The sequence below is a fragment of the Pyrus communis genome, chromosome 16 (assembly GCF_041283825.1).
Source record: "Pyrus communis isolate YQ-2024b chromosome 16, ASM4128382v1, whole genome shotgun sequence".
Classification (NCBI taxonomy): domain Eukaryota; kingdom Viridiplantae; phylum Streptophyta; class Magnoliopsida; order Rosales; family Rosaceae; genus Pyrus; species Pyrus communis.
Genome location: NC_142580.1, coordinates 29587265 through 29659353, shown reverse-complemented (window position 1 = coordinate 29659353; position 72089 = coordinate 29587265). Strand labels below are relative to the sequence as shown.

General features: G+C 36.4%; 3 protein-coding genes and 2 pseudogenes across 7 annotated transcripts in view; 4 read left to right on the top strand and 1 right to left on the bottom strand.

Moving 5' to 3' along the window:
* Positions 1–2033, top strand: part of LOC137732040 (uncharacterized) — a 3971-nt gene extending 1938 nt beyond the window's left edge. Inside the window, exons 6-9 of the mRNA XM_068471332.2 lie at positions 245–313; positions 394–739; positions 876–1024; positions 1318–2033. Coding sequence (XP_068327433.1) covers positions 245–313; positions 394–739; positions 876–1024; positions 1318–1794 — 1041 coding nt within the window. The 3' untranslated portion in view covers positions 1795–2033. The remainder of the gene's footprint in view (positions 1–244; positions 314–393; positions 740–875; positions 1025–1317) is intronic.
* Positions 2034–12022: 9989 nt separating this feature from the next.
* Positions 12023–16554, top strand: LOC137732957 (putative serine/threonine-protein kinase PBL21; annotated as a pseudogene). Its single transcript, XR_015958018.1, has 6 exons — positions 12023–12501; positions 12712–12857; positions 13506–13678; positions 14049–14440; positions 14600–14947; positions 16301–16554. The product of XR_015958018.1 is annotated as a putative serine/threonine-protein kinase PBL21 (transcript).
* A 16151-nt stretch (positions 16555–32705) lies between these two features.
* Positions 32706–39640, top strand: LOC137731662 (putative serine/threonine-protein kinase PBL11). The gene is given in 7 exon segments (XM_068470840.2): positions 32706–32922; positions 33165–33622; positions 34425–34560; positions 35032–35165; positions 35288–35411; positions 39044–39369; positions 39371–39640. Coding segments are annotated over 7 exon segments (1329 nt in total). The 5' UTR covers positions 32706–32849; the 3' UTR covers positions 39449–39640.
* A 7917-nt stretch (positions 39641–47557) lies between these two features.
* Positions 47558–65078, top strand: LOC137732956 (uncharacterized; annotated as a pseudogene). The gene is made up of 39 exons (XR_015957437.1): positions 47558–47784; positions 48068–48135; positions 48553–48652; positions 48788–48895; positions 49022–49138; positions 49789–49939; positions 50391–50637; positions 50781–50966; positions 55020–55096; positions 55206–55328; positions 55746–55841; positions 56004–56097; positions 56286–56387; positions 56700–56768; positions 57543–57638; positions 57752–57859; positions 57993–58106; positions 58298–58381; positions 58520–58648; positions 58791–58989; positions 59108–59248; positions 59371–59414; positions 59678–59761; positions 59882–59954; positions 60044–60119; positions 60540–60609; positions 61275–61424; positions 61680–61745; positions 61841–61985; positions 62124–62188; positions 62293–62357; positions 63110–63203; positions 63408–63444; positions 63549–63606; positions 63708–63818; positions 64029–64096; positions 64333–64399; positions 64487–64555; positions 64734–65078. The product of XR_015957437.1 is annotated as an uncharacterized LOC137732956 (transcript).
* Positions 65079–65320: 242 nt separating this feature from the next.
* LOC137730900 (protein NLP5) lies at positions 65321–70731 on the bottom strand. 3 transcript variants are annotated; one of them, XM_068469899.2, is made up of 5 exons: positions 70178–70731; positions 68830–69844; positions 68016–68063; positions 67003–67915; positions 65321–66639 (listed from the first exon to the last, which is right to left on the bottom strand). In XM_068469899.2, the coding sequence occupies exons 2-5, from the start codon at positions 69712–69714 to the stop codon at positions 65762–65764; spliced, it is 2724 nt and encodes a 907-aa protein (XP_068326000.1). In that variant the 5' UTR covers positions 69715–69844; positions 70178–70731; the 3' UTR covers positions 65321–65761. The 3 variants fall into 3 exon arrangements, with proteins under 3 accessions (XP_068326000.1, XP_088543240.1, XP_088543242.1); XM_088687114.1 differs by having other exon boundaries at positions 67003–67918; positions 70178–70684; XM_088687116.1 differs by having other exon boundaries at positions 67003–67918; positions 70312–70684.
* Between the last annotated feature and the right edge of the window lie 1358 nt (positions 70732–72089).

Sequence of the window (72089 nt, the reverse complement as noted above, 5' to 3'; positions counted from 1 at the left end):
GTGCAACTTATCATTCCATTCGGTATTCAAGTTATTGGCCTTGGTCTATTTTATTAACCATTTTTTACATTGGCACCCTGATGTATGACTGGAACGTTAGGAATAGTGAAATGGTGTGATTCACCGGGGAACTCTATTCTTGGTGCACTAAACTCCGATGTATCGTGCTCTACTTCTAATTTGTTTTTCTTGTTAACTTAGTAACTTTGACAGGATTTGAAGACTTAATGTTTAATTTCTGCAGAAAGATGTGTTCTTGATATGTTCAAATGCAATGGAGTATAATGCACCAGACACTATTTACTTTCGACAGGTTTGGCCCGTCTAACTTACACTTCTTCCTATTTAGGCAATCTCACCATGTTTGATGGTTAACAATGACTATTTCTTTAGGCACGATCTATACAAGAGCTCGCAAAAAAGGACTTTGAAAATTTGAGGCAAGTAAACGAAGACGGTGATCCGAAACCAAAAATTGCGAGGAGAGGCAGGCCACCTGGCAAGAGCATGAAAAAGTCAATTGAAGGCTCTCCACTTGATCGTGTAGGTCCTCAATTTGTATCAGAAACTACTCTTGCTTCTGGAGGAGAGAATCCTAGCTTGTCTGGCACATACAATCTAAGACGGCCTGCTCCCCATAAGTTCAGGTCTTCTGATGCATTAAATATGGGCCCCCATGGGTCTCTTAATGGTGAAACTGGTGCTAGTTGGTTGCCTGGCTGGGAGAATGAATTTCCAGGTATGTGATTTCAACTGCATGTGCTTCACTGATTTGTACTCATTATTCAGTTTCAGTTTTTTTTTCCTAGTTTTATTTGGTTCTCTTAGTTTATTTAACAAATGCTGACCCTTTCTATTTCTTTTTTGGGTTGCAGCTTCTGTATTGAGGAGTGATCTAAAATATGGAAAGAAACATTTTACAGTAGATGAGAACAGACGCGACACTTATACACAAGCTCTGGCTTTTGGCGATGAGCCATCAATGTTTTCTGGTTGTGAAGGAGAGTGGAAGCAACTTGTGGCGGTATGTATAATGAGAACATTCTTGTATTCTTTTCTGAATGGGAGACTGGAATTATTCAGTGACGGGGGAAGGGGTTGCTGTTAGAAAAATAGAAAAGTGGATCTTCGATAAGGAGATTATAGGAGTCTAATAATCTCTTTGCTTGAATTATGTACCTTGTTTTGCATGTGAATAGATGTCTTCGTAAATCTGTATAATGACAGTAGCTCATTGTATAAAGATGTGATTCTTGTATAACATAATTTCTTAGTGTTTGTTTAATGTTTTTTTTTCTTTCTCAATATATAAACCAGGTAGGTCTACAATTTGAGCATGGTTATGCAAGGAGTCTAGCTCGTTTTGCCGCAAATCTTGGACCTGTTGCTTGGAAGGTTGCTTCAAAGAAAATTGCAAGTGTTTTGCCTGTTGGAATCAAGTTTGGTCCAGGATGGATAGGAGAAAATGAGACATGGAGGATGCAACCGTTTTCAGTCCGTGAGAGGGAACAGAGGGTTCAAAGCAACCCTGCATCTGATGACCACACAGACAAACTTGTACCCCAGAGTACATTATGCTCAGACGAAGCCAGATTGTCAGAAATTTCAAGTGGACCGAGATCTAGCCATGTGCTTGGTGGGGAAGCATCGTGGAATGGTTCATCCTTACACAATAAACATGTTGCTTACACATTCCCCTCGGACTTGAACGTCAAACTGGGTGCCGCAGGCTTACCTCAAATGGGTCTGCAACAACAACAGCAACAGCAGCCGGATTTAGCTTTGCAGCTTTGACCACGGTGAGGTTGTCGGAGGGGGGCGTATATACAAGCAGTGGGGATTAATGGAATTAGATTAACAGATGAGGATTCTATTTTGTCTTTGTTTCTAATTAAAAATATATTATCAAGGTGGGTGTCTGATTGGCGCAAGGAATGATTGCCGGTTGACACTGGTATTTTGTACAGATTAATCATTTTTATGTTAAAAATTCTTTGGTTTAACTTTAATCCAATGTGGATGCGCATTTCAAACATTGAGCATATTGATTGACTAGTTTGAAGAAATATGAAAATGGTGAAAAGGAAATTAATTAATTAATTAATTCAACCAAATATAAACTTACCAAACGAGGCATTAAAATTGCATTAAAATGTCGAAAAGTTGAAAAATTATTGGAAAACACTACAAATTGACTAAAATATTTGGAATCATAGAAACGAACAATGAGAAATGCTACCTGTAGCCGGATTCTTGAACTTCTTCCGCCGCCGGAAAAAACATGGATCTTCCTCCCGGATGGAGAGAGATGAAATGGAAGAGAGAAGAACAGGGAATAGAGAGATGGTGATGGAGAGAAATGGATAAGGATTTAAAAGCCTTTTTCTAAATGGATAAATATGTAATTAAATTTTTTATTAAAATGTAAGCGAAAAAATAGGATAATGAGTTTAGTAACTCTTTATTAATTGTAAATTGATAAGGTGAATTTAAACCATATTATTAGTAGCATATTTCTTTCGTATTAGTATGTATAATATCGTTTGTTAAAAAAAATTACAAATTAATATCCAGAGGCTGAAATTGCGAAAGGGATTTCATCGTGGGCGAGGGTATTCCTTCGGTTGAACTTCTGAGGATTTATCAAGTTATCTAATCATTTTGTTGGGACTTTATATATTATAGTTTATTTTAAGTTTTTGTTGCAAAACGTACATTGAACACAGAAGGTTCGAAAGAAAATAAATAAGTTGGAATAATATATTTAAAGCTGAGAGCGACCCGTATGATACAAATCCACCGTCATATTGACGTCAAGTCAATGATACAAGGACATTTGAAGAAAAATAAACACATATCTTTGTATTAATGACACGAAATCCAACCGTAACAAAGTACCCATGTTATACAAGTTCTCGTTGAAACGCCCTAATACTAGTCTCGTTGGTAAACATTTATAAACTTGGATAAAGTAGTAGCAGGTAGTAAAATATTGTATGCAAGGGAAATAAATTCTCTCCAGATCTCTTTCATCAAATCTATCCCATCAATCAATCCGGATTCTTCAAATTTGATTAAACGGCTAAAAATAGGAAGTCTCTTTAAAAGTTATAATAACTTTAATCGTTGGATCAAATTTTAAGGATCCAAATTGATTGCTGAGATGAATTTGGTTGAATAGATCCGGAGAGGTATCCTTTGTGTATCACGACCAACAATTCAGTGATGCTTCTTTTCCAAGCTAATTTGTTGGTTGATGTGTTCATTTTTTGAACACGTGGTAAACAGTCAACGGTCTAATGATTTTATAGCGTTATGGTGTAAGAGAGAATCTCTAGTCTAGTTGATTTGTTTTCTAAAAAACAGCAGTGATCAAAGTTCCTATATATTCAAGTTTCTCATAGAATAATCTGAACTCTTAATCTCCTTCAATTCGGAAACAACATTTATTTATAGGGTGATTTTGGGAAAAATCAATAAAAAATTACAATTAACAATATATCAATAATATTTATGTTAATTATAAATGAGAGTTGCTAGACCCACCTGGTTGTCTTATTTTTCTACTCACGTTATATTTACACCCATTATAAAAAGTTAAAAAAAATTAAAACGTTATTTTCCCATCCACTATTATTCATAAAATATTTAGAGATAAATTTCTCTTAAGAAAAGAATATAAACAAATAATATTACTCTCTTCTAAAAGCCAGAAAAAAATAAAATAAAACCGAGGTCTTCTAATCTTCAGCCTACACGTTTGGTCGGGATTGAAAAGGGAGAAGCTTACTCAAGTCCGAACCCATGTTTTAACTTCCTTCAGCAGTTTACTTTGTCTTGCAATATGTTTGTCTTTAAAAGTCGATTTGCACTTGGTATGAACATGATGATTTTTTTACGTCATAAAAGAACCATATTTTTTTTATTTCAATTACAGGTCAATGCTTTCTTGTATTGTCATACACACATTAAAAAACAAATTTACTGTATGACAGGAGTATGCAACAATTGAAACTTAATTCGGCTTCAATTCTAACTTAAAGGGAGAGAGAGGTGGTGCTTGTTGTAAGTACGGGCTAATGAAAAATCAACCACGCTTACCACTGTTTAGATTTTCAATTCTAAATCAACCACGCCTATAGCAGTATGCAACAAATTTACCCTTACCTAATGAACGATGTCGGCAGAGCTATGCTTCAATTCCAGAAATTCTCATTAAAAACCAAATTGCACCCCAATCTAATGCAAATTCAAATAAAAAGTCAAAGAGCTATGCTTCAATTGTGCGATGTCGGCAAATCAAGATGACCCACATAAAATTATCTTTTATGTCTTCGACAGAAACATAATCATCTACTTCTTCCATAAAAACGTCATCTTCTAAGTTCATTCTTTTTTCTTTCGCTGAATAATTTTGCTTTCTCTGAATAAAAGGAGATGGGAAGGATGAGTTAGGGTTTAAGGGAGACAAATTTTCTAAACATAGCGTGAGAGTTATCACGTCCAAACTTTTCTTTTTTCTTTTTAATAAAAAAATAAAAAATAAATAAAAAAATAAAAAAAGAAGCAATGTGAAAGGGGTAACTAAGGTCCTTATTAGTCATTTTACAAATGGACAAATTTGTAATTAAAAAATTCATTAAAATGTGGGTGGGAAGATAAGACATTGGGGTGGGAATAACAACTCTCTTATAAATAGATCAATTATGTATTGTGATACTTAAATGCATTTAAAATAAACAATAATTACAAAATATGTCACTACAGCTGGCACCCACTTCAACTAACACTATTTCTCATAGTTTAATATTTAGAGTAAGTCAATACAGATCAGACACTGAATTGCAGTGTTTGTTTCCTGATTCAGTTTTTTACATTTGGAATCTTGGATTCAGACACTGCGTTGCAATATCTATTTACTAGTGTTTTTTTTTTTTTTTTTTTTTTTTTAAATCACCCACACGCCTTCTATAGTTTATTTGTACATTTGGATTTAGACATTGCAATGTAGTGTCTGTTTCCTGGTTTTATTTTTTCATAACTCAACGTCCCTACACTTTACATCTCACGCAATTCCTGATTTTTACATTTAGATTCAAACATTGTAAAGCAATGTCCATTTCCTGGCTTTATTTTTTACATTAGATTCAGACACTGTAATGCAGTGTCTGTTTCTTGGTTATGTTTTTTTACATTTTGATTCGGACACTGCAATGCAATGTCCATTTCCTAGTTCCTTTTTTTTTTTTTTTTTTTTTTTTTTTTTTTTTTTTTTGAGTTGAGTAGACTCCTCCATGTAAACTAAAGGCGAGAGAGAGTGAAAGAATATACATGTTCTAACTATTTATAAGATTCATATCCTCTCAAGATCAGTTCCATTAGAATAGAAATCCAATGGCCAAAGCCTCTTCCTCCGCCTCTCTTCCCCCACAACTCTTCTTTCTCCCTAGCACCCTCACACCCCACTGTTGCTAACCAACCCCAAATTCAATTGCAGGTCATCTATGCTCTAAGTCTGATTTATTTTTTCACTATCCCTTACTATTTTATCTTTTTTGTCATGTCTTTCTTCTTCATCTTTGAGATTTCTCTCTCTATATTCTTCCATAGTTATAAAAAGATCTTTACAACCAAAAGACATTGATTTAAGCGACCTCTTTCTTTGTTTGTTTCGTTAACATTGGTTGAGATTTTAAGTTGAGGGATTTGCAATTGAGGGATGTGGCGGTGCTGGGGCTGATTTTGGAGAGGTAAGGTGAGGGACTTGCAATTGGTGGTTGTGAGTTGGGTGGATTGTGGCGCTGTTAGGGCTGATTTTGATGTGGGGTTGAATTAATTTGGAATTTAGGGAGTTGATGGTTCGAGGTTGAGAGCTTCGAAGTGAGGGAGAAAGGGAAGAGTTGAGGGGAAAAGAGGAAGGATAAGAGATTTTGGCTGTTGGATTTCTATCAATGGATGAGATCCTCGGTCTGAAGGATCTCACAAAATTGATCCGAAGAGGATCTAAATTCGTGTTTATAATAGCTTAAGCCCATATGACATTTATAGAGAGAGAATGATAGAATAGTCAAATTCTAACTATTTATATGACTTAAAGCCTATGGGCATTCATTATTGACCTATGCCTAATTAATACAATTATATCATTGATTAAGTCCAAAACAAAAATATGTCATTGATTTTTTTTCTCCGCTAACCAATCTTTTTTTTATAAATCTCGTTTTTTGTAAATCCTTAATCTTCCATTTTTATTATCCCACAAGGATAGGTACAATCAATTTAAATGGAAGAATTTGTTAGGCCAAATCATTACATAGAAATATCAGTATTTGATTGATCTAAATTCATGTAATTTAGTATTTATTCAATTTACCGATTGACCAAAAAAAAAAATATGGCTTAATAGTAAAAATTTTGTTGACTTTTGGCTAAATTAGCTTTATTTATATTTGCTGCACTAAAATGTCTCATAGTATCAAACATTTTGGCAATGATATTCACATTGTTAGTATTTTGATTCTGGGTAGAATGGATTCAATGAAATAGTTTTATGAAATGGAAAACTTAGCAGAATGAGATCAAAGAATCATAGAAGTTTCAGGGCTTGAGAATTCTTCATTGGATTCTATCTCTCATACTAGAAATGTGGAGAGAATATATGACCGTTGGAGGAGGAGCTGAGCCAACTCACACTCTCTCATCATTACAAAATCATCACAACCATTCAATCTTAAGTCATCATATAAGATGCTTACACTTGTCATGAGCTATGACTCAATAAAATATAATCAAAGATGCCATATGGAATATGATCCAATGGCTTACATAAATCCTACAACTTGAATAAGCAAGAACAAATACAACAAATACATTTACACATCAACACTCCCTTCTAAATGTTTTGTTGATTTCACTCCAAGTGCAGCTCTCAATTATTTAAATCGATCCTTACATGGCATTGATTTGACACTCCTGAGCACTCCTGACAGATTACATGGCATTGATTTGACACTCCTGAGCACTTGCATTCTATTTAGAGACATTTGGCATGGCATACTTCCGAGCATGATTTATATTTATGTGTATACTCTATTTTTCTAGGAAGTATACAGGTTTTACGTCGAGGGGTTAGAATCTTATTTATGAAATGGTTTTCGAAAAGCTTTGTTTTTGCCTACTCACACTTTTTGTTTTGCGCCCCTCCAAGTTCTAGTTGGTTAGCACTTTTGGTGGCTCCCCAGAGGATTTCCCTGGCATATCTGACAGATTATCACCAGTGTAGGACCACCTTTGGGGTGTGTTTATGTAGTATTGTTCTCCCGGACTGCATTAGGTCTTCGAGCTCTGAACCCTGTTTTTCACACTTATGCTTGCACATGTATGTTCTTACGTTGTGTATAGCTGGTTTTTATATATTCGTATTTTTATTATTATTTTATTAGCTTCCGCACTGTGCACATGGTTACGTCACTTCCACGTGACGGCCAGCATGCCCTGATTTCGGTCGGGGTGTGTCACTTGATATAACTACTTTCTCCAATTTTAATTAATTTACTAATTAAATTCAAATTATACAAATTGTCATTATAATTATTTTTTTTTTATTTTTAACAAACGATATTATTAATACTAAGAAGGAAAGGGTGGGCTTAGTCTCATAATGGGCTAGCAATAATGTGGTTCAGATTTGCTTTGACGAGAATTGAACCTAAGATATCTTACTTACAAGTGAAGAGAAATACCACTATACTGTAATACTAAGTGGCAATTAATTACTAATTAAATTCGAAATATAACAAACTTCTAAAATCTTGCAAAAGAAGATTTTGTTAATTTATGGTGCATTAATTTATATTTTAAAATAAACAATACAACCTCTACAAAAAGAAGAGTTGTATTGTGGGTACAAAAAGGACAATGGTGTTGTGGCATATTTTCTCTAGGAGGTGTGGCAAGCATAGAAGAAAAAAAGAATTGTGGAATTTCAAGGCTATTGATTTCTCTTTGCTTGTGCCATTGTTTATTTCAAACCAAGGAGAGAAAAACTTACTCTCTAAGGAATATAGGTTCTAATAAGAAATAATCAATATCATAAAGAGAGCAACCAAATCTATATAGGATTTACATAATCACACTTATATTAGGAATTATGTTACACCACTCCCCCTTGAGTGTTGTGGGACCATGACTTTTCAGGGCCGAAGTAAGTCTGATTCGAATACTGTTACCTCAGAAGTTTGGTCATGGACTCCCTGTATTAGACAGAGCAGGATGCCACCATCACTCTACTCTGGGGCACTAGACGAAGTCCTAGCGACTCTGCTGGATGACCATGCTTAGTCTGCGAGACAAGTGATTTGATCCGAATATGAACATAATCAGATCCTATAAGTCTTGGAGTCCCTACAATTTAGGTATAGACATGTGCCGCAAGTAATCACAACTTCTAAGAGGATACAATATCTACTTACTAGATATCCTCTAGGATTCTCCTGGCTTAGAATGAGGATTCCATTCTAGATCTCTCTCCCACGGTATAAATACACCCACTTAGGGTTCATCTACTGTAACACAATCTATACACTTGAATTCTCTTGCCCATTGCTTTAGTCTTAAATCATTCACTAGTTGACCATCAGAGAGCATTTAGCCGGCACAACCCCCCAACCCCAGTCTAAGACTTGCTCACGATTGTTTTATTGTTTTGCAGGTTGCTCTGGTTTACTAAGATTTATGCTCAACCCTCAATCACGTAGTTGCGCGAATTTGGTTTCAACAAGTGTGTAGATACTCAAGTAGATGTTACATCAGATTTTCATAAATGACGAAGAAATAATTGATGAAGTCATTGACGCAATGATTGAATGCAAGTCTCAAAGTAAACCCAAAAGGAATGCATCAAAGATAAAACTCACAAAACCTTGCTATGGTAAAACTCAAAATAAGATAAACACACATAGTCCAAGGAGAAAAATAAGAACTTGCATTCAAGTCAAAACCAAACATCTTTTGAACAAAAGTGGAACACACAAGGGTCGTTATGGTAAGACCCAAGATAGGATAAAACTCATAGTCTAAGGAGAAAAATGGGAATTTCCATTCAAGTCAAAACTAAATGTAAATATAGTTAAGTTAGAAGTCCGGTTATAGACTCGACAGCTCCGAGCAGAGCTGGATTAGATGGAGCAGCGGTGCCACCATCACCCTATTGTGAGGAAATAGGCGAAGTCAGAGCAACTCCGCTAGATGACCATAATTGTTCCGCAATCTTATCTGGATATGAACTCATTCAGATTTTTATAAGTCTTGGAGTTCCTACAATCTAGGACTTGGGGTGCACCACAAGTAATCACAACTTCTAAAGGGGTGCAATATCTACTTCTAGATATCCTCTATGATTCTCTTGGCTTATAACAAAGATTATATCCTAAAAAGGTATTCCCCCCTCCATAGTATAAATACACCCATCTAGGGCTCATCTCTAGTAATGCAATCTTAATACCCTAATTCTCTTGCCCACTGCTCGAGTCTAAAAACTGCTTACTAACTTAATGGTTAGTGAGCCTTTAGCCGGCACACACCCCCTCCCCCTCCACCTCCCCCTCCCTCCTCCAGTCTTAGGCTTGCTTACGATTGTTTTATGTTTTATAGGTTGCTTGAGTTTGTGCCTCCATCATCTGCGGTGGTGCGCAATTTTGGTTCCAACAGTTGGCTGAGCTCACAACGTCACTATTCGAATATACTTATTAATACGCCACATGTGTAATGACATAAAGTCAACAGAGTCAATGCGTACCCTTTTAGGGTTATTTTGATCAGGTTACATTAATGAGGACAAAATTACAAGAAAATGGGAGACCGATCGTAACAAAAACTGATGCATGGAAATCGCCACAATGGTCGGATGGGCTCACAACGACTAGTCCAACAAATTTATTCCATATGGCACAATCCTGGTGGTCTAATTCAATTCTTGACTCTAATTCAACTGCTATATTTGTTTTCTTTGATAATACATTAAAAAAAACGTTAAAAGGGGAAAATATTTGAAACGAGAGGGGAAAGTCTAAAAATTACAATAAATTACAATGGCTCTTTCTAAATATTTTTTATAATACCAAATCGTTGAAGCCTAAACCGCATAGATATGGATATGTGGCATAATCATTAGCAACATATTCTAAGTTAACCTCTTAAGTTGAATAATTAGTAAATAATTGAATTATGAGAATAAAAATAAATCATTGTGAATAGAAACTGTCAAGGCAGTTTAAATCATTGCGAATAAAAATACACCATGACAGTTACTGTTCACGATAAGTGGAGTTTTGTGAAGGGTAGCAAAATTTACTAGTTAAGTGAATAATAACTGCTACAAGTCCACTTTTAGGCCTGTGACGTCTAGATTTTGTGTTTGACTTTCCTTGTCAAAATTTTTAAGTGTTACCACACATGCTTTAGTTAGATTTAGGGTACAATGTCACTATAGGTCATGCTGTTAGAAATAATATCTCAAAGGGTTTGACTTCTCATCTCAAAGGCATATTCATACATATTCATTTCATGTTTATATTTTCAGTTCATTTTGTCTAATGGTTATGTCTTGTCAAAATTTCCTGTTGCTTTCCAACTTGCCGGACACACATCTTAAGACAACCCACATGGGCCAACTGACACATTTTTCCCTTTGTTTGAAATTTGAATTCCTTAAAAAAGGACTCTAGGGTCCATTTGTTTTTTTTATTAGGAAGTTTATATATATATATATATATATATTTTTCTTCTGGAGAGTGCTTTTATAGCCTTGAGGCTGCCTTTTGTGTTCATCATCAGAAACCCTAGCCATAAAACCATCTTCATGCATTAAACACCCAATCGTTCCAGAATAGAGTTGCATTGTCGTTTTGGTTTTGGATAAATTCGTGACCAAGTTCTTAGGTTTCAAATCTATCTATTGACCCGGTTTTGGATTCTTGTCAGTTTCTGCTTTCAATTATTTAACTAGAGAAACTGACTATTGCATCCAAATTTTCATACCATCATCGTAACATCATCTGCATATATTGAGTTAGTTTCGGTGCCACAAGGAGAAGAGTTCAAGGTAAGAGCTGCCTTCTCATGAAGACCGAAGGGATCATCATCTCGTGCAAAGGTTGTACAAAGGTAAAGTTGTCGATAGAGTAGGTCTAGGAATTGAGTTTTGTGTGGTACTTTGTAAGAACCTTATTTACACTAGTGGATTGGACTCAAAGGAGAGTCCCCGGTTTTTTTTTAACTCAGAGGTGGGTTTTTTTTCTGCCAAAAACTCCATGTGTTGTTTATTATTTTTTTTCTAGTTTGCATATCTTACTTCTTGCATGTGGTATATGGTCATTATGATTTGCAAATATACATGTCCATGCAACTAAGTTTATCAGAGTTAGAATGTGCACTGGACTGGACCTTAGTTAACTAGGAACACTTCAATAAATCAAGATGTAAATTGATTAATTCCATTATTGGTAAACTAACATATATGATCTTAGTTGACTGGTGTTAGTGACTAGTTAGTCAATCATATATAGAATTTTTAATTGCAGGTTATTTTGCTTGGTACCAATTTCGAGGCCCAAATACGCCAAAATAGGTGAAAATGTTCTTAGAAAGGAAAGTGTCTGGATTTGTCCAAAATTACTAAAAGGCCCATGCATGTGAGTGACACAGTTTTTCGATAACGAAATGGATGTAAAATGTAATGCATCTTTCAATTGCCTCGTTTGCTATATTGACTAGAATTAAGAAAATTGAAACTAGAATGGCCAAAAGTAAATGTCAACGAAACTAAACTATAGGGACGAAGAGTGAGGTATTTAGTCCAAAGTATAAATTTCATGAGGTATGGGTCCTAATCCGAATAAAAAGAGAGAAAAATGAAATGAGAGCCACGTGATTTCATGAGTAGGTCACGTGGTAGCAGAATGAACGACAATACGTCACCGCGTCGAAGCCTTTTTACCTTTAAATCACACTCATCGGGATCCCGCATCGGTCGGAGATTCCGAAACCGGCACTTTTATCAGTATAAACAGTAGTAAAAAGAGACCAACAACAAGGGCAACAAAGTAATATCACCGCACTAGCTAACCGGAATGTTTAAATACGGGAAGGGAAAGAGAGGGAGGGAGGGAGAGACAAGTCGGAGTGATAAGGATGGAGAGAGAGAGGGGGGGAGAGAGAGAGAGAGAGAGAGACCATAAATATATAAAAAAGTTGGAAGCTAAAAATCCTTATGGCCAGGCCACCGCAAATGAATCTCTCCGGCTACGGAGGAGACAGAGAGAGAGGACAATAACAAGCTTATCTGGTTGTAGACTAGGGTTAGGTTAGGGTTTTTCATTTTTCTTCTTTTTGTATTACAGATGGAAGCTTAAGGGATGAGTTGCTTTAGTTGCTTTAGTTGCTTCAGTCCTCACCGGAAAGGTGTCAGCAAGGTCGAAATCGATAACGGCACTCGATCCTCCGGTAAGAATCTCCCCGGAGAGGCAAAGGAATTCCCGATTTCTGAAAGTTAAGAATTTTGGTGAATTTAAATTACGTGTTTGGTTCTGTTGTGACACCCTTTTTTCTGAAGTTTGAGATTCAGCTGTTTAACACACTATCTGGAATTTTGAACTTCGTTTTTTTTCGCAGTAGCGAAATTGGGTTGAGCTTTTTTGTGTTATGTATGTGCAGAGTGTGGGAGGGGAAAAGGCAGAAATGCGGCACGAAGTTTCACATTTCGTGAACTTGCAGCAGCCAGCAAAGGCTTTAGGGAAGTGAATTTGATTGGGGAAGGAGGTTTTGGAAGGGTTTACAAAGGCCGGCTTGATGCAGGCCAGGTAAGTGTTGCAGGGCTTTTCCAATATTCATACTACCGTTATTCCGTTAATCTTTGTATGGAAATGTAAGTTAGGAAGGTAATGTCCGACGCGATATATATATGTTTCTGGTTATTAATGAAAGCAGAATTGATCGTTTAAATCAGAATTAATATCTTTCCATAAACCCTGAAAGGGCGACTATACCTGCCTAGACTTGCCTAGGCGCTCGCGAAACTCACTTAGACAGAAAATAAATAACTTTCATTTTGCATTTTATTTTTCAATAAATTGTATGAGACTTGTTGAATATTTGGAATTTTGGATGAATACTCATTGTTGCTTGTTCCTCATGTTTTCAATATGTTTTAGTACTTTATAATTTATATGCCATTTTCTCTTGCAATTTATGTATTCCAATACAATTTTGTGTTTTCCTTCAGTATAAGTAGACATTTGTTTATATGTTATATTTTAATTTAATTAAAATTATAAAAATGCAGGCACTACGCCTTGCCCGCTGCCCGACTAGCGCCTAGCGCCTAGCGCCTTTTATAACCTTGCTTTAGATGGATGAAACTTGATCCACCGGATGTAATCCAAATATCATTTTATAGACAAGGTTGAATATGATGTTTATGTGTTGCGGCTTTTGATTTCTATGACCAGGTTGTCGCAATTAAACAACTTAATCATGACGGTCTTCAAGGGTTCCAAGAATTCATCGTGGAGGTTCTCATGTTAAGCCTGCTACACCATACAAATCACGTCACCTTGATTGGCTACTGTACTGACGGAGATCAGAGACTCTTAGTCTATGAGCTTGGAAGATCATCTTTTTGGTAAGCATCTTGATACTTAAACAGTACACGATTGGCAGGAATAGTATAGAAAGCTGAATTGATTTATTTTCCTATTGTATTGTCCCTTGTGTTTAATGATAACTTGATACTTTATATTTATCACATTGGCAGGAATAGTATAGAAAGCTGAATTTTCGATTATCATTTCTGTCGCTATAATTATATTTTTGGTATATTGGGTTTCACTTAAACTTCAACTTCAGTTATAGCTGTCCTTCTACTGTGGATGGTGTAAGGAAACAAGGGATAACATCTAAACAAAACATATAATCTTTCTTTAGAAGCCTCTTTTCTTTATTATTGTACTCCATTGTATTTGACCTAACAAATGTTGTATTTTATTTTTCAGATCTTAGTCCTGGTCGAGAGACGCTGAGTTGGGACACAAAAATTAAGATAGCTGTTGGTGCAGCACGGGGCCTTGAATACCTCCACTGGAAAGCTAACCCGCCAGTTATCTACCGTGACTTGAAATCAGCAAATATACTGCTGGACGATGAATTCAATCCAAAGCTTTCAGATTTTGGGCTTGCTAAACTTGCACCTGTGGGTGACAAAACTCATGTCTCAACAAGAGTGATGGGAACGTATAGGTACTGTGCGCCAGAATAGGCCATGAGCGGCAAGTTGACTCTGAAATCAGATATTTATAGCCTTGGTGTGGTTATTTTGGAGCTGATTACAGGGAAGAAGGCAATTGACTGCTCTAAGAGGCCAGGAGAACAGAACTTAGTATCTTGTGTGAGTTAACTCTTTCTATTTCTCAGTTTTCTTTCATATTCTGGACTATCAGATTTTCAATCTCATTTACCGTTGTTGAATTACTGCTAGCTTCTATTGCAAATAATTTATTTTTATTTTTTTCAAACTTATTGAACACCTTTGTTTTTGTAAATGCAGTCTTGTCGATTTTTGAAGGATCGGAGGAAGTTTGTCCGATTAGTTGATCCTCTGTTGCAAGGACATTTCCCAGTTCGTTGTTTGCATCATGCAGTTGCCATTACTGCCATGTGTCTACTAGAGCAACCAACTTTCCGTCCTCTTATTAGTGATATTGTTGTAGCACTTGAGTACTTGGCGTCCCAGAGCGACAAACCTGACCCTCATAGAGCTGGGGTCCATATTCCCTTTTTGGCATCACCTTCACAGCAAAACAGGGATATTTTCTCTCTGGATTCTGATTGCAGAATGAGTTCAACTTCTACTTAGAAGTTCTTGGGATCAACTTGCTGAAACAGCCTGATTGATGTAAGGCACAAAATCACTTTTTGGAAGGAATTTGGGTCATATGGTCATGGTTTCCAATAATTTGCGAAACAATATTTTATTACGCTGTTTGAGAAAGCATATATGCTGTCACTAGGACGGTTTCTTACATTGATTGCATAAATTTTTCTAAAGCATAAAGTTCGTATATGTTTTGATTGCATAAACATTTAAAAGTAAAATAGAAGCAAGAGGTACTCCTCAAGTTCATCTTTCTGTTTTACACATTGTGGTTGATGATTTACTTGACTTGTCAACTTAAGTTGCGTAAACCATTAGCATAGGTTAGTGTAGCATAAATGGATATCCTACTATTGTGTTTGCCCTTTATCTAGCGTTGGTTACTGTAGCTTGTCTGGTCCCCCGTTCGGAGGATATTTCAAGTACTCTGTCATTTGAATTCTATTTCTATCACTGGGTTCTATTATGCCATTTTGTCAAAACTAAAAGCATGGAAGTGTCATATCAACATTTTATTTTCCATCTTTATAGTCATATTGATCCGATCGTTTTCTTGAATAAATTTCATTACACACTCGTGTGCACACACCCACACATTTGTGTCCATGCATGGATATGTGTGAAAAAAAGATGTGGAGCTCATAAGGGAGCTTGGCCTTCATATGTTTTGTCATGACCTTGGATATTTTATCACTCATAGATATGTGAATGAACTCTGTTCCAAGCAATGGTTAGTGTGTCAGTTGGTTTAGTATATGATTAGGTGTGGCTTTCTCCCACATTTTCTTGGGCTTGATTCTTCAAGATATTCATCCAGCTATTTGCTAGAAGTTGCTGTCTCTAGAGATTGTTGGGTCCCGTGAGGGTCCCCAGCTTCGTATCCGAGTTTGCAAAGTTTGTTTGGGAATTTCTGGGTATAAAAAAATAAAAAAAGTAGAACGCAATCTTTCCCTTCATACATTATGTTTATTTACAACATGTATACCGTACCTTTAAAACATTGTCTCTGAAGTCTTGATTCTTGAATGAAATGAAAGTAGATTGTTCAATAGTGTTTGCCAATGAATGAATCTGTAAAGTTCATATTCCCCTGGTCATTTAATTGCATTAATTTACTGTTGTCTAGCGAATTGTGCTTTTGAATTTCTGAAATGCAAGTTTGATGTTGATGATTCGTGCTGATCTGTGATTCAATGTATCAGAAATATTTATCATGACAGTTCATGGTCTTTTCATTTTCCTTGTTTGCTCTTTCCTTGGCCGTTTTAGTTCTGTAAATGCTAATGTTTTATAGAGAATGCAATGATCTGGCTGTCATTGTTGATTATTTCTGCATACTCACTGTTGTAACATTTTCCAACTTTGCGCTCGCAGGTGCCTACGCTCGTCGAACACACAAGGAAATCCCAAAGGAAACCCCGAGATACCAATGTAATATACACGCATGAACAATTGGAATAGAAATGTGCACAAATATGTATATATATTTGAGTTTGGACGTGTAGCTTTTTGAGAAATTAAGAGATTCAGGTTTTTGTATTTTTTTATTAGAGTTCATAAACCATCATCTACTGGTGTGGATTTTTTCAATATAAATGAAAATAGGACTCGAGCTTAACAGAATCAAAGGAGCATCGTGTACGCCTTTTGACTGATAGAGAGCATCCCTCTTTTGTCCCTCCTAACCCCCAAAAAATAACAATTGAAAAAGTAGTTCTTGCCGCATCGGATTGAGGAGGAGGCTTGTTGTTCGGCTCCTCATAAATGATGTCATGGACCTAAATCCATTAGTATGGAACATGTTCTGTTCCAAGTGAAATCCCCTAGTATATGAAAGAGTGAAAAAGTGCTCATACATAAGAGCTTATGCCTCAAGGAAGCTGCATATTATACTATATTTTACTAAATAGATATCTATGTTATGATCCAAGTAAGTCTTGAAAAACAAAAATTATATATATAAGATTTGTCCTTGTTGTATCTAAAAAATCTATTTCTTCTTTTTTTCCATTTTTTTTTTAACATAAAGATAAAGAAGCCATTGCAATTGCCAGAAATACTAGTAAATCTTTCTTAAATCCAAACAATCTTTTTGTAGGTGTTTTCCTCTGATCCAATATGGGGATCGAAAATAGATCTCTACCAGACTACCATAAATGATTTTATCTCCTTATGCTGGAGGAAAGCCCTTACTAGATAGGGCAATCCGGGGCATCAGTTTACGACATCGGCATAAAAGGGAAACATGAAGGTTTGATGAAGGGTAGTAGGTGTAGGCCTTTCCAGCCGTATTCATTAATGCAATGGAACTCCAAAACTTGAAGAAATGGCATTGCTTGTACCTTAATTACCTTTGTGCCCTCTTACTATGATGCAGTTTAGACCCCACACATATTTAGGTCTCTATCTACGATCGGATCCTTTCCCCCGTATGACTGTCATCAAATATAAGTTTTTCCTATACTATAGTTGCAAGTCTATTGTTGTGTTTTGGAATTAAGAGAAGCAAAGCTTCAACAAGTAGAAGCTTCCTCGCAAAGCTTCGAACAAAGAGGTTGGACTGTTCATGTGACATCCCACATCGCCCAGAGGAGTGGATCCTTTAAGCCTTATATGTATATTCTCATCTCTACCTAGCACGAGGCCTTTTAGGAGCTCACTAGCTTCAGGTTCCATAGGAACTCCGAAGTTTAGCGAGTTTGCGAGAGCAATCCCAAGATGGGTGACCCACTAGGAAGTTCTTGTGTGAGTTCCCAGAAAAAAAATCCGTGAGGGCAAGGTCGGGGCCCAAAAAGGACAATATCGTGCTACGGCGGAGGCGGGGCTCAGGATATGGTGGAGCCCGGGGCCGTGATGTTCCAATTTGGTATCAGAGCTAATCCCTGCTCGAAAGTGTGCCAACGAGGACGTCGGGCCCTTAAGGGGGGTGGATTGTGACATCCCACATCGTCCAGGGGAGTGGATCCTCTAAGCCTTATATGTATATTCTCATCTCTACCTAGCACGAGGCTTTTTGGGAGCTCACTGGCTTCGGGTTCCGTAGGAACTCCGAAGTTAAGCTAGTTCGCACAAGAGCAATCCCTGGATGGGTGACCCACTGGGAAGTTCTCGTGTGAGTTCCCAGAAACAAAATCGTGAGGGCGTGGTCGGGGCCCAATGCGGACAATATCGTGCAACGGCGGAGGCAGGGCTCAGGATGTGGTGGAGCCCGGGGTCGGGATGTGACAGTTCACTTCATTGATTTTACTTAACTTTACTTAAGACTACAGACAGGGGCCGAGCGGGCAGTGAAGGCTCGTTTCGTAGATGACAAGTGATGCGTGAATTATACGCACACAAATTAAACCCTCTTTTTGTCAATTGTAGTATAAGTATAAGTAGGGATCGTTCTGGACCGGGGATTAGGAGGGATTGTTAATCTCTTGGAAACTGACTTAAAAACGTAAAAACAATATAAAACACTAAACTAGACTCAAAGAATGCAAAACTAAACTTTAAAACATTAAGACAAACCAAAAGACTCAAAACAAGTTCAAAAGACTCAAAACTAATTTTGGACGAATTTAAGATTATGGCTTGATTCAAAATACTTTAAAACATAAACTAAACAGATTCTAAGCACTAAAGAACAAGAAAGTAAAGGGGGGGAGAGTTTTGATTCGACAAAAATTGAAATAACAAAACAAGTTGATAAACTAAGCAGAATGTAAATATGAATTTGTGATAGAATGAATGGAATGAATGCTAGCTAAGGGGTTCTTCTCCACACATGTTATACTTGCATACAAGATTGATTCTCAGTTGGTCTTTCGATAAATTATGAAACTCAACACTCCGGGTTAATTAGGTCCGCTTAAATTAACCGTCAAGTTTTTCTTAAGTTAATGAATTGGATGGGTTAGCGCAACGCAATTCACAACATTCTCCAAAAGTCCTTTACGTGAACAGCACAATAAAGATACAATCAAAGATCATTAAGCATTATGAAAACTATAAGTGTTGACGAGGCATTCGTTACTATGATGAGCATGAAACTCGTGCCAAGAATTCATTTAACACGATTGTTTATAAGCAACCTCCACTACTTGTGAATATAAGTTCATAACGATTAGGTGAAATTCACTTATATTCTAGCGTCATATTTATGCATGAAAATTAAGCGCGCATTCTTAATAAACATTCATAAATAAGTTATCAATCAAACGGTTAAACAAATTGAATCCACAACTTATGAAATTCCAACGAAAGTTAATCAATTCATATTGCAAATATAAACATAGTTTCGAATCACCCCCTAGCTAAAGGGGGTTTTAGTTCCTCATAACTTTGAAATCAAAGAAACACCTAAACATTCCAACAACTCAAACTCGAATTGTATGAACGTTTAGGCACTCTTCTCTTCCATTCCTCATACGTACAAAACAAAGAGAATTGAATTTAAACTTTGAAATCAAAGAAACACCTAAACATTCCAACAACTCAAACTTGAATTGTATGAACGTTTAGGTCCTCTTATCTTCCTCGTTGTTGTAGTACAAGGTCTAAGGTGAGGTTGTGTGATGGTGTGAAGTGTTTTGGAGGGATGGGGAGTGGTTGGAGGGCACGGCACAAAGGGATTGTTTTTGTGCCGTGTGTTGTGTGATTGAATGGATGGAATGGTGGAGTGAATGGATGAATTTCTGTGGTGAATGGAATGAATGAATTGTGGCTGCAATGCATGCTTATTTATAGGTAAATGAGAGGGAACATGACAGCTAGGAATAGGTGGAAATGTGGCTGCAAGTTTGGTGAATGATTATGAGTGAATGCATGTGAATGTGGCTAGGTTGGAAAGCTAGAATTGCATGTGGAGTGTGCTGAAATGTTGATGTGCAATGCACGGCAATGATGCTTGTTGTTGGTGAAAATGTGGCTAAATGGTTTAATTAATGAAAGAATAAAGGGTGCATGTTTGAATGATTAAAGGGACATGTGGGGTGGCTAGAACAAAGGGGGAAGCACATGGAAATGCTGGAAATCTGATGGTAGTAATGCACGGCAAGGTGGAGTGGTTTTGGAAGAAAGGTGGATGAATGTGCATGTGTTGGCTGATTTGTTTGTTGGGAAAACATGTGAGGGAAGGATTATGGTGAATGATGATGAATACATGTGGAAGTGTGGCTGAATTGAAGGATACATGTGGCTGAAATGAAAGGGAAATGCAAAGGGAAAAGCTGGAATTGTTAGTGAAGTGCACGGCATAGAAGTGTTTTGGTGCATGTGGCTGCAATGTTGTGCAATGATGGTGTTTTTGGAGATGAATGTGGCTGCAAGGTGTAAATGATTATGGGTATGATAATTGATAAGTGTATGGTTATGATAAGTGATAAGTGAATGATTGGATTAGTGATAAGTGAATGATATGATAAGTGATAAGTGAATGATATGATAAGTGATAAGTGAATGATAGGTGGTTATGATAGTTTGGTCTTCAATTTCGTCCATCTACTTGGCGTTAAGCATATGCAATCCATTTAATGCCCCAAACTACTCCAAAATGCATCCTTTCGTCAAACACGTTCTATGATCCTGAAAACACACAAAAGAAGCATAAATGACTAAAATAACTAAAGAAACATAACGTAATTGTACGAGAACAAGCCATTTAAGTCGCATGAATATGCTCCTATCAACAAGCTACGACTTTAATGAGCAGCAAGCACCTACTCCTAACAAAATGAAAAGCAGCAAGCGTAACTTGAAGAAGCGAGGCCTTTTCAGAGATAGCCATAGCGTGCCCTGTATAGGGTTCCAAACCTGTGCACCCCTAAACTACAACAAGCTTTGAAGCCCCTACTTATTTTATTTATTTTATGCGATATTTTTAGAAGTCCCTTTCTACAAAACAAACCTTTCTATAATATAAGGGAAGCTCAAATGCTTGAGCGCATTAGAAGTAAGGTTTTCAAATTAAAGTTTACTTGCTTACTTTAAAGAGAAGGGAGAAACTTTAATTTTATTATTGTGGGGGGCTAACAAGCAAGAAAAAGCCCCTTACTATAGATAGGCTAATACCCCTTTACATTATAATAGAAGGCGTTTCTTTCTCAAAGTCAAGTTTCTCGCTTGTTGCTTTAGAAATATTGCAGGTGAATCTTAGCTCCTTCCTTCAGCTGGCTTCGCCCTATCTATTCATCTCTTTTTCCAAATAGATATTTAGGGATCTCTTGTTCATAGATCTTGAATCATAGATCTTGAAACCAGATCATTTCTCAATACATCTATCTATCTATCGATAGAAAGATATAGATCTCTTCTATCTGGCTAGCTTACTAGTTGGTAAAGATGCCACAATTGCTTCTTCAGGAAGAGCTGCAAAGGCGAAGAGTGAATCTAAGCCTAGTAGCTTGGGTCGGGCATGCCCCTTAGGAGGAAAAGTTCAGGTTTTTCAAGTTAGTGAAGCTATTTCATTGTAATTAGACCTAGCAAGAACGTGATTCGGGGCTATATGGAATATATGACAAACGTGGAGTGTTAGAGTATTTTTATTGGTCAGCCATGTCATACAGGCTCGAGTCAAACATCCTTGCTTCAATTTGAACTATCCGGAGAATGCCTTATATATTGTATCAAAAATATATATTATTATATAAAAAAGATGGACAATCAAACTGATTTCTCAATTCAATAGAAGCCCAAAGAGGTGAGGTGAATAGGGTCTCATCCCAAATAACGAGAGATATGTAAAAAGTAGGTCTAATTACTCCTATTCATAATCCCAAATGGAATGTAACGATGTAGGGATCCAGATGTAATCATAGTACCTATTTAGATACGCTCGAATGACCCCTTCTCATAATTAGAATGTATATAACCCTATTTCGGTCTGGTTCGGTATGGAATGAACTTATAACCATGGAATCGACATTGCATGTATGACGCTAGCTAAGCTTGTAATTACTGTAGCTCCTCAATAATCATTTCGATATAAAAGGAAAAAATAAATAAAGATTCATTATAGCGTTCTACCAAGGTGAATGGTTTCATTATCTCAAATGAAGAACATTTCCCACCAAATAACGAGAGATATGTAAAAAGCAGGTCCGATTACGCCTATTCGTAATTCTAAATGGAATGTAACGACGTAGGGATCCAGATGTAAACATAGTACCTATTTAGATACGCTCGAATGACCCATTCTCATAATTAGAATGTATATAACCCTATTATGGTCTGGTCCAACATGAAATGAACTTATAACAATGGAATAAATACTACAGGTACGGTGCTAGTTAAGCTTGTAATTACTGTAGCTCCTCAATAATCGATTCGAAATAAAAGGAAAAACAAAATAAAGATTTTTTATAGCGTTTTACCAAAATGAATGGTTTCATTATCTAAACTAAAGAACATTTCCCACCTAAGGATCAGTCCAATTATACCACTCACAGGTAAATAGCACAATATTTCTTCGTAAATCTTCGCTATTTGAATATGGAACATCGTAACAACGAATAGGAATGAAATGACTATAGCTCCTATATGAACAATAAGGACGCTCGTCTCGCTGAGACCTTCTCTTAAATTCTCAAACCTTCTGTCGTTCCACCCTTGCAAGGGCAGAAAGGGATTGAGGTGGGCTTTACCTTCACTTTTCTCATTGATTTGTTACTAGTTAGACTGATGACAGCAGCACTAGTTACACCTATCTCTTAACAGCTAGGCCCTGATTCACAACCCTAAGTGAAGGGACAATAGCAGACTTTGCCCCATGAAGTAGTTACTTTTCTTGCATTCCGAGTCTATTCTTTTCAAAATATCAAGTCTAGCTTATTATCCGAATTTATATTCCTAAATCTGGAAGATATAATATATATTTGGGATGAGCCGAGCCGATAGGATGAATAAAAAAAGTTCCAAGCTTACTTGATTGATAGGCCTTGAACCAACCCAAATGATTGTCCTAGAATGGCTATTCCTCACAATTGTTCCTTGTGATGCGGTGGCACCATGTCAATTAGGATTTAGGTCGGGTTAGGGATTAATAAATGATTTTTGGGTAAAATACACATAACTACCTCAACTATGGGTTGAACCACAATTTCATACCTCATGTTTAATACATTGCAATGACATGCCTTAACTTATGAATTCGTTACAATATTATACCTCTGTTAAGCTTTCTGTCAATTTGTCGGTTAAATGATGACGTGGTAGGAGCGGGGCCCACTCTTTCACCATGTCATCATTTATCAGCCAAATTATTAATTATTAATTATTAATTTTTTAATAAATAAATAAATTAATTATTACCTGTCAAAGTTGGTCCCTTCTCCAGAATATTTCATTAATAAGTCTTATTGCAACAAACGATGTTGATGTGTTGATAAACCCTATAAATATACAAAATAAAACAGGATTTTTACCAATTTTATGTTTCCAAGAAGAACATAGTTTCCTCATTTCAAATCAAACAAAGTATGATTAGGACCACAATACTAGAATGGTTTTTTTTTTTTTTTTTTTTGTCTTTTCTAATAACTAAAATCGATGGACAAGTACAGGTTTTACTATATTCTATATATTATTTAAAATCTTGTGTTAAAATGGCAGATAGATTACTGTAATCAATTAGCTGAAACAATGCTCATATTTTTTATTTTTTGGTATTATAGTTTGGTTTTTCTTTTCTGCGAGGGTCCCAGAGTACAAAATAATGGGCTTGAAACAGATAAATTAGTCAGCTATCGTATGAATTAAGGTTGTGGTCCACTAACTTTGGGCAATGCGTTTGGTATGGGCAAATGTATGTAGACTATCAAACATCATCTTCTTCTTCTTCTTGTTATCCAGTAAAAAAGACTAATAATTTGGAGTGGTACGTTACGAAGTCGATTAATTAATAAGCTTAATGGCAGTCTGCCGACCAAGTCAAACGTTAAAAGGACATCGTCATGCATGACTACTAATCCACTTATTAAAAGATTTAAGACCCACACTAACAGAAGTTTCTTCACTTCTAAGAATAATAAAGTTGGCTTCCAAATCTCAATCACTATTATTTACCAAGAAAAAGAAGAAGATGGTTCCAACGTTATTAAAATTGTGCATGAATAAGTGCAAGATAACATTTTGAAGTGCTCATAAGACCCCTCTACGGTATGTCGAAAAAAATAGGTATGATATCAATATATTACTTTCACCCAGAAATCAAACTCCTATAATGAGCTAAAAAATTTTGTAATACTATGGCTTTAATATATTAAACTTATAAGTGTGATACTTATAAACTAAAGAGAAACATGTGAAAGAGAGAGAAAAGAGAAGACTTCAAATTACAATATAAAAATAATTGAGTCCTGCTGCTTTTTGCGATGTTTTTCAAGAATTCAACAGCTTACTCTTTCAAATTGTCAAGTGATAAATTATTAAAGTCAAATAGTCAAGATTAATTAGTCGTTGGAGATCAATGAAGCAATTTTTTTTAAGGAAACTTTAACAAAAAGTTCCCGGCAATGTTTATTTTAACGAAAAATTATATTTTTACACTAAAAGATCAATCATGGTACTATTCACTTTACCTTTTATTTTGTCCTTATCGTTAAAACTCAAAGTTTTCAAACCCTTTTAATTAGTTTTCTATTTTTTTTTTTTTTTTAAATCATAAGTTGACTACACCCTCTAAGTTTGTCATTGTGTGCTCATATGGTTTATGCTTATGGTTTCCTTCGAGTACCAAAATAAAATATTTAAAGAAAATCAACTTTGGGCTCATAATAAAGATCTTATTAAAATAAATTCAATGGTCATGCATAGTAAAGCAATAAAAATATAATTACCACCCCAATATTAAAATTATGCATAATCTAATTCTGTAAAAAAGTATAACTCTCCTAACTATTGAACTCACATTATTGTAGGAGTAGTGTATAGGTATTAAACTCAAGTTGTCTGATTCATTTATGTAGGTAATCTCACTCACTCAAATTACTATAGAAGGCCTAAGCTTTTCACATTCGTTTGAAAATTCGAATTAGATTCAAATTTTGTAGGAATCAAACTCCAAATGGGTTGAAATTTTTTGAGTTTTATGGGAGTAGTTTTAATTGAGCAGTTTGATACCTATAAAACAAATGGCCAACTTATTGAAAGAGAAAGAAAAGAGAACAAATAGTAAGGTGGATGTAGACATCGAAATTTCGGTGAAATGTTCACGAACATATTAAAATCTTGACATGTGAGGGCTTACATGGCATGCACCATGTATCTCACAAATCATACACATGACACGTGACTCATCAAAACTGGATGAGTCATCAAGAGTGACACGTGTCAACATTTGGCGGAAATTAATTAAGGAGTTTTCTTTACTAATTCTTTGATTAATTTTAACTTAAATCAAACAAATTAATTGATTTAAAACGCCAAATCAAGGATGGTTGTCACATCCCGGCCCGAGCCCCCACCACATCCCGGGCTCGACTCCACCGCAGCACGATATTGTTCGCTTTGGGTCCCGACCATGCCTTCACAGTTTTTTTTCTAGGAACTCACACGAGAACTTCCCAGTGGGTCACCCATCATGGGATTGCTCTCACGCGAACTCGCTTAACTTCGGAGTTCTGATGGAACCCGAAGCCAGTGAGCTCCCAAAAGGCCTCGTACTATAGGGATGAGAATATACATATAAGGCTTACAGGATCCACTCCCTTGGGCGATGTGGGATGTTACAATGGCCAATTAAGGATGAAATGTGATTGATTTATTTAATTTAAATCGAACATTATTTGATGAAGTCAAATTAGTAACCAAGCCCCAAATCAAGTCTTGGTTTTTTCTTTCATTAATGAAGTCCAAAATCATGACTTGGAGAGCCTATAAATACGAGGCTCCAAGACAAAGGAATCGCCCCCTTAGAAATTGATCCACAAACCCAAACGGTCAAACTCTCAAGCCCCCAATATACGGTAATTGATAATTTTTACTAATTACTCTAAGTATTTGGAGTTTAATGTGTTTGTGATGATTATTGTTATCTTTCTATTGTATTTCTTACAATTTTAATTTAGATGTTATGAAGTGAGATTTGTCTAAAATGATTTGTTAAAATAAAAATGAAAATAAATGTAAATTACCACATGCAAAATCAGCAGTAATCGTTTATGGTAGTCTTCTTTTACGATGTATGACGTATGCTAATTGCCTTCACAATATTACGATACTCAACAAACGCCGTATCAAATATGTATTACGGTACACAGGTATGCCGCACTTATTTTCGTAGTATTACACACTTCATTAACGTCGTATGTAATACCAATTAAGGCGCCCAATGCACGCATTCAAGAGCATTTAGGGCATGTTCTGCTTAAATTATTCACGAATACTAGAATATGTCGTATTTGACAAAACATATATTACAACAAGGGCTTTTACTGCTTGAGGACTCGCGCCATGAATAACCAATTACAGCGGCCTTTATGCGTCGCCAAGGGCCAGTTTTATTTTTTTATTTTTTTATAGTGCGTTGAAATAAATTAATTGAATTGGTCACGTGTATAAGGAATTCAAATCTCATTCATTCAATTAATCACTCAAGAAATAATATCCACCAATTAGTATCCAAAAATTTAAAACAAACACCAAATAAAGAAAACTGTTCAAAACTTAAACCATAAAAACATAAAGAATTCGGCCAATAAGGGGAATCTGGCTAACATAAAGGCCCATGTCTAAAAATCTAATCTTTTGTTGGAGCAAATACCTTTTAAAAGTCAGAAATTTGCATGGTACTATCCTCTGGATTCTCCACTTGAGCAAAATTGGTCTCAATCTTCTGACGACATTGATGATACTCAGCTACAACATGAGCAGAAGCTTGTCAAACGCAAGACCAATGGCCCTTGGAACCACACGATAACACATATCCGCTTCTATGGTGATGGGTGTTTTGCCTTTATTCTTGAAGTGAAGTGAAGCTTCACATCTTGGATCCACTTCAAGTAATTTCTTCTAGAGACTTCTAGAGCGGTAAAGTCGAGTTTGTTCAAATTTGACATGTTGTTGTCACAAAAGGGAACAAGATTGTGGTTAGTGCAATGGAGAAAAAATTATCCATACACAAGGAGTAGACCACTCAAGTTCTATTAAACATATTTTAGTTTAAATTTACATGAAAAAACTTCGGGTTTCATAGGTGCAATGTTTTGAGAAAACTTGGTGTTTTATGAACTTCAAGTTCATGGGTACCTGCAAATAAACGCAATATATACAAAACAATAATATATGCGCAATAGGTAAATTAACGTAGGTATGCAGGGCCTACTCTGTGATATATCAGGGTTTACTGTGTTCAAGAGAAAAATATATATATATATATATATATATATATATATATATATATATACACAATAGGTAAAACCAACGGCGCCATGTCAGCGACCGTGATCTGGGTTCAAAAGTGGTCGAGGCAAGCCATGGGTTCAACGAGAACCCTAAAAGTTTGACAAGGAAAGCTTTCACGACATCAGGATCCAAAATTATGGCTTTTCGAATCAGGTTTATGAAATCCAATGAGATTTCAACGGGAAATCTCATCCACACATCGTCAGAGATGACTGCAAGTTATTGGGACGGCAGGGTTTCACTAGAAAACGAGGACCCTAAGCGGTTAGGCTTGACTGCAGGCGAAGCCTAAATGGTGGCACATGTATGAGAACAGGGATGACACCAAAATGTGTCATTTTGGTTCTGGATCGAGCAGGTCAGCTTGGCTCAATGATGTAAATGACTGCAGGTCGTGGCTCGTTGGTGGCTCAGCTCAAAACCCTAATTTTTTTGTTTGCTTTTTTTTTCTTTTTTTTTTTCGCCTTCACATTCATCAATTTTGACACACCTCGACCCAGGATGTCCACTAGGACTCTAAATCGAGCTATGTTGGTCGACACTTGGAAGGTGAAGAAGCCATAAAGTGTATTGATGTGAAAGATGTGAACAAATTTAAACCTAAAAGTGCCTAAGTACAAGAGTGCGCGGTGAGCGGGTGTGAACCCATTTCACACGTAATAACAGAGCATAAGTATAGTACAGTAAAATAGGGTGAGAATTATACCATTGATGGTAACCATCTATTCCAAGATTTGCCAATAATCCTTGTCGATACGAAAACTCTGCTACTAAAACCTGGAGGGGTGAAAAACAAGGGTGAGTGGGCCTGGAAATAAAGTTTTAATAAAAACCTTTTGAAAACGTTATAACCCCTCACCGTAAAACCTGAATAGTTTCCAGAAAATAATAGTTCTACGTAGGTATAAAAACCAATGCACAAGACCAGCGAAAACTGAGATATGCCATGTCATAATATTTCAGCACTAAAAGATGTAAACCAAATGTGCAACTAATACAAGATAGTATGCTAGTTGGAGCCACCTTGCATGACCTATACAACTGGATCTATAACTCATCAATCTAGACTAGTACACGAGTCGGAGTCACATAGTGTGACCTATATGACAGGCTCGGTATAAATATGTACACTCAAGTGCTACGATCACGTGAAAGCTATGCAATAAATCGCAGGTCACCCAAGAGTCGAAACCACCTATTGTGGTCTGTACGATAGGTTGGCACCAGACTTGGATCCTAGGTGAGCGTGCGGTGTGGGAGGTGAACAATCACGTGAAGGTTGGCCCTGGCTTTAGGCAGGAGCATTAATACCGGAGTGCAGCCATGATGAGCACTCATGAATATATGCATGCTCATATAATTCAACCATTTTAATCACATAATAACTCACTTGAACTTACCTGCACCCCCGTAAGATCATTTGGCATAATCAAAAATCTCATCATATGCAATATTTAAATATAACACCTTTAAATCATGGCATGCTATGCATAACTTAGTTCAAAGCATTCGTGGAAACTATAATGTTTATATATATATATATATATATATATATATATATATATATACACACACACGCGCGCGCGCTATAAAAAGGAAAAATACCCACTCACCTGGAGCCTACGCTACAAGTCCTTAGCATAATATCGAGGCATCATGAATGAACGTCGCCTGCGACTAAGGCCAATTTGACCGAGAAAAGCCCCAATTTCACTAAAACCCGTTGGAACCCTATATTTGTGTGTGCTTTGATTCCTCTTCCATACTCATTCTGACGCCTCAACCAATGATTGGGAATTGTTTCTGAGCTCAATGGGAGTTTTTTATGGTAGGGATCGATGAGATTGCCTTCAGAAATGGTGGATCGCCGCCTAGAGACTCTCGAGTTGCCATTGGAGCCGATGGCTTCGAACTTCATAATTTAGAGACCAATTCCTTCGATTTTTGGGTGGAATGTGAAGAAGGAAGGTCATGGAGTTGGTTCTAGGTGGTTAGGTGATGTAATTCATTGGAAAATCGGCGAAAAACCCTTGAATTCCATGGCTACCATCCGGGTCGGGTCAAAAAAGAAGAAATAGGTCGTGGATCCTGTGCTTCTCCTCTCCCTCATTTCCTTTCCTTTCATGCTCTCCCTATTGGTCACTCTCTCTCATCACTTCACTGACTGGTTTGCAACCGTCTTTATTCCTCCTTTCATTTCCATCACAGCCACACACGTGGCATGACCATTCTTTGCTCCAGAAATTTGGAGCCTTCTTGAAAATGGTCAAATGACCATTTTATCCCTATTTTTACTTGCCCACAACTTATTTGTTATAACTCTGAATTACGTTCCGTTTACGCCCACGCGTTCGTACCACCAAGTACTACACAAATACGCTAAAAGAATAAGTCATATGTTTCTCTAGATGATGGTCAATGGAAATCAAAGTTCCTTGCCTCTAGGGCATTTTCGTCAATTCACACTTTTAAAATTAATAAAAATGTTGAATTAGGGACGGGTTGTCACAAATTCACCATATAATATATGTATAAATAATGCAAACACAATTTAAGCAAAATCTATAATTCGAAACGCATAAAAGTAGGGACATGCATCATGGTGAATGTTTCATGTAATCAATGCTGAAAATATCGACAATTTAGTCCATGTTTTATAAAAATCTAGATTGCATGATGAGAATTGTGAACCAATTTGTAGCAGAAAATACCATTCATATTCCTTAGTGCAGTGTTAGGAGCGTGCTTCATAATGTGTTGTGACCAATTTAATAAACAGATAGATAGGTGCGGTAAAGAGAGAGGATGGAGAGTAGGGTTTAGGGAAATAATAGGATGATATTTCCCTTTGCTAGTGCATTTATTCATGGTAAACCATGAGGATAGAGAAATTTACTCCCCAAATTAAACCAAATCTATTAAGAATTTACACAATCACACAATGTTAAACATTAAATACAACAACCTTATTAGTTTTTTATTTTTTTTAATCCAACAACCTTAAAAGAATTGAGTTTGTGATGAGTGAAAATAAGAATGTGAAAATTATTATCCTTCAAGTATTTTCTATTTTTTATAGGGTTGGTTTGGTATGGGATACAGAACCGAAAAACATATCTCGATTCTCAAACCGAAATTTTTGGGAATCCCAATTTCAAGACCAATCCTAAACCAAATTTTCGGGAATCCCAAAATAGTTTCTGGATTTCGGGACAAATTGGGATTAAATTTTGATTTTGGGCTTTTGGGCTATTGGGCTGAAACTTGACATATTAGGCTTTTGGGCTAAAATTTAACCTTTTATATTGAAATTGTCAGCCCAATTTCGTTAATACCAATCTGTCATACATACAAATATGTCATATGTGTGTTTGTGCAATCTATTTTGAGCCTTTAACTTCATACCCACATAATAAAAAATGAAGACTCAGAAGCCAATGCAATTTATTTTGGGCCACCAATTGCTCTACCCACATAATAAACAATGAAGACTCATAAGCCATAGAATTTCAAATGTGATTATGCAAACAAGAAGGAAGGGAGAGAAAAAATCTATCCAAGAACATATTATCAAACATATAACTTATACAAGTTTTCAATTACCTACTAGCACTAAAATTTTCAATAAAGATACCATAAAACATTAGAAGTTTCAGCAAAAGTTTCAACTTCCAAGAATCAAAACTTCGGAGCCATGTACATCATTGTTTAAGCATAATGCAACAGCAACTGGACTACACTAGACTGCTCAACTCCCATTACATATCTTCTACTTCATGACCCTCAAAACAAGAACTTGGCAACACAAACTCAGCACAACTATTATGCAAAATAACAAAATCTAGGGCTCCAATTCACCTAAGCACAATTCTTTTCAATGTTAATTCAACCACATCAGCAACAAAAATGCAAGAACTCTTCTTAATTTTTCGATGTAATTATCGAACATATATCATATACACAATCTGAAATATCCTTCTCCACGTCCGGATATATACTTAGCATTAACATCAAATCTTAATTTTCCATAACCAAACAAGAAGCTAAATCAAATAATGGACCAAAAAAAAGTTGAGTTTGAGAGATGATTTGTGACATATTGGATCTTTAACCTCATGTTCAAGTTTCATCGATCTCTTTCTTTACTCTGCTTGGTAAAGGCTAATTGTATAAACCATAAATCATCAACCTCCATATCAGTATCTTCCAAGTGCTAAAGTTCACAAACCATAATCTAGAATTTGAACCCTAAATTAATTCCAAAATTTACCTGATTTGGGGGAGAATCAGTGCACAATGCACTGGAATCTGGATGAAGAAGTCGAGAGAAAGAAAGATCAAAAAGGTGAGCGGCACCGGTGACCATGGCTCTGCCTCTGTGTCATGAAGGAAGGCTCATCCACATTGAGGGATGAGAAGTTGAGAGAGAGATATTAGAGAGGTGATAGGTCAGTCGAGAGAGAGGTGAGTCATTTGTGTGATGTGGGTGTGGCCGGATTCGAAGATGGAGAGAGATCGGCGAGGAGGGTGATAAAGTGAGGTCAAGTCGAGAGATAGAGAGAGAGAATGTGACTGAGTTCTGAGGGTTTGATTTGTATTCAATGGTTAAGATTAAATCTCAACCAAATCCAATGGCTGTTACAATTCCAAATATATATATATATATATATATAATTAAATAATATATATTTTTTATTTCAGTTCGATTCGGGATTACCGAATGAATGAAAATATGAGACCGATTCCAGTACCGAAATTTCAGGATTGGTTCGGTATTAGGTACCGAAATTTTTGGGATTTTCGATTTGGTTTGGTTTGGAATATTTAGCATCTTTTTCCACCTCTAATTTTTTATGACCATATCAGATATAAAAAAAATGCTACTCTTATCATATTTGTATCATATTTCTAATAGAAATGTGATCTATATCTATTGGTGGCCCTTATCTCTATTAAAGAGTTGGTACAAATATTATATAAAAAATGTGATAAGTATATCTCTACTCATTAGATACTGTAGACATTGTTGATTAATCCCGATCGACAACGGGCCCAATGAATGAAGAAATTGAGGTACAGTGATTGGTCTGCGTGACTCTGCCATTGACCTGCATAACGTATAATTCCACCAGTTTATCATGCGGTCTTAATTCTCTAATAACCTGAGCTTTCATTCCAATTTTTTAGAAATATATATAACCTTTTATCCCTCAATACTCTGTAAATAATATTCGTTGTGTATAAAAATACTAACGCATCTGTCTCTGTGTGTGTGTAAAAGTCCAAAGAAAAAGTCCCACATACATACATAGTACGTACATAACAAGCTGTATAGGTAGCCAGTCTTTTCTTGCTTTGGCTATTTCCTTGTTGCTTCTCCCACTCTTTCCAGGAACTTGGAGACAGACACCAGACGACCGCATCAACATATATCTGGATCAAATTAAGTAGCTACCTCCTCTAGTTGGGTACACTTGAAGGTCAACGTGCCTTCGATCAGAGAGATTGAGAGTAATTATCAGTCGATCGCTCGCTCGCCATGGGAAACTGTTACGGATCTCCAGTGACTAATAATCATAGCCCATCATCTACAACCAAGCTGCCTACCCCAGGTATATGTATATGTGTGTATGTGTGTGTGTGTACATGCATATTTACTACTACTATTCCCCTCCAAAGTAATTCTTCAATTGCTTCCTTCTTTGTTTTATGTTTGGTTGCCATGAAAAATTGTTTGGTTTCCACTTTAAGTGCTTATTAACGCGAATTTATTTAAGAGGATTTATTTACATGCACGTTTATAAACATATATATATATATATATATATATATATATATATATATATATTTGCAGTGGCATCGAGATACGAAAACAAGAAAAATGGATTCGTTGGAAAAAGTGTGACCAGAACCACAAAAGTTGCCAGGAATATTAGTGGCAAAAGAAATACTGGTGGAACAACGGAGAGAAGTGAAAGAAAGGCACAAGTGATATTAAGCAAAAGCAGCAGCAGAAATAATTATACTGAAGCAGCTGGAGGTGTGGCTCCTCCTCCTCCTCCTCCTGATACGGCAGCTACAGCTGCTCCAATCGAAAGTATACCAAGGTTGAAAGAGTTCACGTTAGCAGAGCTGAAGAAGTGTACTCAAAATTTCCGACCAGATACAATACTAGGAGAGGGAGGTTTCGGAAGGGTTTTCAAGGGCTGGGTCGATGCCTCAACGTATGCCCCATCAAGGGGAGGCGTCGGCTTGGCCGTCGCAGTCAAGAAGTCCAGCTCAGATAGCTATCAAGGTCACCAAGAATGGCAGGCAAGTAATTTTATTTTATTTTTTATTTAGCTAGGGTGTAGCGATAGATAGTAATATAATGCACACTTTTTTTTTTTTTTGGAAATTACTTATGCACATATTTATATACACAATATTTTTGGATACTAGCTAAACGCTTACTTTTGCCGGCCGAGTAAAATTAATTTGCATGATATTAATATATTATATATGCGTGTGTGTGTGTGTGTGTGTGTAACTTGACATGATCATATGCTTAGTATTATTTAGTATGGCTTAATTAAGCATATGGCAGGCACCAAACATTTGAGTTAATTGTTTCTCTTCATGGTAGACATGGCCTGAACCATTAGGCACATGATGTCATTGTTACTAAAATCATTTCAATTTTAAGTTTTGGAAATTTGTTTGGCAATTATTTTCATTTAAAAAAAATATCTCAAAATTAAAATCAAACCAAATTTTGAAAACTCACAAAATTTTCAGTTCTCTGTTAAAAAAAATTACAAACAAATTTTCAATTTTTCAAAAAATAAAAAACAAAAAACAAAAATAAAATGGTTATCAAATGCCTCTAGCTAACACAGAAAAAATGATTCCAATAATCAAAAAATGGGTAATGTATATAGTGGATCGAGCACGTATGGCTTCCGTGATTGCATACGTCAATTTTTAAGGTAGCAGTAGTACTAGTGGGTGATGAATCATGATTAGCTTGGTCTTGGTCTTCCATTCATAAACACAAAATATATATTAGCATTTGCATGAAAATATATAAATTATTAGCAGAGACTGATAAATAGTTAAGTTGGTATATATGCAGGCGGAGGTGAATTTCTTGGGGAAGTGTCGTCATCCAAACCTCGTTAGGCTGCTGGGACATTGCTGCGAAGAAAACCAATTCCTTCTCGTCTACGAATATATGCAGAAAGGCAGCTTGGAAAACCACCTTTTCAGAAGTAAGATTAATATATATATATATATATAACCAACCATATGATGTGTTAAAAATATGAAATAAGTATGTTAATCAACACTTAAATAATAATTAATCACTAATAACCACATCATATAATTTACAAAATTTAATCTAAATAGTTGGTCTCGCTAGCATTATCTTACACATTTACTAGTTAATAAAATGCCGTAATCGCGTGCATCTTTTTTTTTGTCTACTCATTCTTCGTATGGAAAGTCAAAAAGTAGGCAGTAAAGATGACAAATGGGTTATGCTCTAGGAAAATCAAATTTGAAAACTAAATTTGCAAATTGAATGATGTGTCACTAATAAGAATAAGCATGTTTATCAGCGTATAAATAATAAATCAATCATCAACTTCTATGTCCTTTAGTTTTCAAAAATTTGTTTACAATTTTAGTCTCTCTAACATTACTTATAACAAATTAACAAGAGAATGATAATTGTACAGAAGGTCAAGAACCACTTCCATGGGAAATAAGACTAAAGATAGCAATTGGAGCTGCAAGAGGCCTTGCTTATCTGCACAACTCAGAAAAAGTCATTTACCGTGACTTTAAGGCCTCCAATATTTTGCTGGATCCGGTACGTGTATAGAGAATGAAACATGACTTTTGAAATTGACATTTTTAAACACTCTTGATTTTTTTGTTTTCTTTCTTTTCCTTTTTATTGACGTTTTTTTTCATGGAAATTTTGTTTTCTAGGCCTACAATGCGAAACTTTCAGATTTTGGGCTGGTAAAGATGGGGCCTATGAATGGAAACTCCCACGTAACCACACGTATTATTGGAACTTACGGATACGCAGCTCCAGAATATGTCGCAACTGGTAAACACAATTTTTAACACAAATGCATTTTTGAATAAACTGAAAATATTTTCTTGCACTCTGCTCATTGAAAGTTTTTCCTTATGTTTACACTGGAATGCGTGATAGCTTTTATTAAATGCAAATAACAACTCACTAAATTTTTCGTTCTTTATTTTAACTCATTCTACCTTATAATCTATTGTGTAAATTTCAACATTTTATTGTGGTGTTTTATTTGGACATTGCTACCAAGTCCTCCACCAAATTATAATTAACTTGACCAAACATTTAACTATTTCTTTATACAGCTGATTATTTTGAAAATACAATAAAAGTAGTTCCCATGTAGTTTCCAATCCACATAAATAGTGACATGAGTCCAATCATTAATATGTCTAGTCTAATTATAGAACTCTAAACTCGAATCCGGATCCTCTTTACGAGGGTCCAGGGATCCGTGAATCGTGTCCGTTTATCGTATATCGAACGATTAGAAATCATTTTAAATATTTTTATTTAAAATTAAACACAAACAGTATCTGATAAAAACTAACCGCACGATTTACAATGAACAGACACGATTCACTGATCTCTAGGATCCTCACCAAAAGGATCCGGAGAGGATCCTGTTGGCTCTAAACTCTTCATTCTATTCATAAATCTAGTGGCTTGTTTACTAATCCATAATTAAAATGGAAGGAACTTTGAAGAGAAATTGAACTGATGAGGAGTTGGAAAGAGAGGAGTCGGAATTGGATTATGTTGAAGTTGTTTATTAAAAAAAAAACCTTCTGTAATCAGAATAAAATTCGTATAGATTACATATAAACTATTTACTAATTCACTTAAATTGGAATGAAAATCAATATAAGTACTAAAATGCTTAGTTGAAATATTTTATTTTATATAATACTTTCTTGTTGAATTTTATATACTAACTAATAGAAGGAAAAAAAAAGTTAGATGCTTCTATTCATTAAATATTAAACGCACTAAAATTTAATTTTTTTAATTTTATTTAACAAGAATTAAAATTTTATAGTAAATTGCGTAGCAGTTAGTGGTGTTGGGTTAATGTGAATGGCAATTTTGGAATTTTAGAAATAAGTGATGGTATAATGGGAGGGAAATGTCCATTTCGGATTCCTCAACAACCCGAAATTCAAATATCACCCAAATGTAAGGAATTCAATTCTCCCCATTTTGGAGTTGGATTCCGAACTTCGCATGGGTCCGACCAACTTTTTCATTCTCCAATATTCGGTAAACATTGAAGTATTTCGTAATCGGAATTCAATTATGTATTTTGATTCCGATTACCTTTAGGTCGTGTCATAGATTCATTATTGATTATAGACTTGTTAGATTATGGGTGAGGTAGATTTTTCTTCACTAATGTTGTTGTCTATTTGTGTTATAACATGTAATACATTACGTTGGACACACTAAAAAATTCTCCGTAGTTAGTGTATCAAAGCACATAATAATAGTTAGCCAAAAAACGCACATAATAATTTTCGTGTTAACTGAAAATTACTTTTGTTAAATAGAAACCTTAAAATTACTTACGTTACTCTCCTAAAAGAAAACTTAGAATTTCGTAAGCAAGCACGCCCTCTACAAGCTATTTGATTTGCACAAACAATCAAAAATTCCCACTTTCATATTTAGCCAATAGCACATTGAGATACCACGTGGAATTGATAAAGTCAACAAGAGGTTCATATATGCAATTAGAAAGCCTTTAAGATAAAGGATCCCTATTTTTTTTTTAATAGGGATTAGTTGTGGGGTCCACACCACATCATATTTTAATGATCCGAACTATTCATTTTTCAAGTTATACCTTATAGATCATTCTTGCAAAATATTAGCCAAATCGGAAATATTTAAGACATCTAAGTAGGTTCAAAGAAATACACGAATACTTTGTTATATAAGTGTTTGGGCCCAAAATAAATTTTTAGAGTCAACAATAAGAAACAATGAAATTTGATCTTGATAATTAAATAGACATATGGTTTCGGATTGAATTAAATTTTTCCAAGGATAATCTATGAATCGAGACTAACAAAATAGACGATTAGATTGTTGAAATTCGATGTGGAGTGGGCCCGACACCTAATCTCATTTTTTTTCAAAAAATGGAAATCGCTTTGTATAAAGGGCATGTATGCAATTATACACAATTAGACTAGTAAAAGATATGTAAAACATATTTACATTATAACATATATAATGGTATGGTTTGGTCTTTGGGATCTACACTACTTGCCTTCCTTGCTATTTTTTATTTTTTTAATAAACGATATTATCTACATTATGAGAGAGGGGGTAGGCTAAGTTTCACAATAGGCTAGCAATAATGTGGTTCAAATTCGCCTTTAATTATAATCAAACCTAAGACTTCTCACTTACAAGTAAAGAAGAATACTAGATCGTAGTATTAAGTGACAAAATTTATATATATTTAATATAATTATTCTCTTAACAGTTAGATATAGTCTTCTTATTTATATATATTCACATGAATAGAGATCAATCATACAACTTTTTCTTAGTTATCATTGAGTGTTGTTTTTATTTTGGAGTTTAATTATGTGAACTGTAGCCTACATCCAACAAATTCCAACTTGGAATCTTTTCAAATTTTCGGGAGGAGAATAACACTAAATCGAAAACCAATGGGTTAAATTAGATAATCCATTGTTTGATCGATCACATCAAATTTCAAAATCACTCTTTTGTTAGTATACCCAGCTTTACTCGGACCTATTGATGTTTAAATGGTGGGTTTCTTTTTATACTTTTGGTTAAGCGGGAAAAGGAGAGAAACTCTAGGCTGGCTTTGGACTTGGTCAACAATAGACGATTTCCACATGCTATAATAATAATAATACTTTTATACTATATTTGAACGAGAGAAATAAACGTAAAATTTAGATAAAAATAAGAATTTATAAATATACATGTATCAATTATCTTATTTGGATTCATAAATTTAGAAATTTAGAATTTCCATGTGGAAAAAAACTTGGAATTTGGGACCTCCATTTCCAAGTTTAAATTCCATGTAAATATGTCATTTCCCAGTTTCTATGATTGAGAGTTTAAAAATAACAAATTTCTTATTTAATTCCACTGTTCTTTTAAGTTAATCAAACAAGAAAATTTACAAATTCTAAAAAATAAAATTCTATCATTTTAATTTCTGTTATTTTAAAATTGCTTAGTAATCTTAAATTTCTTTATCCAAACATAGTGTTAAAGATATATTTAGACTTTGGTGATGGTGATCTCTTTCTTCTTGCACTTATGGCCAAGGATGATTCTTGCATTTGGTGACTTGACTTCCAATTTATTTTTTAAGCTACTATATATATTTATATATCGGACTCTAACCCCCTCTGTATGTATATGTCACGACATTGTCAACCTATACCTTAATTAACATTACTTAAATATCCCCCAGTTTGACAATTTCCTGAATAAAAGAGTAGACTAATTACAGATGAAACATTCAAAAGTATATAAACGTATTCAAATTCCAAAATATTTAATTCAAGATTGTGTACGTTAATTACCTTAGTTGATAACTAGCTACAATTAAAAGTGAAGATTTTCCAAACACTAAACATGCATGCATGCAGGGCACTTGTACGTAAAGAGCGATGTTTACGGTTTCGGCGTTGTATTACTGGAGATGCTAACGGGATTACGGGCACTTGACAGTAATCGGCCATCTCGCGAGCACAGTTTGGTAGACTGGGTGAGTCCGTTGCTTCACAAGAAAAAGGAGCTGAAGAAGATAATGGACCCAGGGCTTGGAGATGAATACTCCTTAAAAGGTGCCTGCCAAGCAGCTGAGCTTATTCTGAAATGCCTAGAACCTGATCCTAAAATCAGACCATCCATGCAAGAGGTTTTGATGGTTCTGGAAAAGATAAACGACATTAAGGATCAGAAACCAAAAAACAAGAAAGGCCAATGAGAGACGACATGATCAGGAATCATCCTCTTCACCACATTATAACCACCATGCTAGTACTAGCTAGCAATACTTCTCCACATCACCGAAAGGATTCCCAACCTCGTTTTACCCAATCCAAATTTGCACCCCTTGATTGTTTTCCTACTATTGTATTTATCGATCTACTTTTTATTATTTCAACTTTTGATGTACGTTAATATATATAAGTAAACAAATAGTTTGCAATCAATTTATTCCTCACCCGTTAGTGTAAAAATATCGATGAATTTAAAAGTGTTGCAGTCCTAATTGTTTAGGAATGTGGTCGTATAAATCCTATTATGTCTTGAGATATTCTTGTGGGATTCTACCATATCTCTTAGATTAAATATTATCATCATATTAGAGTTGTAATCCTATTGCGGTACGAAATTTACCTTTCCTACTATAAATAAAGGCACAATGAGTGACAGAACACACACCTCACAATCACACATGCATATTTCTCTTCTCTCGTTGTTGTGCCACACCCCTCTCTCTTTATCCTATATATTATTCAGTTAAATAGGCCTACAACAAAAAGTGTATTGTTGATGAATTTATTTCAGCTCCTTTAACCCACTGGGCCTTAAAATCAATTTGGGCTTTGAGTAATTAAATGAAATGTTCAACGCAACCAACTAAGCCTGTTTCCTCTCTTATTGAGCTAATTACAAAACGAAGCCCAAACACATATCAAAAGAAAAGTGGGCAACAACTATTCCATATTCCACATACATATATGAGTTATTTTGTTGCTTTCACATTCGAAATTAAAGTCCTTGCTTTCACGTCTGAATAAGCTCACATTTTATTGCTTTATTATTCTGACATCATCGTTGTCACCACTGGAAATGTACAAGTCCACAATACGGATATGCGCACTCAGAAGCACAAGAGCCCATCCCCCATCCCACTACTTGAATCCATTACCCGACTCATGTTTGTGGGCTGGAGATGATTTTGTTGGATTTCAGGGATTGAATCACCTAATTGATAATTTGATAGGGTAAGGGATGGAGTGGAATTGCTTTAAGGGACCTCTACTTTTGATTTTGGACGGACCAAACAAATAAGATATAAAATAAGAAAATAGAAAAAAATGATCTATTTTTTTAATCTTGGGACAAAAATAAGATTTTTCGAATATGTACACAGTATGCACAACAATCGGACAGAAATATGATTTTTCCTAACCTTGAAATGACCAAATTGCCCTCATCTATAAATGGGTTATTTCCTCCCGTTTTTAGATCTCTCTCTCTACTCTCTCTCTCTCTCTCTCTAAAATTGATATTTATCGACTGTTATTAGATAAGTGAAAGATAATGGAAAATCCAGTTAGAAGATTTGATTTATTTGGAGACTCTTTGTGTTTGCTGAATGGACCTTTTGGGAAATGAACACATTTATGTGCTTATAGTTGCAGATTGGAGATTTCTTCCTCAAATCATCATCTTCTTCCCCAAATTCAAAATCTCATTCAAAACTCATCTGGGTCAAAACCAATCTGCATAAAAAAAAATTTCAAATGTCGAACAAAATCCATTATGAAAAACTAAAGACACCATTTTTTTTTCTGTTGCAATCTTTTTTTCTCCTCTGCCAATGAATGCCTTCTCCCTCTAAGTTCGAAGAAAATCCCAAAGTTGTTATCTGTATCAATACGTGCAACGACATCGGTTTTGTTATGGACGTACGTCATGCAATTAACGACGTTGGAGGGATATGTGGGTGGCTAGATTCTAGAAATCCTTTAAAGATCTGTATTTCACAAATCTAACTTGAACCAAAATTCTGGGAATCCCATTAAAAATCATTTATTTCCATTGTCATGCACACGACATGCACATGATATGCTCACATATCTGAGCTAACTCAAAAACCCAGAGCTCATAGCTCTTTCTTCAAAATCAGAAAAATGATGTCATCACATGTGACGTCATCACCATATACACTATTGCACATCATATATACAATACATGCACATGATATGCACAGAACTGAAGATTGAGCAACGAGCTGCTTTTCGCATTAATAAGAAACTTTAATGGTAACCTGTTGGTATATTGGATACAATTAAAACATAATTGTTACGTATATAAGGTTACAATGGCAGTTTGAAAAGTCTTGTTACGTATATCAGTCATCGCTTAATTGTGCACATGGAAAACATGATACTCGTTGTCGTTATTTCATGGACATTCATGACCCTTAACGTCTTCTAATTTTGTCTTCCGCCGAGGCCAACTAGGTTGTGGTCATACTTGCTAAATTCTAGGGCACAACATAAGTGCATCATAACTAGTGAACATTCATGCTTCTCATATTAAGATGTAGTAATGCACGTTACTGAAAATTTTTCACAAATTTCTGCAATGGAACACTTGAACCAGAAATTGTTGCTGGAAAAAATGGAACTTTTCGGCCAAAACATAAAATATGGTACAAACGTCATATCTTTAAGGATTGAAGAATTTGTTGTGTTTGGTTATGGAAGAATAACACACATAGCTCACAAATCTGAGTTCAAACCTGAAAACCCTGACCTCACTCTTCTCACCTCTCTTTCACATCCATTTGTTTGAAATCAGAGGTATGAAGTCAACCCAAAACCCAGAAACGCAGAGCTTTCTCAACATCCCTATCTTCCAAATGAGAAAAGTGATACAATGAGCTGATGATTTTTAGTATTTATATGTGGGTATTTTAGTCATTTTGATTTTGCGCATGTGTGTATGGCTTGTGCATGGTCGATTTGTCCTATTTCTGTCCAAGATTAAGAAAATGGGCCATTTTTTTGTCTATTTCCCAGTTATGCATAAACGATCAAATTTAAATGGCAGATAAACTTTGACACAGTCCCTATCCACTAATACTCTTTTTTCAAAGTTTTGTGACTTTTTACAGCTCATATTAGTATTAATGTATTTTCATGTCAATAAATAAGCTTGAGATTTTAGATATTATTCTCTCAAAGTTAAGCAAATTATCTAAGACAATACGAGATAATAAGTGTTAAATAACACAAAGGGTAAACTAAAAATAAAGGGATACTTTGGATGCGGTTCCTAGCTATCAATATTCTTTGATTGAAACCTTGACTATTTTTAGTTTTTGATTGAAGTCCCTGACATTAATTGTGACAGCCCGTTCTGGATTTTCGAACCGTAGGGGTGAAATGACGTTTTTACCCCTATTGTGGTTATTTCGTTGTGTGGTTGTTTTTTTGGTTTTTGTTGGCAGGTTTTGGACCACACACACACCTTCCCACACCCCTCACCCTTTCCCATGACTGCATCCCTGTCCTGAGCCCTCTCTCTCTCCCATTTCTATTCTCTTTGTACGGACACACCCAAAAACCATCCAAACATTCACAGATCGAGGAAACAGATTACATATTCGTGCTCGTGAGGTCCTTGGTAGTTCAACCATACCTATTTCAGGTAAGGATACCTTCGTTTTCACGTCGAACTCGGGATACCCCGATTTGGTCATTGTTCATGCACACGTTAATTCTTGTGTTTTTGGAAATTTCAAGCTTGTAGGAAGCTTGGTGAGATCCTTAGGAGGCTCGGGGTGTTTCGTTTGAAGGTTTTGGACGTCGGGATCGTGAGTTACAAGGTTGGTCGGAGTTGGTGGTGTTTTCCCGGCGAGATTCCGTGTGTTTTAACACTTGAAAGTGGTATGGATTTGTTCCTCTCGTTGTAAGCTTCATTTTGGTACCAATTTTGTGAAATTTGGGTGAAAAACGAAGAAGTTACAAGGTTTTGAAAATTTCCCGGTTTTCCGGCGCCTAAGCTTCACCGGAAAGACGACGGAATATTCCGCCAGTTTGGACGGAATATTCCTAACGGCGTTAACGGAATCCGTTAAAGTTAACGGAATATTCCTGACGGCGTTAATTGACGTCGTCAGTGTGCCAGGCACGTGCCTGCCCGTGGCCGGTGCGTGGGGGCCCGTGCGGTGGTGGAAAATTTTTCTAAAAATATAAGGATGTTCCTGAGGTTGAGTAGATCACGTTGGTGTATTCATACACCCCATTTGAGCATTGTATGAGAAGTTATTTCATGATGTTGGTTATGTTCTTTAAAATTAACGTTTTTATAGTTGTTTCGCATATAGGTGAGACCTATCCCGAGGACGAGCGTGGTCACTCGAGGCAAGGGGGTTACAACCCTTCTATATACCAGTGAGTGTGCTTTTGTTTTCCGTATATACCTATATACTTATGTTTTTCCCAGAAAATGAATTGAAACATTTATACGTTTTTATGCCATGCATTATTCACCCCCCATCACTCTATAAAACCTTAATTCAGGCTGAAAATTGAGTGAAAACAAACTGATAGAATGTAACAAACACTGAACAAAGATCTGATTTATTGATTAACGGAAATAGCCAGCAAAATCTGGTACACTATCAACAAAGATGACATAATATTTGAAACCATCTACAGATACACTATGTGCGAGTCCCCACAAATCACTATGCACAACCTCAAAAGGTATTACAGATTTTGCAGAAGCATGAGAAAAAAGAAGCTTACTAAATTTACCTTCTAAAAAACTCTGACAAATAATAGGAGACGCATCTTGTTTAACAGCAACTTAGACTTTCTAAGTATAAGAGAGACTATAGGATTGGAATGATGACCTAATATGCAATGCCATAAGGTTGAATTCACAGTGTGTCCAAGAAAGGCAAGAGCTTTATTGGCTTGTAAATGAGATGATTAGCTTGATGGTAAAGCATGTAAGGAAGGAATTGGATACAGTCTATTGCTGCAGAGTCCTTTATACAAGATTCTCCTTGTGGCCTTGTCTTGAATCCAAAAACAATAAGCTTTGAATATTAACCAACAATTGTTGTCAAGACAGATTCTATGAACTCACATAAGATTATGAGATAATTTTGGGATACAAAGAGCATAATTCAACTTAATAGGCTGAAAAGATGGCCTAAGAAGAGAATTCCCAATGTGAGAAACTTGCAAACCTTCACCATTTACAGTTTGAACAGTCTCATTGTGTGGATATGGAGATGCCAGAGGCAAATTGTCGAGATCATTGGTTGCACCAGAATCTGTCAACCAAACTTGAGGTGAAACTGAATTGGACATTGTAAGAGCATATGAAGTAGAAGCAGTCATATTTGCAGAAGCATTCAGAGATGGAGAGCCATTATGAGACATCATATTCATCATATGAGGCATATTGGAAGGAATCATATTTATCATGGAAGACATATATTAAGGCTGCATATATCTAGGAAAAGTAGCATGCATAGCAATCATCTGTGATTGAGGAGGTCTGTTGTTATTTTTGTAAAAACAGGTTTTAGCAGTATGATTGTTCCTATCACAAATTTGACAGTTCTCAGAGGAGTCAAATTCAGTATTTCTGTAGTTACAAGTAGCAGCACTATGACCATGTTGAGAACATAATTGACAAATGACATTGGCAGAGGATGAACCAGTGTGAAATTGAGGATGACTACCAAGAATTCCAGGTGCATAATCATGAACAATGGGTTTAGAATTGTAATACCTTTGTCCTTGATTATTATAGTATTTCTAACCTTGAAAATTTCCAGCTTTGCATTTACCCTTGAATTTAAACTTGTTACCTTCATTAAAAAAGGAAGGCTGACCAGAATTACCATGAAAACCATTTGGAGTCTGAAACCCATAATGGAAACCTCCCTGAGATCCAGAAGATGAAGCACATGAATTGGAATCTTGGTTCTTTGCAAACATTGCAGTAGAAAATGACAGACCTTGACTACTCTCAATGACAGCTTCCTCCGCAAGCAACTGAGCATGAAATTCTTTAAGAGAAATTACATTATCTCTACCACGAATGACACACTTGAATGTGTTATACTCTACAGACAAACCATTCAAAGCCAATATGACAATAATCCTCATCTTCAAAATTAACCCTTGCAGCCACAAGATAGTCTCGTGCTTCTTTAATCCTTTGAAGAAACTGAGTTACAGAATCTGCCCCTTTCTTTATAGTTTGAAGATCAAACTTGAGTTGAAAGATCGAAGTCTTGCTGACAGTAGAAACACGTTCTTGAAGACGAACCCACAAATCTCTAGCGCTTGTACTGCCAATAGCACAAGAAATGGCAACAGAAGACAGTTTTGCAGTAATAAGCTGCATAAGCGCCCTATCATGCATCTTCCATACTTTGTAATCATCAGACTCAATTCTTGAATTAGATTCAATAAATCAAATTTCAGGATCACTAGAATAGGTATACGAGAATTGAGAAGGACAGGGATTTGAACCATCCACAAAATTCATGATCCCATATCCTTCGAGCATCAATTGCATTTGAAAATGCCATTGAAGATAGTTGGAATCATCCAACTTAGCCGACACTGAGGATGATACAGAAGAAATCAACCCAGTAATCGAAGATTGCAAGATTTGCAGTTGATTGATAGTAACCATGGTGGAAAATTTTCTCTGAGGAATAAGAACAAACACTTGGTGGGCAAGAAGTGACCGATAGAAAATTACAGCTACCAACAATGAAGAAGAACCCAAATATCACAGAAAAATCACAGAGAGATAAGAGATGAAGCAGAAGCACAAGAACCCAGAAACGAAGAAGTTATCGAAGCTTGTCGGACTCTGATACCATGTTAACCATAGTATAATATCTTTGAGAATTATATAGAGAAGACCATAGAAGCTTAAAGAAGAAGAAGCTTGAGAAGGAAGTCAGAGAAAGTTTAGAGAGAGAGAAATCTTTTCATATATTTTTCTTAATGATCAATACAATCCCACATATATCTAATGAAAGATTTTGTTCCAATGTCCTTATCCTCTAACTAAATCTTGTAATCTAGCCGTTCATATATTGACAGATGGTATAATCCTGATGGCTCAAGTATATACTCTAACACTCCTCACTCCTCAACCCCTTTAGAGCAACTCCACCCCTAAAGACTTTGCGCCAACACCCAGCCCATTTATCCACTTCAGTGAACAGTAATAGACCCTAATAAACAGTAATAGGCCAAAGCATCTCCACCCCAAAAAAAATGTGCTGGCACCCAATCTAAAAATGCGCTGGCACAAACAATCTCCACCCCTACAAAATGCGCTGGCACCCAGTCCATTTAAAATATTAAATAATTTTTTTATAAAATAATAAAAAAAAAGTTTTAATTTCGGATAATATTTTTAACCAATCTCGTCACGCCACGCCATGTTCTTCTCTTTCTCTCTATTCTTTGTGGGCCCACAATTATTTTTTATAATATATATATATATATATTTTTTTTTTAATTATTATTTTCTTTCCTTTTCCTTCTCGAACCCATGAATAAACCCTTTCTCCCTCCTACCATTAACTCCACCTCTGGAACCTTCTACAAACAACAAAAGCGAAATCCTCACTCTCTCTCCACCCCCTCACCCTCTCCTCTCTCTCCCTCTCTCTGAGCTGCTGCTTTCGGTACTGCCTGCTGCAGCAAGACCAGCAGCGGACGAGATCGATCGAGTTGGCTTTCGTGTCCAATCCAACTATTCTGTTTGGTTGGTGGGAAAATCCCTACTCCCTCTTCATCCCCAAACCTTTAAATCCACGCTTTCAAGGTAATACACGCCGGCTCCTTGATTTAATTCCTTTTTTATTATTATTGAGTTTTCCATTTCCAATACCTAGAAATCTAATTACACAAAAAATAATAGGAAGTAAAATTTTGTATCTCCAGAAAATTTTGTTTTCTAATCATTTGACGCCATGCTGGCGTCCGCATGATGTCATACAGGCCGGTCCATGGCTCTGTCGATTTTAGGCTGGCCTGGAGAACAGCTTGGGCCGGGTGCCAGCCTATCTGCTGGGCTGGAGTGGAATGGCTAGGTGCCGGGCCCATAATTTGGCTGGGTGTCGGCCTATTTGTTCTCTGGTGGAAGTGCTCTTAGTAGCCCAGAGATTTTTCAGTGTGATGAAAACATGACGTATCACTATATAAATAGTGAGATATATATAAAAAAAATTAATAACATAAAACATAAAATTTCTCATTATTTATATAAACGCACGATGTACCACTCGTGTTTTTTTTGTAACAATGAAAAATTTCAACTGATTCATCAGTAGCTGTAAGTACACTCTCTCATTTCTTTGTCTCGCTGTCTCGCTCTCTCTCTCTCCTCTCTCTCTCTCTAACAGTTACAGACGTATACAAACATACAGAGCACTCAGCGATTAACGCATATACAGAGGACTCATCGTCTCGTCTTTCTCCGCATTATTCGCTGCGTTTTGGACTCTTCCGTACTGGATTGAGGTCGCACACAGAGGATCATGGCCCTCCGTCGTCCGCCGCTCCTCCTCCTTCCCCGCTCTCTCTTCCAGGCAAGCACCACCAACTTCCTTTCCGTCTCTGCTTTTCTCGAATACATTTTTTTCGACTTTCACCTTTCTTTTTCTCCTTTTAAACAAAAAGGACCAGAAACGGAAAAAAGAAGATTTTTTTTCCTCCAAGTTTTTCTTACAGTTTTCTCAGTAACCAAACATAATTTTCACTTCAGAATTGAATTGAATTGAGTTATTTGAGGCGCATTCGACTTTGTTTTCGTGTATAATTAAGAACATTTTCACTTTGGTTACTGTCACTGACGTTATTTATGCAGTGCAGGTGTTATTTATTCTGGGCGTAGCATATGCTGCTCAGACCTCCGTGACGTCTAATGCTACGACGGCGGGGTGAGGCCGCTTCCTTCACATTTTACACGCACAATTTATCATTTTTTATTTTTCGCATTAACAAACTTCCGAGACTTAATTGTTATTTAATTTAGTTAATTCTGCTTAATTTTGGCACTTCATGATGCATATGGTGTGCTTAGTTAAATTTCACTAAAATCTTAATAAAATATAAAATTAATGGTGACTGCAAGTTAATTTTGAATTAGCTGTTTTTAAATCGCTCCTGATTCTGAATTATGTCCTGCTCATGTGGTGTTTCAATTAATTATCTTTTAGTTCCTGGAATCGTAATTTTAGTTCCTTCGATGAATTATCTGATGAATCAAGATATGGCAATAGAAGTCGATGTTTCTTGAATTTGTTCTTTTCTTTGAAATTGATTATTTCTTACTCTTTATTTTTCTTGTTGTGTAGGGAAAGGCATTCGGAAGAGTGCTGCGCAATGTATGGCATTTGCGGGCAATGTAGTGATGGAAAGTACTTAAACTGCCCGTTCGGTTCCCCATCTGTTAAGGTGGAAGCAGTCACTCTTTTATGAGTAAAAGAGCTGATAAAAGACTAGCTTTAATGCTTCTTATTCTATCATAATGATGTGCGCGTGTTTAAGGTTTTTAATCAACCCAATAAGCTCACATTTTATCTGTTCCAGCCAGATGATTTACTTTCGTCCAAGGTCCAAAGTTTGTGTCCAACAATTACTGGAAATGTTTGTTGTACAGAAGCTCAATTTGACACACTACGGTCACAGGTCCAGCAAGTAAGTATTTTTTCTGTTTACAGTCGGTTGTAATCCCACTCTGCTAAGATGCTTTCCAAAATCTTTTCCACCCTCACACCAAAATATATCATTAGTAGTCTTTTTACTTGTGTTCTATATTTGCAGGCAATTCCCTTTCTTGTAGGTTGTCCAGCATGCTTAAGAAACTTTTTGAATTTGTTTTGCGAGCTTACCTGCTCTCCAAATCAAAGTTTATTTATCAATGTGACTTCTGTAGCCAAGGTAAGAAAACCCTCTTTGTATTTTACTGGTTCCATTCAGACATTGTCCTGCAGTCCAATCTTATGATTTATTAATTATACAAGTAAGAAGGTTATATATAAACTCAAGCGTGCAACCCGAAACATTGATTCATGCTTTCACAAAATTTCTTGCCAATATGAATGTGTTTACATCTCTTGGATCGCCAAAGCGACCTACTGCAATCTATTGTTTTTTTTATGATGTATGATGTCTTTATTGAATTATATCTAACATGCGAATATGGTGTGTGTTGGTCTCTATATAGTCTTATAAATATTGCATCAAAGAAAAATAGAAATGAAGGCTCTCAGTTATATGGTAAAAGAATTGAGTCCTAGAATCATTTGACGTTCATCCTTATGTTTAATTTACTTGATGGTTTAGCACATGAACATTTTGAGTTTCATTTAGTTGATGAAAAATGGAAAAAGGAAGCAGATAATTCTTAAATTACTTGAGGATGTTGTTACCCTTTTGATTCGTTGGTTAAAGTTTGAATATTCTGTGAGGATTTATTCTTTTACTTGGAAATAATTTTGTTTTTAAACTTATTTTTTGTCGAATAGAGAATATGATTATGTCTCTTCTCAGAGAGAGACAATACTTAAGGAAGCTTATTCCGTTTGCAGGTTAACAAAAATATGACTGTCGATGGGATTGATTATTATATAACTGATGACTTTGGTGAAGGGTTATTTGACTCCTGCAAGGATGTCAAGTTCGGCACCATGAATTCTCAAGCTATAGAGTTTATTGGTTCTGGTGCTAAAAATTTTAAAGGTAAGTTTGTTCTTTTGAAATTGCAAATTAGGTCTCCGTCTCCATCTCTGTCTCTGTCTCTGTCCTTCTCTCTCTCTCTCTCTCTCTCTCTCTCACACACACACACACACACACAGAGACATACAGAAAAATGTACACTACATGGATTTTATCCTTAAGTGGGGAATGATAATGTAAAGATAAGCATATCAAATTGGAATATATTAATCAAGTGACATGGCTACTTTTGCAGTAGCTAATAAGATGTAACTGTCGCAATAACGCTGCACCATTTAGTTTATTATAAAATGTGCGTCTTTTAGCATCTTGGTTTTGCTGGTAGTGGGGATTGATTGACTATTGGACACTTAATTGGCAGATGCAACGAAATTCTGATTGATGTACTTGTATGCCAATGCCTTAGTTTGTGCTGTTTAATAACTATCGGTGCTTTTACTGTGGTTTATGGCAGACTGGTTTGCTTTTATCGGTAAACAAGCACCTCCTGAAGTGCCAGGTTCTCCATATGCCATTAGATTCCTTTCAAGCGTTACTGAGTCATCTGGGATGAAACCTATGAATGTATCTACTTATTCATGCGGTGATAATTCACTGGGCTGTTCCTGTAGTGATTGCCCTTCAGCTACAGTTGTTCTAACACAGTTTCTCCTGTTTCCCGAAAAGGAGGTTCATGTTCAGTGAGAATTGGGTCGATAAAGGTGAGAGCATGTTTTAGTATATTTTAAGCTTTCGTCTCTTACATGAATTAGCTTGGTCATATTGGATGAAGATTTCATGTAGGTACTGTGAAGTCAGGAACTCTATGCTTTGTTTATACGCTTTACTTCTGTGACATCTGCAGGTTAAATGTATCGACCTTGCTGTTGCTGTTCTATATATTGTACTGGTTTCTGTGTTCTTTGGGTGGGGTTTGTTTCATCGAACTAGAAAAACCAACCCGGCTTCTAGGACAGAACCGTGGTGGAATGTAATGGATGATGGCGAAGTACATTCTAACAGGGAGAAGAATGAGAACCCTCCGATGCAGGTGGAGACCAATTTCCTTTCTTTCACGATATACTTATGCATGTGTTCATCTGAATTTATATCACTCACAGTGTCTATGTTTACAAGTTTAAATCTACTTTGAATTTTTTTCATACATTGCCGGTCCCAAGCCCGGATAAAGGAGGAGGGGGAGGGCGTCAGGTAGTCGACAGCCGGCACTCCTAGGCTATGTCGAATCCTTATGAAAATGAATCCAGAACGAAATCGCGCTAAAGCTAGGGCGTCACCCGTAAGTGGCGCGCTGTGTGGCCCGAGCATAGTGATAAGTGAGCAAGGGTCGCTGTATCTCCATCAGCACCCGGATGCAGTGTTAAATGAGCAAGGGGGTCATAGAAACTTCTTTTTGAACGACTCCACTCAAAGTTGTTTGGGAGCATATGCTCCTATCAACTTTACACAGGACACACAAAAGAAGTACTTTGATCCTATTAGACGAGGGAGGGTGAAGAAGCTAGGACAGAAGGGTAGAGTTCAAGAGAGTAGAATGTGTTTAGGAACGTGGAATATAGGAACCTTAACGGGAAAATCTATGGAAGTAGTGGAAGTTGTGGTGAGGAGAAGGTTAAGTATTATGTGCCTACAAGAAACTAAGTGGGTTGGTCTTAAGACAAAGGATCTAGAAAACTCAGGTTTTAAACTTTGGTATTCAGGCACAAATAGAATGAGAAACGGTGTTGGCATCATCGTGGACAAAACCTTGACACAAGATGTTGTAGATGTCAAGAGGGCAGGAGATAGAATTATGGCAATCTAGATTGTAATAGGACAAGAACTCATCAATGTGATTAGTGCGTACGCACCTCAAGTAGGGTTGGATACGAGTTTGAAGGAGAAATTTTTGGAAGATCTTGGAGACTTGGTGCAAGGAATTGCTCAGATGGAGAAGGTATTTATAGGAGGAGATTTAAATGGACACATGGGCAAGGAGACAGGCAATTATGGAGGTTTTCATGGTGGCCATGGTTTTGGTGAGAGAAACGAGGATGGGGAAGCCATCTTGGATTTTGCAATGGCATATGATCTCTTCTTAGCCAACACCTTCTTTAAGAAGAGAGAAGAACATATGATCACCTACAAGAGTGGGTCGTCAAAAACACAAATAGATTTTCTTCTAATGAGGAAAGGGGATCGTATAACTTGTAAGGATTGCAAAGTTATACCAGGAGAGAGCTTGACTAATCAGCTTCGCTTGTTGGTGATGGATGTACATATCAAAAGAGAGAAAAAAGAACAAGACTTGGAAGTGCCCAAGGACTAGATGGTGGAATCTAAAAGGAGAAAAACAAGTCATTTTCAAAGAGAAAGTAATCACCCAATGTGCGGGATAGAGAGGGGGAAGCTAGCCAAAGGTGGGATTCCATGGCTAGTTGTATCCGAAAAGTAGCAAAAGAGGTATTAGGAGAGTCCAAGGGCTTTGCTCCACACCAGAAGGAATCTTGGTGGTGGAATGAGGAGGTACAAACAAAGGTGAAGGCTAAGAAGGAATGTTGTAAAGCCTTATACAAGCATAGGACCGATGAAAATGGTGAAAGGTATAGAATAGCGAAGCAGGAGGTGAAGAAAACTGTGAGAGAAGCTAAGCTAGCGGCTTATGACGATATGTATAAGCGACTATTTACCAAAGAAGGAGAGTTGGATATCTATAAACTAGCTAGAGCAAGGGAAAAGAAGACAAGGGACCTAAACCAAGTGAGGTGCATTAAGGATGAGGATGGAAAGGTTCTTGCTACAGAGAACGCGGTCAAAGACAGATGGAAAGGTTATTTTCATAATCTTTTCAATGAAGGACATGAAAGGAGTACCTCTTTGGGGGAGTTGAGTAACTCAGAAGAGTGTAGAAACTACTCCTTTTACCGCCGAATTAGAAAGGAAAAAGTGGTTGTAGCTTTGAAAAAGATGAAGCATAGAAAAGCAGTGGGCCCAGATGATATACCGATCGAAGTGTGGAAAGTCTCGGGAGAGAGGGCTATAGCATGGCTCACAGACCTTTTCAATAGGATTTTGAAAACGAATAAGATGCCAAATGAGTGGCAAAAGAGCACTTTGGTGCGTATCTACAAGAATAAGGGCGACGTACAAATTGCATGAACTATAGGGGTATTAAGCTAACGAGTCATACAATGAAGCTCTGGGAGAGAGTCAATGAGCATAGATTGAGGCAAGAGACACGGGTTTCAGACAACCAATTCCGGTTCATGCCAGGGTGCTCAACCATGGAGGCAATCTATCTCTTACGAAGATTGATGGAAAGATATAGAGATAGGAAAAAGGATTTACACATGGTCTTTATAGATTTGGAAAAAGCGTATAATAGGGTCCCAAGAGACATTCTTTTGAGGATTTTAGAGAAGAAAGGAGTACGAGTAACATATATCCAAGCTATAAAGGATATGTATGATGGACAAAAGACTGCCGTAAGAACTCATGAAAGACAAACCGAAAGCTTCCCCATAACTGTAGGGTTACATCAAGGCTCATCCTTAAGTCCTTACCTTTTTGCATTGGTTATGGATGAGTTAACGGGACATATTCAAGATGATATTCCTTGGTGTATGCTTTTCACAGACGATATAGTGTTGATAGATGAAACTCAAGAAGGGGTAAATGCGAAGCTTAACCTTTGCAGAGAAATGTTGGAATCTAAAGGTCTTCGCCTAAGCCGATCAAAGACAGAATATATGGAGTGCAAGTTTAGTGCAAATGGAGGCCAAAATGAGTTAGGGGTGAGGATCGGAGATCAGGAAGTACCAAAGAGCGACCGTTTTCGCTACCTAGGATCTATCTTGCAAAGACCTTAACCATAGAATACAAGCTGAATGGATGAAGTGGAAGGGTGCATCTGGCGTGTTGTGTGACCGCCGTATGCCACTGAAGCTCAAGGGAAAATTTTATAAGACGGCAATAAGGCCGGAAATGCTGTATGACACAGAATGTTGGGCGGTGAAGCATCAACACGTACATAAAGTGGGTGTAGCAGAGATGAGGATGCTTCGTTGGATGTGTGGGCACACGAGAAATGATAAGATTAGGAATGAGGATATCTGAGGTAAAGTAGGAGTATCCGAAATTGAAGGAAAGATGAGAGAAAATCGGTTACGGTGGTTTGGACATGTGCAAAGAAGGTCTACTGACGCTCCGGTTAGAAGATGCGACTACGGGACAGAGGTCCAGGGCCAAAGGGGTAGAGGAAGACCTAGGAAAACTTTGGAAGAGACTCTTAAGAAAAGACTTAGAGTACTTGGATCTAACGGAGGACATGACACAGAACTGAGCCCAATGGCGTTCTAGGATTCATATAGCCGACCCCACTTAGTGGGAAAAGGCTTTGTTGTTGTTGTTGTTGTTGTTGTCGGTTTGCGTGCATTCTATCATGCGCCATTCATTTCTATGACTTTTAGCTAGCTGTCTGTGCTTCATCTATCTGCAGAGGTTTATGGATCATATGTCATTCTTGACCTCACCAGCCACATTCCTGGATTTATGTTTTGCTTTTCCCGTTATGTTATCATTTTCGTATGGTTGCAAATTCTCCTGTTAAATAATGAATTTATTATTTATATCATGTCAGATTACCCACCCACATTGATGAGCCATACACATAAAGGGGGAATATGCTTAGGAGGTTTTTTGAGTCTATTTCTTCATTTTCTTATAAAAGAAGAATTCTCAGTGGAATTTTTTTTATCACCTCTTCTTCTAGTATAGTCTTCCTCTTTAGCTTTCTGTAGTCTAAACACTTGATGTATTTTCTATATTGTGCTCAATTATTTTACTGTTATATTCTTTAGCTTACTGAGGCTGCTCTCTAGTCGACATATACTTACAGAATTTTTCTTTGCTTCTATATCTGCAAAGTTCTTTACCACAAAAAACTGTCTCTGTAATATGTAGTTTTCGACTGGTATTATCTTCCTCTTTAGCTTCTGTGGTTAACTTGCTTCATGAAATTGCTTTCTGTGTTTGTGCTCAACTTATATTACTGCCATAATCTTGAGTCTGTAAGCACATGTTTCATGAAAATTGTTGGTAATAGGTATTTGAAGATGTTCGTCACATTGGAGATGATGTCCAACTTTCAATTGTGCAAGGATACATGTCAAAAAATTTCAGGTGATTGCTATTCCTTGCAGAATGATTGCTCCATGTCAAACTTTTCTGTCAGTGATTCTTTTAAGGCAGAATTGATTTCTTACATAAATTATTACATTTTGATTTACAGGAGATATGGAACATGGGTTGCTAGGAATCCAATCATAGTGTTGATCTCATCATTGGCTGTAGTTCTTCTGCTTTGTTTGGGTCTTATCCGTTTCAAGGGGGAAACAAGGCCTGAGAAGGTTCGGTTCGGTACTTGAATAGTCTTTTGAAGTGATATTATTTATGCGTTTAAAAAATGTGAATGCAATTGGATTCACCATTTTGAATGAAATTAATTTTAGTGCTCCCAGTTATTTTACAAAATTTTATCTTTCTCATTTTGGCCTTTTGGAAGCATGACTGAATTTTATAGTTTGGATAACTTATGAGGATCATCAGTTCTTAATCTTGTGATGTTGGTTTACAACCCATTCTTTTTTGAGATTATACTCTCCCGTGTGTACCCCAATGTGGGTTCTCTTGTGGACATTTAGCATTTAAACCCTTGTATGCATGCAACAGTTTTTTATGTCATTAGATAAATAAGTTTACATTTTAATTTGTTTTGCCTTAGAAGCCTTCTATGTTATCATTGGGCTTCTACCATTCTGTTCAACTTAAGATGTATGATGTTGCCGCTGTGGGTTGGGCCTGGGAGTAAAGCAGCAGAAGAGACGCAATTTTTTGATAGTCACCTAGCCCCTTTCTACAGAATTGAGCAGGTTCTACATACTTATGCTCTCTTCTTCTGGTGAACTATTTTTCATCTTATGAGGTGTTAAACTTTACTCAATGCAATGAGGTTAACTTTCCAATGTAGCAGAATTGGGATGAGCCAACTTTTCTTTTTATTAATGAGTTGCCTTTTCTTTTTATCCAGACGTTACATATCTTCATCACTTTGTTGTTCGTATGAGAAGCCTGCTCTAATATAGGTGAAGTTGTATTTGTTACTTTTTGAGATACAGAATAAGGTATTTGTCCTTCCAATCCAGACTCTAGCATTATCTTCAGAGGTTAAGTGTTTATCTTATAAGATTGGATGGGCTATACGAGACTAGAATTGTTCTTTGTTTTGATACGTACTCCAGTTGTTTTTTGTTATTTCATTTCAGGTGTGGTAAAAGAATACTTCTTAGACTACATTACTCATCTGTGACAGGTTGCTGGAATTAAAGCAAATTATTCTGGTTCGGCAATATCTATTGCTGATATTTGCATGAAGCCAATGGATAAAGATTGCGCCACTCAAAGTGTCCTACAGGTAACTCTTCTTGATGGCCTACTTTTGGTTGATGCATTATGGGTACCAATACTAAAATGGTAAACAAAACTTTTGATTTTGATTTTTATTGTTTAGCTAAATATGTAACTTGCACTGACAGTGTGTCGGTTTTCTTTTCTAAGGTGTTATACCACAATTTCTACATTTTTCAGAAAAAAAAAAAAAAAAAAAAAATTTATTGCATTGTCACAAATGGATCCGTGAATTGCCTAATGGTTCCAGTATAGCTGAAGAACCTAGGTATTTTTAAAATTGTTATTAACATTTTCTCTCTTCTCTTCATGGTTCCAGTATTTCAAAATGGATCCTGCAACTTATGAAGATTATGGTGGGCTTGAACACTTAAAGTATTGTTTTGAGGTATATTCTTATAATTTCCATCTATAAATTATCTGAAGTGTGAATCTAGTTTATTGTCTAATGAGATTCTGTATATCTATATCAACTATTCTAGATATTTTTTGTTTATTTTGAGCCATCATTTCCAGTGTAAACGACTACTGAAATGACAATGTCTATGAACATTACGATGAACTGTGTGTTACTTTTGATAGAGCATGAATGGTGAAATTTAACATGTGAATGTGATAGTATCAGGGTTTGTAAGACAAAGTTGGGTCTACAGTATTATGTTTGTAATAGTTTTTAAAGCTGTTTTAGATAGTGAGGTGTGTTTGTTATTGATTCATGGTCAATGATCCATGATCCATAATACGTGCATTAATGTAGTATGCATGATTATTATCATTATCATTATAGGTATGTTATTTTTAAAATGCCAGGGTTGGTGATGAAAAATATTGTTTTTACTAATTTTTATTTAAGGCTGATGGATGGAACTAATGCATCTGATACTGGTCAAACTGCTTGATATACATTATGTGCATCTATTTTCTGCTCATTTTTTCAAATAACGAGATGCAGATATCTGTCCATATTTTCCCTTTTTTTTCTTTTAGATAAGCCGGAGTCATCTGGCCAGATGACCAACCTCACATTTTAATATGCTTACATTTCTCTCCAGCATGTTCTATAATTGATTTACTTGCTTGACCATTCCAAATTTCTCAAACAATATGGAAATACTGTTACGGAAAGTAGACCTGTTAACATTTGTGTTTTGTGTTATTGAAGCACTGTTCATCTGCTGACACGTGTATGATTGTGTTTAAAGGTCCTCTTGATCCTAGCACGGCATTAGGAGCCTTCTCTGGGAAAAACTACTCTGAGGTAATGATTTTCTGTTTTTTCATGAACAAAGTCATTTTTTAATCTTTTCAAGTTGATAAGAAGATTGAATTCTTTGAGTATTTATTGACCATTATGATTTTTTTTCAATGCAGGCGTCAGCATTTCTTGTAACTTATCCCGTAAACAATGCTCTTGGTAATGACAGGAATGAAATTGAAAGAGCAGTGGCATGGGAGAAAGCCTTTCTTGAGCTTGCAAGGGTTTACTCTTTGTCTAGCATAATTCTTGTAATTGTTTATTTTTTGCATTCTTGTTCATGTTACCTTCCTGTCCTGAATGAAAGTAGACATATTTCTCTGATAACCGTTAATATTAGTTTTTTGCCTGTGATAGGATGAATTGTTGCAAAAGGTGCAACCTAGAAACTTAACACTTTCTTTTTCATCGGAAAGTTCTGTTGAAGAAGAACTTAAAAGAGAAAGTACAGCAGATGCCATTACAATATTGGTAAGTATTTTCTCTCTTTTGTTTTAGTTGCTTGCTTCTTTTTATAATCAAAGCTCAGAATACTGTAATGCACAAGTACTGTACACGATGTATTTTGTGGTTTAAATATTTTTATTCGTTTATATGGAACAAGTTCCATCATTTGAATCTTTTAAATTACCATCCATTTATGGTTTCGTATTTCATTGCAGATAAGCTACCTTGTGATGTTTGCTTATATCTCTCTTACTTTGGGCGACTCACCTCGTTTGTCATCATTTTACATTTCCTGTAAGGTATGTTCTCAACTATTTTTAGTTTTCTTTTTTAATTGACTGGAAAATACCGTCCTTATGTGTACGTTGTTTGGTTTTCCTTTGATTCAAAACTGAGACATTGTTTATATAACTACAATTGTGCACGGTTGAGTTCAGGTATTGCTTGGTCTCTCTGGTGTTGTGCTTGTCATGCTGTCAGTTCTTGGATCAGTGGGATTTTTCAGTGTTATAGGTGTAAAATCTACCTTAGTCATCATGGAAGTTATCCCATTTCTTCTTCTAGCTGTAAGTTCCTTGACATCCTTACATATATATAATGTATGTGTGTATATATATATATATCTATACAAACCAAATGGTTCATAATGTGTACAGGTGACTGATTTTGTTGCAGTTTATAATATTCCGGAGTCTATAATCTTACCAGGTTGGGGTAGATAATATGTGTATACTGGTGAATGCTGTCAAACGGCAACCCTTGGAGTTGCCTTTAGAAGGGAGAATAAGCAATGCACTTGTGGAAGTTGGACCATCAATAACACTAGCTAGTCTATCAGAGGTTTTAGCATTCGCAGTTGGAAGTTTTATTCCTAGGCCAGCATGCCGCATATTCTCCATGTTTGCAAGTTGGAAATTCTGATCCATGATAAACTTTGGATAAGTGAAATAGTTGTACGTTTTTGTTGTCTTCCTGTCTTACCTCAGGCCTATTCTCCAAACTTTCTCTTGCACATTCTTCTGCAGCACTAGCTGTTTTGCTGGACTTCCTCCTTCAAGTTACTGCATTTGTAGCTTTGATTGTTTTTTATTTTTGGAGAACTGAGGATAAGAGGGTTGATTGTTTCCCATGCATGAAAATTTCATCATATACTAACTCTGACAAAGGTATCAGAATATTTTTTATAACGATTCGGATTGATGCATTTTCCTTAATGCCAACACTAATTTTCAATCTACCCTACCTTATTCTCATATTATGTTTTTCTTTTGAATGCTGTCTTATTTAGGTATTGATCAGAGAAATCCTGGTTTACTGACTCGTTATATGAAGGTGATTGCTTTTTTACTCATACAAAACCGTGTGGATAGATCATAGGGATGATATAGGCAGTTGGAATTACCATCATTTTCATACTTTTCTATGTTTAAGAGCTTAAACCTTTAAGAATTAGAATGTTGGGTTATCAATAAAAACTTCGATGCTATTTTTTTATTTCAAAAGTGTGGTAATTCTGTGATGATAGTCATTTGCTTTCAGCTTACCTAAATTTCTAACAGTGCTGTTTTTCTCCTTTTTTTGTTTTGCACTTCAAGGAGATCCATGCTCCCATTCTCAGTCTTTGGGGAGTCAAGATAGTTGTCATTTCCATCTTTGTTGCATTTGCATTGGCTAGCATTGTGAGTTTTATAATTATTCTGCCCCAACTTATCATATATTTGATATCCATGTGAATATCCATTTTACTGTTTGTGCGCACACCTTCCTCAGTTAACTTCTGATTCTTTCAAACTTTACAGGCATTGTGCACCAGAGTTCAGCCTGGTTTGGAACAAAAGATTGTTCTTCCCCGAGACTCCTATCTTCAGGTCTGTAAGTCGGTTGCCTACTTATCAAAATGCGCTTATGCTATTGATTATTCTGTTTTTCTTTGAATTAACACTGACTTTTATGTATTGCAGGGGTATTTCATAATGTTTCAGGGTATCTCCGAATTGGACCCCCACTATACTTTGTTGTGAAGAACTTCAATTATAGGTAGCATACTGTTATTCATTTTCACTCTTTTAGGATGTATGTGGCAACTATGAAAATCTGGAAAATCAGATGCATTCAGATGAACTTTTTTACCTTTCAACATATGATGTGCATCAGCATTTCATTTAATTTTCTATCTACAAGCCCAACAGTGGTTATCTGCTATGGGAACTACTCTTTCCTTTAGGAACCAGCATCCCATAGACAGTTGGCATGCATAACATCTACATATGAAAGCAACTATAGTATACTATTTGTAGTCTCCATTTTACCCTTTCATGTATAGTGCTTTTTAATATGAGCTGAAGCTCAATATCTATTTACGATGTCAAATTTTTTTTATTTTCTTATGAAAATACTTATCTGAATGCTTCTGTTGGCTGAAAATCTGCTTCATTCTGATGTTGCTCGGTTCCTCAGTTCAGAATCAAGACATACGAACCAATTGTGCTCAATTAGCCAATGTGATTCAGATTCTCTTTTGAATGAGGTAAAACCTTCTTCCATTTTGTTTTTATTTTATAATGGGAAAATTATAAGATTTTGGATGCTGTTTTAGAGAATAAAATGCCTCCTGCATTTTTCTTGTTCACAGGCCAGTATATAATCGTACAACAATAAATGTCCCTTCCTAGTTCAAGCTGGTTCTTTCAAATCTTACTGCTAACCTAGAGTAATCAATGTGCTAAGTTTAATTCATATCTAGGGTTATTAGTATATTAATAAGATATGTTGAGGTTTTCTCAATGTGTAATTATATAGAGAGATTAGTACGTAATACATTTAATATGATATGCAATGGTGTCTGTTCGTTTTCCCATGAAAACGAATTGGTACATCTCTTTGAGCTTTTATTTTTCAATTCACCTATTAAATTTTCAATGTCCTTCATGCTTCTGTCTATGGTTTCTTCTGTGGTCAACCAATACATGTCAGGGTTTTGGCATCCGTTATGTCCACCTCAGTTTTTAGTTTTTGGGTGTGTGTGTGTGAATTGTCCTTCTGTATGTGCAGAATGGTAGAGCATCCTTTCAGAATCTATGTGTTTGAATTGTCCGTTTGTATGTATGTATGTTTTGAATTGCTCTTTGGTTTTCGTATGTATGAATTTGAATTGTGCTTTTCTATGTATTGATTGTCCTTTTGTTTCTGCAGATTGCAAAAGCATCCTTAACTCCAGAATCAAGTTACATTGCTAAGCCTGCTGCTTCATGGCTTGATGATTTTCTTGTTTGGATATCTCCAGAAGCATTTGGGTGCTGTCGGAAGTTTACAGATGGGACTTACTGCCCTCCTGATGATCAGGTGCCAATACATTTTTCTTAGTATAATTGTTAGTATGCTTATGGAAGCGTGGTCTGATGTTTGGAATTTCTTTTACAGTCAAAATTGTGGAATTGTCTTCAGTTTTGGGATTCCTTTTACATTAAAAAGAGAACAATGATAATAATGCTTTTCTTGTCCGCTTGTAAATTTGTTAGAGCACAAATTATCTTGTTTTTTGTTTGGTTGCAATCCTCTTGATACTAAATTTAAGTTTTCTCTTTCCACTTCTTCCAGCCACCTTGCTGCTCTCCCGGTGATAGTCTATGTCGCCTTGGTGGAGTGTGCAAAGACTGTACTATGGTAATATACGCATGGCATGATAGAGAAATGTTTTTAACTAAATTTGTTTGTCTAGGAGGGAATAGATCAATTCTCATTTTCAATTTTGTTGTCAGTGCTTTCGTCACTCAGATCTTCAAAATGACCGTCCCTCTACCATACAATTTAAAGAAAAACTTCCATGGTTCCTCAATGCTCTACCTTCTAATGATTGTGCTAAAGGCGACCATGGAGCTTACACTAGCAGTGTGGAATTCAAAGGTTTGTTTATGGAATACTGTGCCTCTACGATGACTTCTCTTTCCAAATGGCTTATCTGCTTTCAGGTTAAACTTCCATTACCTGTGGCTTGTTACTTGAATTTACGTTTTAAGAACTTCATCATATTTTTGTTATCAGGCGATGAAAGTGGCATTATTCAAGCATCATCATTTCGCACATATCATACTCCTCTCAACAAGCAGGTATCTCATCTGTGGTCAATAAAAAAAGATTTCCACTTCCCGTCTTTTCTAGGTTTCAACACTAAAGTAAGCCCATAACTTGAAATCTTTACAATTTATTTAAGGCTGACTACATAAATTCAATGAGAGCTGCTGGGAGCTCAGTTCTAGACTTTCTGATTCTTTGAAGGTAAATTTTTTAAGACTAACTGCTAAGTGGATTGATTTATTTACAGTACATCTTTAATAATATAAAGCTACACCAAGTCTGCATTGTAAATGGATTACGGTGAAGCGACCCAATATGAACACTATGCAAAAAGACTCCTATTATGATTTTGTTTTTGTTTTTGATACAAGTAATATTCTAGTTTCTTTAGTAATATTTTACTTTAAACTCTTCGATATTGTGGGGAGGGAGATTCGAATTCAAGTGCATAGGCGGTGGCACATCCACTCTAGCCAATGTGGTTGTGCCCACGTCTGCAAATGACTTGGCGTCTATTATGCCCACATCACGACCCATGCAAAGGGAAAGGGTTAATGTCTTTATTTAACTTCATACAAAAGGGTCCATTGGTTCATATGAGTCATTTAACGTGAACCCAAATTTTACAGTTAGATTGAGTACAATGGTGTTATGTTGCCCCTTTCCGTAAGCCAACAACAACCAAGCCTTATCCCACTAAGTGGGGTTGGCTGTATGAATCCTAGAACGCCACTCTGCTTGATTTTGCTCCAAGTCTTCCATTAGCTTCAAGTACTCCATCTCTTTTCTTATAGTCTCTTTCAAAGTCTTCGTAGGTCTTCCTCTAGCCCTTCCTGGTTCATAATTTCATTCTATATTTACACTGGGACAGTTGAACTGTAATAAATTAGCTTAATTCACTAGTGCATTCCTCGTGGTATACCTGTGGAACTGATATGTGTTTTCTGGTGCAGATTGAGCTATTCCCGTATTCACTTTACTATATGTTCCTTGAGCAATACCTTGATATTTGGAGAAAAGCACTGATCAACCTTTCAATAGCCATTGGTTAGTTTTCTGATAACGTTGAACACGACTGCTTGTATCTATCTACTATGTTTGTTGATCATAAAATTCAAATGTTACCTCTCTGGAATTCAGATTTTACTATCAGCTTGTATCTATCTACTATAGATGTGTGCATATGGTAGGTTGTGGTTTCATTTCATTTATTCAAACGAATAATCCGGATATATTTTCTGGTGTACCCAGCTGCTGTGTTTATTGTTTGTTTAGCTATCACATGCAGGTCAGTATTCATATTCTTAGCCCTTCGTTTCTTTGTCGTAATTGCAAGGAGGTGTTTCTTTTCAATAATGATATTTTTATGCTTCTTTCAAATTTGTTTTGTAGTTTATGGAGTTCAGTAATTATTCTGTTGGTGTTGGCAATGATTTTACTGGATCTCATGGTGATCTTTCTTTGTTAAAAATTCTCTTTCGAAACAATAAAAATAAATAATAAATAACTTCTATTAGCTGTCACATTTGCTCACTAGGTAACATTCTACAGGGTGTGATGGCGATTCTGAACATCCAATTGAATGCAGTCTCTGTTGTTAATCTTGTAATGGCAGTGGGCATTTCTGTTGAGTTTTGTGTGCATATGACACATGCTTTCTTGGTCAGTGTCATTCTCTTAAACATTATCTTTCGTTATATAATTTTGTTTTCTCTTTCTCGCTATTGTTAGTTTCTGTGATGCTCAAAGTCCCTTCAAATCTTGGCATATTTTGGGTTATGGCTTCACAGAAGACAGAGCAGAATCACAGTTATTATTGGCGACACGCTACCCCTTTCTTCTGAAGTGTGATACATAACATTTCTTGTACAGGTTAGCACAGGAGATAAAGATCAACGCACTGAGGAGGCTCTGGCTACAATGGGAGCCTCCGTATTCAGGTACTTATCCCGATTACCAACCCTCCTTCCCAAGAAAGGGGGAAATTCAACTCGTACTTTATTTCATTATGTTTGTTCCATCTCATGACATCTTCCATGATAGATCATGCTTGACATGCTTCACTGCTCAGCTGAATGTTAAGTGCAGTGCCAATAGACACTTGTGTGATACAGAAGTAGAAATTTTATCCGATCTAAGCTTACATCTCATTTTCTTTCTGGACATGCTTTTGCAGTGGAATCACATCAACAAAGTTAGTTGGGGTTATTGTACTTTGTTTCTCAAGGACGGAAATCTTTGTGGTGCTAAATCTTTTGCTCACTGTCTAATCATACTGGCGATTACTGTCGGATCCCGTTGAGCACATCTTTTCCTCTTATGTTTTGTAGGTGTATTACTTCCAAATGTACCTGGCATTGGTTCTTCTTGGTTTCTTACACGGGCTTGTGTTCTTGCCAGTAAGTTGGTAGAGTTTTCTTATCACATCCTTGCCATCCTCGACGGAAAATATAAAATTCTTGAACAATAACTAGCAACTGAAAAGGAAATGTCCAAATAGAGAGAGAAAGCATGACTAGCGTTATAGTCTGTTGAATTTTGATGAACTAGTAGTACATAAGGACGTTTTGTTTACAGGTCGTCTTGAGCATGTGTCGGTCGCCTTCAAGACGTGTGCCCACTGAGCAGCGACAAGATGAGACATCTGTTCCCCGACAACTATGAAGGAAGCCGAGTACCGCCAGAGCAGACTTGTTTTACAGCTGAATTATGTATGTGCAGAATAACAGAGAAATACCTAAATAGTTAAATGTGTAAATTATAGAAGTGCTGGTGGCAAAGGAAGCAAGGAAATGGTAGATTTCGATAACTAGTTTGTTTGGCTAACATCAACTTCCTCCTCGTTTTCGGTAAATGTATTAAATGTACGTTCACCTGAGAACAAAACAACTCAGGAAACCAGAAACCAGTTTAACCCAAAAACACAGCTCACAAAACCAGAGTAAGGACGAGGAGTAATGGTTGTTTTGATTTAGGATGCACCCAATTCCTGGTTTATTAAGGGGCCGTTTATAAACCATTACGTATTTTCTTCGATATCTCTAACAGACGATAGAAAATTAGAAATCAAATAGATATCAAACCGGACCCTTTTCTTTTCCTTCCATTGTACCCTTTCTTCTCTTCCAATTATACCCCTCACGGAGGGCACAATTCCAGTTACGTAAATAAATAAACAGGGCTATTTAATTGGCAAAAAAAGTATGTAAATAATACACAGACAACTATCAACTAACTTGTAATTAACAAAAGAAAGAAAAAAAAGGGAGAAACACTAACGGCTAGCTAATACTGATAGACCAACAATGTGGAGTTAAGCTAGCCTGCAGTTTCATGGAGAAGGATTCTCTCCCCTCCTAATCTCTCTCCCCTTCCCTTCTCTTCTATTTGAACGGTCACAGTTATGTCATGCCAGCAGCCTTGCTTTTCGTTCTGTACAACGCAAACCTTCCACATTTACATTGCAAAGATTTCGTATGCTCCAAGCACCCATCTATGCACTCGGGCTTCAACGTCCCTACTAAAACTAACCGATGCATCCCCATTTTGTTGACTGCAAACTTGTGCTACTTGAGTGTCTGCAACCTCAGAGAAGCATCTTACAATCACGACGGTCTACCTATCAAACCTTTCAAATGGTGACGAGAAATCTGGAGAGAGAGCTTAATTGTGTGGCTCTGTGAAGATCGGCATACATCCACACACTCCTCTAAATCATCATCACATGTTAACAACACCCATTCTGAGTCATCATCCAAGTATTTTATATCGAAATTACTCATGTCTTGTATGCTAAATCGCTTTGCGATTTCTTGCACCAAATCTTCATATCTCCAATTACTTTGCATGCGGAACCGGGTTTTCTCATCCCCATATGCAACTTTTACTCTTTGAACCTCTACTTGAGTTACCCGGCCATTATTTTTCAGTGAAGGTGGAATCGACTGCAGATTTTGTTGCTCACAGAGAATTTTCTGGCTCTGGGATCTTGGCAGTAGCTCCATTCGATCTTGGCCAAAATCATGCAATCCTGCCTCACTTCTAACCCTCTTTAGCACACCATCTCTTGAGTTATCTCCAACTGGATCATCATTACCAGCAACGTTACATGAGAAGGGATGTTGCTGTGTCTTGCTGGAACAGCATTGGCTTGAACTGGAATTCTGACTGCATGAAGATGGGGGAGATTTTGATGCGGTAGCTTGGGGGCTAAAAACACCACCTTCAGGTGACAAGTTTGTCTGGTTTGGTTGGTCACTCAGCTTTGAATTTGAAAATGGGCTGGTCCCCGATAAATTTGGAGACGTTAGCTCTGGGAAGTTCGTATAGAAAGAGTTGATTTGGAAAGCACCAGATGCGCCTTCAACTGAGTCGATTACAAGTTGGAGTTTCTGTAAAGAGTGACCAACCTTCTTTATTTTTCGAGATGGCCAACGTTTAATCCCATGTTGTCTGCATATCCTTTTCAAGGTTGTTGAGCAAACTAAACATGAACAGTTTGTAAAAGAAATGCATTAAAATTTTGAACGATGAAACCTTCATAGCAGAAAGTTCAACATAATCCACATAAATATAGAATGCTGCAAGACATTAGATTGCTAATAGATATTTTTGAAGTCCAAATGGTATTAGCTGGAGAAACAGAAAATACTAATGTGGGAAACTTTATTTTGGAAGATTGCAAGGTGTATATGTAAACCATACAGATTGTACAAGTAAAACGATCATAAATTGCACAAAGTATACATACATTGGTCCCACTACTCTGAACGCCACCAAAATTCCATACGAATATTCACAACTAAAACATCAAACAGGAAGCAGGTTTATCACAAGAAATGCTTACCTCCAATACTCTTTGCAGCATCTTTCAGACTACCAGAAAAATATTTTCGAAGAACTTGCAAGTTGATATCTTTTTCTGCCTTGGCACGTCTTTTCTCTCGTGTCTTACTCGCACCAACAGTTGAAAAGCTAACCTCACCCTCACCCAAAACAGAAAACTCTTCTCCACACTCAACACTTTTTAGAGTTGAATCTTCTTGATGCTGCCTTAATTTCGACAATTTCACACTCAGCACCTTGCGTTGTTTTTTGTTTGGGAACATTGAGACAGCATTACCATTCTGTTGGACCTCTGTGAAACAGGCAACATTACTTGGTCCAGGATCTGACGGGACTATCACCTCACTGACATGAAATTTAGTTTCCTCCTCAACTTCCTTGTCTGTGACAACCCGTAAGCTCTGGCATGTCTGTTGTATAATCAAGGACAGTGAATTAAGCATCTTTTTCTGTTCTTTAGGATCCCTGCACTCCAATGGCAAGAAGAACTCCAGGACAAAATCAGTTGAACCAATGTCGGTGCTCCGTAGACGTATTGCAACAGCTGCATGCAAATTGAACATCCTGGCATGGTGAGATAGAGGATACTCTGTCTTGGAAAAGGAAGTCATGTCATCTGAGAAGCATGGCTGATTGGTCATAAAAGCTCTTCCAACGATGCCTTGGCCTCTTAGCAAGTGATGCTCAGAACACGCTTCATGAAAACCCTGGATATAAGGATCAGCCACATGACAAGCATGATCCACAGTTGAAACACAGTGGATGTAGTTGTCATCAGAATGTCGACACCCATCTTTACCCTGTTCGATGCATGACACCCAGGTTTGTGCCAAGGGCAATTTGTGCGTCACACATGCAGATCTCAAGATCTCTTGGATCTCGGGTAACGCAGCGTGATAGGGCTTGTCACACCCCTGCTAAGATAATCCCACCAAATGACCTTAGAACAAAAATCAAAAATCAAAATATGCTAATATGTGATAAATCAAGCTTCCTTCAGATCTATCCGTTTACCTTTACATTTTCAGTACTCAAATTTCTAGAACTTCGAAGATCAACAGCCTGCAAATTGTAAAGCTTGTCTACATCAGAAAACAACATTCATGTGAATCTCAAAAGTCTTCTTCTAGGACCTTATCCGCGTAATACTCAAGATAAGTTTTCCCTCTTTTTTTCCAGTAAATTGAACGAAATAAACACAGGAACGGAAAAAAGAGGTTTCTACTCGTATGTCCATCCTGAAATTGGAGTTTATATCCACTGATTCAGAAGCTCATAGTGATAAACATCAGAATTGAGTTTCCAATTCATGGGTGTGACGGAATATCTTTTAAAGTTTAAATCCATTAACTATTCTCTCAGTTTGGAAAACAGGCTTAGAGGATTAACAAAAGAGAAACTTGCTCCATTAACATGAACACAAAAGAAGATAAAGCAAGAACCTTTACAATGTTAAGTTAGATGCCTCGCATACAGTTCGATTTGGCATGAGGATGCCCTTAAGAAAAATTGAAAGTCTTCAAAAACTAAAGAAATAGTGTGATACGACATCTTGATTATAGTTATATCATCTCTAAGAATCATGGGAGACTCTTGTAATATTATTTGTCAATTTTTATAACAAACCTTATAAACTCCAAGTGCCTATTGCAGTGATGTGAAAGGTGAAGAAAGTTGAGGTTCCACCATAAAACCAATTGGCAATATGAGGAGTAGCCCAAACTCTTATAAGCCCATGCAGGGTAAATCCTCCCATCAATTAGGACTCCTCAACAAAAGAAAAAAAAACCAAATGAATGAAATTATGATACATGGAAAGAGTACAGACCTCAAGTGCCTTGCAAATGCCATCAATGTCAGGTTGATACCTTATCTTCTGGTCGGTCGTAACAACCTCAATAACACCCAAGCAAGTCCTACTACCTTGTTCAAAGATTGGAAGGGCTAGAGTTCCACTTACATCATACTGTTGAGCATGGCCAACCCGTGGATACTCATCACTTGTAAAGTATCGAGCATCAGGAGTCCACTCAGGAACCTTACCCGAGAAAACCCGGCCAGGCAACCCCTTGACCATCTCTGTTGAATCCTCCCCAGTTGAGAACTGGTAATTAACAGAGATATCTCGATATTTAGCAAGCCTGGAACAGCTAGGATCAAGACAGAAAAGTTCATTCGTTGTTAAAACATCTCTACCCCCTCTATTCACTGGCACCCATACTTGTACTAGGACATCTTTGTTTCTCATGACCTCTCTGATGTACGTGAGTGCCGTCATTAATCTCTGCGTCACAGATGATGCAGACCCATCATTTCCAGTGGGACCAATCCACCACCTTCTGCTCAATTCACGACCTATTGTAGGATCCTCTGATTGACCAGAGTACGCCACAACATCTTCTATCATATTCTGGCAAGGAGACTGAGGATTCGCAGGACCTTCCTCGAGTTGTTTAAAGAATGGGGTTTGCATCTCCTCTTGATTACTGTTTTGAGACGGGTTCATGGACATATTGCCATTGGTCTCCAACGTACGCCAAATAAAGGAGGGGTTCAAGGGGGTATTGGGGAGGCTCTGATTAGGAAACTCAGGTCCATCTCTTGCTTCCAACCAGCATCCCTCTAAGAAGAGTTCATCCATGAAATCCAAATCCATAGCGGAATCAGGTTGAGCTCCCAGCATGGTAGCTGGTGACAGAACACCATCATCCATTACAGCCCCTTGCAGAAGCCTCACTTTCCGGATTCAGTTCCGCTGTATCCCCCAACCTTTAGGTTCGAAAACTCATTAATCTTGGCAAGAATTCAAGTCTAGTGTGCCCGGCCTTCAAATCCGAGTCTGTCTGAATTCCCCAAAATAATAAACAAAATTCTTCAGAGTAGAACAAATAACAGAAGAAATTGCAAACAATTCTGTTCATAAAATTAACAAGGTAAAACTAACTAAACAAAAGCAAGGAAACGGGAATTAAATTGTGTATGTATTTGTTACTGTACAAAGATTAAGATTATATTCTGTTCTCCACTCGTAGAAATCCCATACGAGTCAATCATGCAAGAACTGATCAAATATCACCACTAATCAATAATTATTAGATTAATGCAATGATTCAAATCTTCCAATGTCAATGATTCAAATCAGAAGGCAAAAACGCAAGAAATTTAATAAAACCCACCTCCCACAGATTTTCAAGATTCCAATTGAAAATTCAAGCACTTCACTTCCACAGTTCCACTAAACAAGAAGCAATCCAGTCTCTGAGACCCAGAAAACCCAAAAAGGAAAAAGAAAGAAAAAGGAATAACTCACTGTGGTGAAGATTCTTGTGGATACCCAGGTCAAGTGGAAGTGGGTATTTATTTTATTTTTCTTGGTTTTATTCACCCATAAAAAGCTGCCCGCAATACAACAAACAACATACAACCTCAGAAAAGACCTCTGGATGGAAGCGGTGGTTGTTTCCCACGATTCCAAAGTTTCAATCTTTTCCTTGAAGAAACTAAGAATATATTATGATTCCAATCCAGGCAATCTCATTGTGTGAGAAAGAACAAATGGACCCCACCACACACGTAGCAACCCAGCATGGCCATTCTACTTCTTGGTTTAGAGTCAACTACTAACTCGCCAAACTACACAGACAGAGAGACTGAGTCAGTATAGCGAGCTTGGGATCGTAATATCAGATGAAGGAATGAGCAGTTTCTTTCAATTCACTGTGTAGCCCATATTTTGAAATTTCGTGCTTATGCTCAAAAGTGTTTATATTATAAATTATTTTTAATTTTGCAAAAATTCAATTATATATAAATAGATAGACAAATTCAATAAATGAACTACGAATCATTTATTTATTTGTTTTAGTTTTGTAAAAAATTAATTATATATGAAATGGTTTGGTTATTGGGCAAACTTCCCGACTTGAAACATCAAATTCAAAATATCTCACATTTTTTATCTAGTTGAGAGTTGCGCTCTAACCACTAAGTCACTTGTTGTGATTATCTATTTGCTGACTAAAATTCAAAGTATACTTAGTCAACTAAATAACATTAACTTTAATTAATTTTATATAAAAATAATTTTTACTGAATATTTTATAATAGGCATGACATTCTTTGAATCAGTCAAATAAATTGAAGAGGAGAAAAAAAAAATGAAGAGGAATCTCGAACAGTCGGGTCTTTCTAAAAGAGAAAAGTTGAAATGAATAAAAAATAGAAAAAAAAGAGATTGAGAGAATCAGTGAGGGGGGGGGGGTGATTCTTAATAGGATTCTCTTTGTAAATCTGGATAATCAATTAATCGTGTTTATTCATTATAAATTGTGCGGTTAAAAATTATTTTTAATTTTTAATTTAAAATTATATATAAATAGTACATAATAAAAATTAACTGCACGATTGATTGATTTTTGGATCCTTACAAAACGGATCCGGAGAGGATCCTTATCCATTCTAACATGGTGATGAAGGGTGAAGAAAGCAAATGGAATCCGAAATTGTTCAAGGGATGAGTAAAATAAGGAGGGATCATACCTCGGCACTCACCATCGCCCACTTTAGGTCTACTCCTACGGCTCCCAACCTAACTCACCCTCCTCCTTTATTTTATTACAATTCCAGTGATGCCATTTTTTAATAAATTTTTTTGAATTATAAAATCAGAGCTATTATTACTTGACAGTTGTTGCAATAATATCTTGACATTTGTTACTAGTTTTTTTGTTATGACCAAAAATGTAGAGAGGCAAAAGGAGTGTGAGGCAGTGAGAAGATGAAGAAAGGTTGAGGAACTGCGTGTTAACGATCTCTCATACCTAGTGTCTTTATTTATATTTATTAAACTGCATATTTATAAAATTATGTTTATCAACTAAAACTCCAACAAATTACCACTCTAAACATCTCTGTGACAACCCGTCCCTAACTTTACAATTTTTTTTTATTTTAAATGAATGAATTGACGAAAATACCCCTTGAGGTGAAGGTGTTAACTTTTGTTGACATGCGTATTAGGAAATGTATGAAACATTCTTTTAGCGTATCCTCGTAGTGCTCGTCACTACGAACGCGAAGGCGCAAGCG

Bases quoted from the DNA above. Each gene is read 5' to 3' on its own strand.
- LOC137730900 (XM_088687114.1), bottom strand. From the start codon at position 69,714: ATGGATGATGGTGTTCTGTCACCAGCTACCATGCTGGGAGCTCAACCT. The intron at 68,064-68,829 runs GTCTGTACTCTT...TACAATTTGCAG, and splicing joins GCATTTGCAAGGCACTTGAG to GCTGTTGATCTTCGAAGTTC. The intron at 66,640-67,002 runs GTAAGCATTTCT...GTTCATGTTTAG, and splicing joins TGCTGCAAAGAGTATTGGAG to TTTGCTCAACAACCTTGAAA.